Raw genomic sequence first — 72,089 nt, forward strand, 5'->3', positions numbered from 1 at the left:
ATATATATATATATATATATATATATATATATATTTGTTTTAACAATCTATGGTCCCATAGGGTCATTTTATATTTTTGTGGATCAAAATAATTGTTTGTAGTAATCGACAGCATGCCACAGATGCCGTCCAAAAGAAAATGCTGATCATATAATTGGTAATGATAATATTTGTATGAAATAATATTGGACTCAGACATTTATGCCCCATTGTACAGTCAACCACTCGCCACTGTAAGCAAAACATCCTCCAGAATTTCCCTCATTGTATAATCACTGTTTACTAGTGGCTTGTGCTTTCCTGTCAGGTGCTACACAATATGATTGACCATCACAATAAGCTGCCGTTGAATCCACATGATGATGTCACAGTGGAACCGCTGAATTTCTCTTTCTCCCTCGCTCTCCTCTTGAGAGTTATTAAAGTCACCGCACCCATCAAGTGACCGTTAAAAAGCAATGTTCCACTTGCTCTAGAGAAACATTGATTTGACAAAGACATGAACGATGTGTAAGCAAACTAGCTAAATATAGCTGTTCTGATTAGATTACACAGAGATACTTAAGAGAAGAGGGAACTCCCAAAGGAGAACCACTGGGGAGTGTGCTGCTGATTACAGCTCTATGTCAGATTTTCCATCGTAAAACAAAAAAGAAAACATGGCTGCAATCTCAGAGTGTCTGGCGAGACTGAAGGATGGGGTCAGTGCACTATTATCTTAGGCTAAGAGTCAAGCCAAATACCACGGGATGACTTTTACATTCCTCAGCATCCATATTGGTTCAAATTTGGAATATGGCAAGAGGCTTTTGCATCAATACCATGTGTGTAACAGTATCGTCTTTAAGAAATTCTCACATGCTCTAAGGACTTCTCAAGCCCTGTCGAAGATGTGTGACTGTCTGATAGTAGAGTTTGGTTAAGTCGTTTAGGGACTGGCATGAGATAATGTAGATTCTGTTCATTGTCTGCCTTATCGGTTTCCCAGTCTGCTGCCATTAACTGTAGTCACTCTTGAAGAGGTCTGATAGAGAACTCTCTCTTGCTCTCAACAATATCCAGAACAACTATTTAATACAATAATAGACAATTAATAGGCAAGTTCTGTGTCAACAGAGTTGGGAGGGTTACTTTTGAAATGTATTCCACTACAGAATACATGCAGTAAAATGTAATTTGCAACATATTCCATTAGATTACTCAAGGTCAGTAATGTATTTTAAATACTTTGGATTACTTCTTCAGCACTAGTAGATTTTTTCAGTTAAAAATACATTCTCTGAAAAACCAAAATATCTGATGTAGTGTTGTTTCTAAAACAAGAACAATCTAATTGACCTTGTTTTAAGGATTTTTAGATATTTTACAGGAAAACAATACAAAAAATTATTATCAAGAATATAATTTTTGCCCTAATATCAAACATCTTACAAAAAAAAGAAATTATGATCCATCGTGAATTTTCTTGATATAAAAATGTGATCGTGCCTGTTAGCATGAATGTAAAATGGCTAGAAATAGCATTTTAGCTTAGCGTTTATTTCTATTTCTTCTGCTCCAAACTTTCTTCAAACTTATTCTCTGTCTGCTCGTATGAATGTAACACATCATAAGAAAGTGTTTCACCGCTGTTCAAATGCACTTTGGATCGCATCATTTATACATATAAATGTTTTCCATCTGAAATGACTAAATATTAAATGAAACAAATGCCAATAAAATACAAAGTAATCTCTTCAGTAATCAAAATACATTTTGAATGTAACTGTATTCTAAATACCAATTATTTAAATTGTAACTGTAGTGGAATACAGTTACTTATATTTTGTATTTTAAATACGTAATCCAGTAACATGTATTCTGTTACTCCTCAACACTGTGTGTCAATACTTCTGAATCCCCAGTGGAATTTGCATATAGTGCTTATTCGGGGAGATCAGGGCTAGTTGTCACACTTTTTACTCCAGTCAATGTTTCTAAGTTAAGTCTAAGTTAATTTTTGAAAGTCAACTTCTGTATAAGCACTTACTTTAAAGTCTTAGCTACAAAATAAACATTGGACATTTCCACTATTGTTGGCTAGGAAAAAATAGTAGATTAACCTTTTGTGACCCCAATTGCAAGGCAAGTTGTCACACTATATGGGAGTAAGTTGTCACAATGGAACCTATCAACTCAAGACACCTCAGCCAACATGGTCTCTTGACAAGAGTGATGGAGAACCTGTGAATTGGTCTTTTATCATGGGATTTTAATGTGTCTAATGGGTAAAGAACTTATTTCTTGTTTTACTCATTATTTTTCAATATATATATATATTGGGATTAAGCTATTTTAGATTTCCAGTTTTAGCGACTGGACTGGCCATTTGGAAGTTCACACCGGTGGGAACCACTCATTTTAGATATTTAAGGAGATCTTTATGGTTTTATTGTGTCCTATTTATTGTAGTATTTCGTGTTTTTTTTTTTAAACTCTCATTTTACTCTCGTTCGTACAGTATTTATTTATTCAGTGATATTGTATTTAAGAATTGGTGAGGGTTAATTTTATTTAAAATAAAATTATCATCCAATTAGGAAAGGTGGGAAAATTGTATTTAAACAAGCAGTCACTAAGGTAAAAAGAAAATTGATGAAGAGTGTTTGAGCACAAGGTTGTTTGTACAGCATGAGTGCAAGGAAACTCTGGCCTCCACAGTTTAGGGAGAAGAGTAAGAATACCACAAAATTGTCTAGCTTTTTTTATGTAACCTTGGATTTACGATCAATTTTAAACACTATTATTTCCCCATTTTGCACCTCTGACAAAATCAACATATTTTCATACTTTCCTTCTCTCCGGTGTGATTCTCCTCATGACTGTCTTGGTCCTTATCAATTTGCAATAATAGTACAAAATGGCGAAATTATGAGTTGGCTTGTACAAAAATGCAGCTAGCTAAAATTAGATGCCTGAATAGAGCACAACAGTTCTTTTTCAGCCATCTGTGTTCTGGAAGTATTTTACCAGAAGGCTTTTCATCTTATGTTTTTGCCAATGTATATGAATTATTAAGGGTTGTCATAAGGCCGTATTGTAACAAACACATTGGACCCGGCCCTGGCAACCACCCACAACACCATAACATCATCACAGTAGAGTTTGCATGGACTGGATCTCTTTAGAATATTTGAAAATCTAGTTTCATTAGATTATTTCTTATAGGAAAAAATACTAATCTCTTAATTAAGAGCACAAATTCATCACCACACCTCGATGAGTCCTTGAGAATCCACTGTTATTTGTGGCATCAATGGAAAGGCAGATATTCCCACATGAATCATAATACAGGCACGTGCTTGATGAGTTAGGCTGGGTGTGGGTGTGTTTGATGGGTGGTGTGGCTGTTCGGGTGAAGCATGCTCTGAGGTCTGAACACTTGCTTTTGGGATGCCATGTGGTGCTGACGCGTATTTATGTGACACTGAGGGACTTAGGCACCTGTTCACCACTTGACTTAATGGATTAGCACAGGCTTGAAGTAAGAAGAATTTGAAAAGTTAAATATACATAATGTGTATAAATCACCGCATTAGACATTTTAAGTTAGATAAATGTCTCTTGAGGTAAACAAATCTTGATTGTTTTGGGTTAAATGGATCACATGACTGCGTAACATCAAAACAAATACATGATAGTTTTCAGATATCTCCCTTTTCCCTGTCCACACTACAACGTGAAGATGGCATTTTCAAATGTATTATCTTGGGAAAGCTTTTTCTAAAATCTCAGTTTTTGCTGTCAACCACGCAGTCTCAGTGTGGACGGAAGGCCAAAGAGTAGAGAAAAAGATGCGTTTTCAAACTAAAACATATTATTGTGGACGTGGCCTAAGCAATTTAGAGATTTGTGAAAGATTATGATTTTAATGTGGCCAACAGTCTGTAAAGGAGCTCATTTCCTCTGCTGAATGATGAATTCAACCTAAAAACAAGTCAAGCAACTAGGAAAAAGTACACAGATGTGGCTGATGCAAAATCTTGTAAGAGCTGACAAAGGGTTGGATCCTAAAATAAGACATGGCGACAACTATTTCACATATGGTGTCTGGAAAAGTGATGTAAGGGACAAATTTGTCAAAAACGTAATACTTCCATGGTGACCTCAACCCCAAACAAAAAGAGAAGTGTAATCATGATTGGGACCTGCCAAAATCTTTCTTTCCCTGATTTAAACTAGTAGCGGTCTGGCATGTGTTGAACAGTCCCTATTCATGAGAAGTAAAAGGAGCTATTGTTGGACGCCTTCACACGCCAGTTGAAGGATGAGAAAAGGAAGAGACAGTGGCAGTAAGTAGACAGGAGCCCCAGCCAGAAGCGTTGACCAGAAGGCCCCGCCTATTTGACGACTGACCGGTAGCCTGGCCAATTAAAATAGCGGAACCTGTGAAAGGGGTGTGGTTATGTAAATACAGCGCAGTGGTTTGAGTGGGATGCTCGCGGTGCTCTCAACCATTGGTAGCCTAGCGCGCGTTAAGGAAAAACCGGACGCTTACTGAGGGAATCCAGTCTGAAGTTACTTCTCCGTCAAAACCGTTAAAGAAGAGACGATGGCTTCCAAGTGCCCTAAATGCGAAAAGACGGTGTATTTTGGTAAGTGTGTTTGTTCCCCGTGATATTCTTAAACATTATTAAAAATGCCTTAAACGACATGTTTTGACGTGATAAATAACATCCACGCTGTGTAATGAGGGAACGTGACGTTTGTTTGCACAGGTGTCCAGATTTACGAATTTAAACGCAGCCGATGCAAGATTTACAGTTTTTTATGAATCGTAAAATCAATTTGTTTAGAAATAAACCATTGTTTCACCTCTTTCAAATGCCCAAAAGTTAGCAGAATACGTTTGCAGACGAAGAGATAAAGAGAAATAAACCTTTTATTTTGAGACTGCTGAGTGCAGTGACAGCAAGCAAGTTGAGATTGAGAAACATTTTATTGCCCACTTCTGCAACAGCAATTCAAAATAGTGTCTATGTCTGTAGTTATGGTACACTTGCACTTTTATATCTTTTTATTCTAGGTTTCCACTCTATTTTATAAACACTAAAATTGATGTTTTCTTTAATACGAGCACATAGCTCTGTTTGGATATTTGAGGAGCTGGGAAATCACCATGCACAGTGAAAACAGCAGAGTTCTTCTTCTCCTCTTCATCCACTTTCTGCCCAGCACTGACCCATTGCTTCTCAATCCATTAAACACTCGAATAGCCTTGACCTTATCATCCCTGCTCTCATATTTCTAAGGTTATTCATCAGTGCATCAGTGATGGTGTGGTGAACACTGAATTTATTATTCAGCTCTTATTTATGTTGTATTAATCTGCGTGTTAACTGAAAAGCCATAACACAGCCAATAAAGCTGTCGGGAGGGTTAAATCAATGGTGTGAGGGATGTGGTGTTATATAAAAGTAAGTGCAGCACTTTTCAGTGCTTTGTGTCTGATGTGTGGGCATTAACAACAACTGGTTTTGCTTCAGGACCTGTTTTTTACATTGAAAGAAATTTGGTGCCCCAAAGTGGTACAAAAATTGTTTAGATTTTATTTGAATAATTTTAATTACATAAAAACAATATTTACCTTGAATAGTTCTGTTTAGGGTTTCTGAGGATAAGGGCATGCCACACAATCTCTCCATAGAGAGTGCTACAGTCTGGCTCCGGAAGTAAAAATCCCATTCATTTCTTCCATAGATTAATTGGTTTTCAACGCTAAACCTTTAAAGATAGACCTAGCGTGAGACCTGAGGTTGTTCATCGATGGTATATTCTTCTATTGAAGGCATCCGTCTGTGTTATTTCAACATCATTGTTTAAAAATAATCTTTAATAGCTGAATTACTGTTGAACAACTACACCCATAGTCCAGCTGAGAAAGATCCACCAATCAGAGCTAACTAAGCCCAGAAGGGACCTCCTACGACACACTGTGAATGACGCAAACAAGTAGATTTCTCTGCACTCTAAAACTACTTAAATATTTGTGTTTATCTGGATATTTCACAATAAACGTAAACTATAGAGTTTCTATACTTAGAATTAACAAATTAAAATCAATCGTTTTATATTTTTCAATAGTTTCTTGTTTGATTACGTCATTCATTGTGCTTACTAGGATTGTAGTTTGTGCCCTCATGAAAGGCGGTAAATATACAGGCTTGTACTTTGGTCTTTTTGTCGGATTATCAGATACTTTTTTTTTAAGTCTTTAATGTTGTGATTCATCGCAGAGCCTGGTTTGTTTGGTTCATCATTTACAGCTCTTTTATGGAGGATTTTTTGAATGTAAGTCTATGGAAGATATGAATGGGGAAAATATTTCCAGAACCCAGATGGCTGAAAAAGTGGCCGTGCACTGTTGTGCTCTTTTGGCATCTGCCTTGTTTGGCTAGCTTCTAGCAAATTACAGATTAATTTGCCCTAAAATGTTGTAGAGTTTTATTGGACTCACTGCCTTTGATACCAACAATAAAAGATATGGCTTTTCTCCTATTCTTTTTTAAATGTAATTATTTATTTTTTTTCTCCCCAATTTGGAATGCCCAAATCCCAATGCACTCTAAGTCCTCATGGTGGTGTAGTGACTTGCCTCAATCTGGGTGGTGGAGGGCGAATCTCAGATGCCTCCACGTCTGAGAACGTCGATCCGCGCATTTTATCACTGGGCTTGTTGAGCGCGTTAATCCAGACACATAGCACGTGTGGAGACTCGCGCTATACTCCGCGGCATCCACGCACAACTCACCACGTGCCCACCGAGAGCAAACCACATTATGGCGACCACAGGGAGGTTACCCGAAGTGACTCTACCCTCCCTAGCAACTGGGCCAATTTGATTGCTTAGGAGACCTGGCCGGAGTCACTCAGCTCAACATGAATTCAAACTCATGACTCCAGGGGTTGTAGTCGGCATCTTTACTCGCTGAGCTACCCGGGCCCCCTCTCCTACTTTTCAAAAGTTGAAAAGCCTGTTTATTTTGCTACCCAATAAATAGGCTTCATGTATGCACAATGATATGGCTGTCTGAAGTCTCAGAACAAAATCCCCCCCACTTTTGGGTTATGACCCACCCATTGAGTCTTAGCTGGGCTAAAGAAATGGTAGTTGGAAAATGTGAGATAACCGAATACTTTATGATAACTCTTCTTCAACCATAAGTAAATTACCAAAGGGTTCAAGATACACAGGTACTGTATGATGACTGATTTTGATGTTAGTTACACTTAGAGTTTGAGTGTAAGGGAGGTTGTTGGCGTCACAGACAGTGTTAAGTTGTCCATGATGCCATAATGCAGAAGAAAGGACAATGTAGGGTTTCACCTCAGACCTCAGTTTAAGTCATAAGGGAGTTTGTCAGGATGGATGCGGGTGACTGTTCTTTTATTAGGCTCAAGTTAAAGCCAAGACACATTCCGTACAGTTGTGGAAGCGCAGGGGTGCGTCTCCAACTCCTTTTTTGGTCCTCGGCAGTGCTTTCCAATGAATATGAAAATGTCACTAAGTGGAACGTTTGAGATGAATGGTGACTGCTACATCCAAGCCCTCAGTCTAGACATAAAGTGAATGGAAATTAGGAATAAAGCTTGCATTTGACACTGTACCTGTTGACATCATAGATGATTTGAGGTATAAATAATGGATTAAGTTTAGTGCTTTGTTAATGTTAGTTTATATTGAGTGTAAATGTCAAATATATTAAATGAAAATGTTGAGAAATGCTACCAAATTTTGGTTGCAAAGACTGCTGCTCCAGATGTTTTTTTTTTCCCCCCAAATTGAGTTTGTAGGAGTAAGTGGTTGTGTTCCTGCAAATTCTATCTGACAATATCCTGTTTCAAACCTAAGTGGTAAGCCACTGCATTGAGTGGAAAAACTTTTTAGCATATGCTGTGAGTTTTCTTGCACAAAGGCAACCATAAATGCTTTACTTTTCATATAAAAGGGTGTTAAATGAAATCAACAGTTTCTGATCTTTTTCTTTCTTCAATTCATAAGTTTGACTCTACAAAACGAATTCGGAAGCATTGCATGTACGCTTAAAAAAAAAAGGCACCATTGTAAGGAAACCCTGCAACAAATTAATATAAACAAAAGTTTACATGAATGAAAACATGTAATTTCATTAAAAAAAAAATCCAGGTTCAATGCAAGCTTAGCTCAATCGACCGCATTCGTGGCATAATGCTGATAAACACAACAAAAATAATAATTTTATATTTAAATAAAAGCAAAACTCACTGTTATAGTACAGTACTTGGAATGGAAGTGAATGGGGCTGGTCTATGAAAACTCAAATACATGCCATTTTTAAATTGATACCCCCGAGACGTAAAAACTATATGTCACAAATGCTGTCAATTGAGCTTACTTGTATACTGAACCTGGAACATTCCTTATTAATGGCAGACAGCGCTCACTTGCAGTGTATCAAATATCACCGACAAAACAGTAAGACATAAAAATCTGGTGGCACACGGATTCTGCTGCCTTCCCTTAATCTTCCCTTTTTTTAACTGCTTTCACTTCAGGGCCTGTGCTCCTTTCTGAACAGAACTAAAGAAAGCTTTCCATTTCAAATTTCTGGGTGCGTCGAAATATTAGAGGATATCTCCATCCTGTTTTCCTTCGGTTTCAGCAATATAGACAAAATGTGTTGTCTTTCTCTTTGATTCTTTTTTCATATACTGTACACAAACATTATTCTCTCTGTGTAGGTGCATAGTGTTACCACACTATGTTCTCACCCTCATCACCTTTGTTTTGTTCTCTCTGTCCCATCTCTCTCTCTCTCTCTCTCTCTCTCTCTCTCTCTCTCTCTCTCTCTCTCTCTGTATCCAAGGGTTGTGCGGTATACCGATACTAATGTTATGTCTTGATACCAAAAAATGTAAACTGTTCAATATCATCTTGTTGCCAATTCAGGTACCTTACCTCGAAATGGCCAAATGTGATCATTAAACATCAAAACACACACACACAAACACACACACAACGAGAGAGAGAGAGACATAATGTGTGTTTAGTGTATGAACGGCTGTGAACACACAAACTCCTCAGGTGCAGCTCTGAGATTTCAGCTCGCAAGTATTTTGGCATATCATTTGGAATGGACCATTTTCACTGACGTATGACATGTTTTAGCCTTCTTTAACAATGTACATGTAGCAAACTCTTTTTATATTTCCAATTTTAAAAAGATTTTGTTTCAATTCAGAACATTGTACTTTGTATTATAAACTGCCTGACCAAAAAAAAAAAATCACATACTCTAATATTTTGTTGAACCGCCTTTAGCTTTGAATATGGCACACATTCGTTGTGGCATTGTATCGACAACCTTATGAAACATCACAACATTTATTTCCATCCAGATTTGCATTCATTGTTGGCCGAGATCTTGTATTGATGACAGGAGAGTCGAACCACTCTGTAAAGTCTTTTCCAGCACATCTCAAAGACTTTAAAGGGGTTAAGGTCAGAATTCTATGGGGCCAGTTCATGTGTGAAAATGATTTCTTGTGCTCCCTGAACCACTCTTTCACAATTTGAGCCAGATTAATCTTGGGATTATTGTCCTGGAATATGTCGAGATGTCAAGGAAGAAAAAAAATCCATTGATGGGATAACCTGGTCATTCAGCACATTCAGGTCTTCAGCTGATTATTGCCACATAACATTACTGAGCTTAGAAATTCATTCAGTATCAATTTTAAAAACTATTGGCTAATTAATCAGTTATCGGCTTGTCATCCCATTTAGTTATCGTTATCGGCAAAATCCTATATCGGTTCGACCTATAATATTCTATATATATATATATATATATATATATATATATATATATATATTACACATACACTCACCTAAAGGATTATTAGGAACACCATACTAATACTGTGTTTGACCCCCTTTTGCCTTCAGAACTGCCTTAATTCTATGTGGCATTGATTCAACAAGGTGCTGAAAGCATTCTTTAGAAATGTTGGCCCATATTGATAGGATAGCATCTAGCAGTTGATGGAGATTTGTGGGATGCACATCCAGGGGACGAAGCTCCCGTTCCACCACATCCCAAAGATGCTCTATTGACTGTGGGGCCATTTTAGTACAGTGAACTCATTGTCATGTTCAAGAAACCAATTTGAAATGATTCGAGCTTTGTGACATGGTGCATTATCCTGCTGGAAGTAGCCATCAGAGGATGGGTACATGGTGGCCATAAAGGGATGGACATGGTCAGAAACAATGCTCAGGTAGGCCGTGGCATTTAAACGATGCCCAATTGGCACTAAGGGGCCTAAAGTGTGCCAAGAAAACATCCCCCACACCATTACACCACCACCACCAGCCTGCACAGTGGTAACAAGGCATGATGGATCCATGTTCTCATTCTGTTTACGCCAAATTCTGACTCTACCATCTGAACGTCTCAACAGAAATCCAGACTCATCAGACCAGGCAACATTTTTCCAGTCTTCAACTGTCCAATTTTGGTGAGCTCTTGCAAATTGTAGCCTCTTTTTCCTATTTGTAGTGGAGATGAGTGGTACCGGTGGGGTCTTCTGCTGTTGTAGCCCATCTGCCTCAAGGTTGTGCGTGTTGTGGCTTCACAAATGCTTTGCTGCATACCTCGGTTGTAACGAGTGGTTATTTCAGGCAAAGTTGCTCTTCTATCAGCTTGAATCAGTCGGCCCATTCTCCTCTGACCTCTAGCATCAACAAGGCATTTTCGCCCACAGGACTGCCGCATACTGGATGTTTTTCCCTTTTCACACCATTCTTTGTAAACCCTAGAAATGGTTGTGCGTGAAAATCCCAGTAACTGAGCAGATTGTGAAATGCTCAGACCGGCCCGTCTGGCACCAACAACCATGCCAAGTTCAAAATTGCTTAAATCACCTTTCTTTCCCATTCTGACATTCAGTTTGGAGTTCAGGAGATTGTCTTGACCAGGACCACACCCCTAAATGCATTGAAGCAACTGCCATGTGATTGGTTGATTAGATAATTGCATTAATGAGAAATTGAACAGGTGTTCCTAATAATCCTTTAGGTGAGTGTATATATATATATTCAAAGTAGTAGCAATAATACTACTAATACCAAAAATGTTAATCGAACACTTCATTGTATATGTTGTATAATAATAACAATAATGCTAAAATAATAATAAAATATTTATGTAAGCAATATTACAAAAACAAATGTTGCCCAAGTAATGATTTAGTATTGATACCGAGGTTCCAGGGCTGGTATCGTACCGAAGCCAAAATGTTGGTATCGGAGCAACCCTACTGTACCTTGTATGAAACATTGTGTTTTCTGCATGGCTTCCTCAGGAGATGTTAAAATGTGCAGAACCTGTTGTATAATACCACTTCTTGAGTTGTTTGTCTCATGTTTGGGCGCATTGCATAACCCTGGGAGTCAGAATGGGGTGCTGCTCTCTTTGTCAGTCAGGATTCCAGGCAGGCATGAACCTCCACCATAGTTACAAGATGTTTTTTTGTCTTTGTGGTCATTAATTACTCGTGTTTTATGGGACTAGTCTTTAAACTGACATTATTCTAATTCAACCTACCCAAAGGCCTGCAAACATGCATAATTGGTCAATATAAATTTCCTCTACCTGGAGACACATCAAGGAACATTTATATAAATATAAATGTACCCTGAAATCTAAACAGAAAATATGTCTGGGTCACATTTCAGCTAAAAATTAAAAGAATTGTATTTGCCACCCAAATTCCTGTTATTCTAATGTGTTTGGGCATTTTACTTTTGAGTTTTTGTTTTGTTTTTTGTAATTCCCATTATGCTAATAATGGGGATTCTCATTAGATTCTGCTTACAAAAGGAAAACATTAAAGATTTTTTTTCCCATATTCCCATTTCCGTAATGTTTTTTTTGGGGTATTTTTTTCACCTCTCATTAGTTTAAATCAGTAGACATTAAAGGCAGTACAACAAATACTACCATGATGTAAAAATGCTTAATCTAAATGGTTCAAATATGACAATAATAGCTTACATCGTTATTTATTAGCGTTATGGTAATGAGTGTGATTTGTTTTTTTATTGCATGACGTTAATGAAAATTGGAGGTAGAAAATGTGCTTAATTGTCTTTTAAATAATGTCACAATTCAAAAAAATCCTTAAAATAAGCTTCATTAAGCAACATTAATTACTTTTGATTTTGAGGTGAAATATGACCACTAAATTGATGTGCAGATCAGTAAAGAAAAGCACTAGCTGTAGGGAATCTGAGCGAAGCAGAGCACTGTGAGGCAGCGTTGATTTGTACTGACAACCGTAGGCATTACAGTAGCAACCAAGAGCACACATGCACAAGCAGTTCGCATTCAGGCCAGAGAACTAAAAATCTATAGTAGGAAGAAACCGCTCTAGACAGATGTCTTCTGGAGTAAAGGTTGCTGTGCCTTGTGTCAGCCAGAGACACATCTGCACAGCAAGGGCCTAAAACCACACCCAAGCTTTCAACACTGCTGTACGGAAAATCACAAGCCATTCCAAATTGGAAAACCAACATCTCAATCACACTACTATTTGAGATTTGTTTAGAAAAGGAAGTGATACATTGGAGTTGATGGTTATGTGCATGGTCCCATAGAGCAAGACACTGCTTGCCATAATGGAGCAGCAGGGTCATTAACCGTGTTACAGAACATGACCTAAGCCTAGAGCATGTGTGCTATTTATAGTATGAAATAGCTGAGGATCATGGGAACTAACTCCACAACCATTTCCCTGCTTTCTGGTGCCAGGAAGTGTATGTAATGGTTTTGTGTAAATCTGAGCTGTCTTTACTCCTGTTTTATCTCACTGTGTGAGCGTATATGTTTGGCTATGGCCCGAAGGCCCTCAGGTGCAAGGCTAGTGGGTCGAGCTGTAATCAGTGACTCCAAGTGAAACACCATGATGGACCCAGATGGCGTGCATGTTGGTTTTGCAATGCAGAAGGATACAGTTGGGTTACTGTACTAGTGCCCTGAACAGATGGGTCCACATTAATGGCTGCTGAAGTGGAAGAAAATCTGTCCATGCCTTTCAAATTTATTTACATGTTTGTGACCACAGTAAGTGCACTTATACAGTAAATTATGCATGCATGTTATTTTGGCCACCATTTTGCCTATATCTGTTTAAGATGTTAAGGTGCCCATGTTCTTGTGTTAGTGGCCGCTCCAACCATTGGACACTTGGAAATGGCCGTCAAAAAAGTGCCATTCAGAAAGTTTTTTAGATGTTTGTTTTTGCTTGCTTTTTAAATTTCAACTCTTTTATTCCTATTTAAATCTGTTATTAAAAGAAAGATGTCCTTTTCTGATGATTTCCAGGGCACTTTCCAGTTGTAGAACCGTAGGGTGTTCAGCTGTGTAAATATTGTTCAGGCCTAGTGCTGTTTATCTGTGATTACGATATCAGTCTTTGCTTAAGGCAGGGTCAGCATGTAAGACAGACTGATCTCACGATGAAATCGGAAACAGTGGGTTGACTTTTCTTTAGCTAAAATCGGTCTGTACTTTCCTAAATTCAAAACACTGCCCTCAGTGTCCAAAGCGACTGTTGTTAGGCGTAGGGCACATGTGAGCTCCATTCTTCTGTTGTTTTCAACTGAACAGGCTGTAATAAAGTGAAGAGAAATGCATATTTTATAAACCGTATCCTCCAACCCAAAACCTAAACCTAACTTTCAGTGGAGGAAAAACGCAATGTTAGTGGGAAAAATGCAACCTCTGAATCTCACTCATCAGTGGTTATGCAAATGCTATTACTTCCTGGTTTCAATGTAGGATCCGAACCCGGGTCTCCCACACTGCTGACGCAACATGCTTCCAGTCACACCACAGGGGAAGGTTCCAATGCTGAAGCTGATGCAAAAATGCCTGATAGGTGGTGGTGCTTGTCAGTGAGTAATTGTAATTAGGACTCCAATTAGCTCACCAGCAGATTTAAAAAAATGTCATTCACAAATGAAAATTCTGTCATAATTTACTATCCCTAATGCCGTTCCAAACCTGTATGATTTTCTTCAGTGGGACACAAAAATTGTTATTTTGCAGAATGAACAACACAAAGTGACCAGTGGCTATCAAGCTTCCTAAAGGATAAAAAAGCATCATAAAAGAGGTACCTATGACTCGTACGCTATATTTCAAGTCTTCTGAAGCCATAAAGTAGCTTTGTTGGAGGAACAGTCATTATTCACAAAAATGTGCACCCTCTGCCTTAGTTATAAAATCGAATTTGTGCTTGTGCACTGTAAAGTGATTCAATGGAAGGAGGAGGCGAGAACCGGCTTTACGATATAAATAATATTTTAATGAGAAAATTAAAACAAACACACACATGACGGACATGTCCGTAAACTATCTCTCTCTGTCTCTCTCTCGTCGCACCACCGTCTGTCATCAACCTTTATCCCTCTCGGAGGCTTAATTTGCCTGATAAGGGACCGGGTGTGTATGATCACAACCCGGCCACGCCCTCCGCCCTGCCACATTCCTCCCTCGTTCTCTCAGGCTGGGAAGCCCAGCCGTACATCCCACACATGACAGACATGTCCGTAAACTATCTCTCTCTCGTCGCACCACCATCTGTCATCGGCCTTTATCCCTCTCGGAGGCTTAATTTGCCTGATAAGGGACCGGGTGTGAATGATCACAACCCGGCCCCGCCCTCCGCCCTGCCACATTCCTCCCTCGTTCTCTCAGACTGGGGAGCCCCCGGCCTGACATACACCCCCCCCTTTCCCTGGGGGCGTGCTTTAAGCCTAGTCTGCCGGCAGGTCATCCCCATCTACCTGGACGAGGGAGGGGTCAAGGGGAGGGAAACAGAAATAATTAAAATGGGGGGGGTACTTCCTGTAACAGTGTCGTACCCCCCCAAAAAAAACACTAAAATTTAAACGAGAGGGAAAAGGCCAACACAGAGCGGCAGTGAGAGAGAGATGAAAGAGAAAAAAAAACCTACTCGCCGGTTCTCTGATACACCATCGCATGGTCCTCGATCACTCCTCCACCCTCTCAGGCGGACGACAGCCGCTTCTCCCCGGGTGGACCGGAGTCAGACTCACGACCCCCGGCGGCCAGAACGCCCTTCTGCGTTCTCGGCGACTCATGGGGACACTCCTCCGCCCCTGGCAGCGGCCCTACCGCTCCAGACGGTCGGGGAACACTTCCCTCCTCCCCTTGTGGACGGCGGTCTTCCTCTGACCCCTCTGTTTCTGGGGGATGGCAGGGCTCTCCTCCGCCCCTGGCAGCGGCTCCATCGTTCCATGCTGTTGGTAATTCCAGTCCCCACTCGCCTCGTGGACGGCGGCCGTTCACCGCGTCCGGGTGGTCGGTCTACTCACTCCCCCTGTGGATGGCAGCGGCGCTCCCCTGGGTGGACGGCAGTGTCGAGGACTCCGCGACGGGCATCCCTCCTCCTTCCCAGGCTTCGGCACCAGTGTGATTCAATGGGAAGGAGGAGGCGAGAACCTGCTTTACGATATAAATAATATTTTAATGAGAAACTTAAAACAAACACACACATGACAGACATGTCCGTAAACTATCTCTCTCTCGTCACACCACCGTCTGTCATTGGCCTTTATCCCTCTCGGAGGCTTAATTTGCCTGATAAGGGACCGAGTGTGTATGATCACAACCCGGACCCGCCCTTCGCCCTGCCACATACACATTTAAACCCGCTGCATTGGAATCGGTCACGAGACACACAAGAACCAATGCCATTTGGCCATTGATAACAATCATGGTGAGATCCATTATGAGCAGCTAAGTTTGAATATTGAAGCGTGAATGAAATTTGAAAGCTACATTTTATAAGAAGATTTCAGTTTATAATCAAGAATTAGTTGGCCCAAATATTTGGGGATAGTTGACCCAAAAATTTAAATTCCTTCATTTTATACTCCAAACCTGTTTAATTGTTTCTTCCGTGGACCACAAAAGCAGATGTTGGGCAGAGAGTATAGGACTGACAGCCTCAGTCACCATTCACTTTCAATGCAAATTGAAAGGCAGTGAGGCTAACAATTTGTCTATCATCTCATTTTGTGTTACACGAAAGAAAGAAAGCGATATGGGTTTGGAACAAAATTAGGGTGAGAAAAATGTGACAGAATTACATTTTTTGGGTCAACTATCTCTTTAAATTTGAGCTGTGAACTATTCCTTAATACATCACTTAAAACCATCCAATTACAGTGGTTCCAAAATCAATTAGTTATGCTGCAGCTGAATAAATGGAAACATTCAATTAGAAATACAGCTTCCCTATGTTCCAGAGAAATAGAAGCATCTGTTTTGTCATCTCATCTAATGGGAATGATTAATTGTGTCATATCATTTAATGGGAATGATTAAATGGAGACTGATGTTGATGCATCTCACTGCTTATTTTTTGGCAGAGTAAGGACTGGTCGAGAGCCTCTTCTATTCTGGAATGTCCTCAGGATATTGGGCATGACATGTTTACAGAAAGACTTGTTTATTTGTTATCAAGTTGATGAACCGTGCTTGTTAATGTTGATTTCTTTAAGTCTCACATTACTCAAACAAGAGAGAGTTTTGATGTTAGTGAGCTGCCTTCGATATGAGAGCTGACCGCACAGTGCAGGACCATTAGCCCACTTTCAATTTTGCATCTATTCTGCTGAGATGGCACAAGCTCACTCATGTGAAGGTGTTGTTACTCTCACATGAGTGCAGAGTGTTTCACTTACTCTCCCTTAACGGCCCACACACGACTCATTAAACAAACCTACATGCCACTCACGGATCAGTTGACTCAGTGTTTGAGGTATTATAGTGGGATTTAATTGTGGGGTAAACTAAGGGAAAACATACAAGTGAGATTTCCTTGCTGATGGGAAACGTTACCTCTACCAACAGTAAAGACATTTACTGACAAAGTAGAGGACTGAAGAGATTACCTCATAAGCTGCTTATCTGCGATCAGGTGTACATATTGCACTCTAACCTCTGTCTGTTCTCATTAGAGCTGGACATTGTGAGGCATTGCAACACCACATATAATCTTACACCACCGTCCATTATAGCTCTCGGTGCATCTACACCTCTTATCCATGGTAACATGACTCCCTAATGAAACCTGGTCTATTAGAGTGTCTTCCTTTCTCTCCGGTTGGATGGAGCCCTTCAGGGATGCACAATATGTCAATGCTGTTAGGTTATCTCTATGGTGATTGTGTACTGTTTACACCTATTTAAAACACCATGCAGTCATGTGTGCCATTTGAAAGCAGCCCTTTGAGTCCAGCAGGGCTGAAACGATCAAGAGTAGAAACCTTCTTTGAATCTGTTTATGCATACTTCCCTACTACACAGTATGCAAAAAGGAGTATGTTAAATGAGAGGGATGTCCGTATACTCTGTATTCAAACTACCAGTTTTCATCTGTCTGTCCAAGTATACATGACACAATGTGTAATCGGAAATTTAGGATGTCAGCGGAGAAAGTGTTAAATATAAAGCGCTGAGGCCAATTGTGGTCCAATTAACGTGTATACATTAGGGGTGTAACAGATCTCGATGGGAAAAAAATAACCGTACAGTTTGCCAACAGCATTTGCTCCACGGTTCATCTCTAGTTTAATTACTCATCTATATCATACAGTTTGGTGAAGAAAATAAAGCTCCAAATAGACATGCGCAGTTGTAACCTCCGCTAATGCACCTGAATAGCTCTGTAGATGGACACACTCCACTCGTTTCATGTCGTTTAACTTTCTACAGAGAGAAGCTGTCCTATTAACTGTTAGTATGTTAAATCAGTTGATGACATCATAGTTCTGCACATGTTAGTTAGCAAAATGGCAAGTGGCGAAAACAAGCCGCAAGAGAGAAGCCCCTGCATCATTTAAGTCTCTTGTCTGGTAACTTTTTCTTTATACAGTCAATTACAACACCGATGGTCAAAAAACAATTACAAAACAGGCACTGTTTGCAGACATTGCTCGACGCGAGTGCTGTATACTGGTAATTAGGGCTGCACGATTTGGGGAAAATGTCATATTGCGATTATTGAGGTTAATTTTGCGATATGCGATTTGCGATATAATAAACAAATGGTATCATGAGTCAACTTTCTTGGTTATCAAGGAAAATGCACAAATAGATCACTGATAATGCTGAAATGTTGTTGCTAGTTTGTATGTTTGAGTTGAAAAATACGCAACAACTATAAATGCACATTGTTTTCAAATTAAAATATGTTTACAAAATTAAATAATATTTTTTGCATTACTGCAAACTTGTTATTTTCTCAATATTACACCTAAATAAAATGGAACAATAAATAACATACAAATTTTCACAAAAATAAGATTGTCCAAACAAACAGGGAAATTTAAGCAGGATGTAACATGTACTTTCTATAAACTCTTTTGAAAACGAAACTGGATATAAAATTGTGGTTCACTCAATCAAACCACTAAAACTGTTGTTGTTGTTGTGTGTATATATACACACACATTTTATTGTTGTTGTGATTTTAATGTTATTTTTCACATAAGATTGATCTTATGATGATCTCATCAATGATGCTACTACACATTGTGAGCTGCAGACTGCGGGGGTGAGAGACGAGCGTCTCCGTGTTAGAGTGCGCATCAGCCTCTTCCTGTCTCGACTCCCGCTCAGATTGGGTCTCTTTCACGACTGGTTGAAGTATGACCACACAGAGAATGACAGTTTTTGAGTTTGTGTTTATTTACATGGCACTCTCCCGTATTATATGAACTTTAATTAAGGCTAAAATAAAGATATATCGCAAAGCTGTGATATGTGTTTCTATCAGACACACGAGCTGCAGACAGCGGGGGTGAGAGACGAGTTTGAGTGTGCATCACCCGGCGGAACTTTAAATCTCCTGGTCTTGACTCCTGCTCAGGTTGGGTCTCTTACGCGACTGGTTGAAGCAGCTCTGACCGCACAGAGAATGACAGTTTTGGAGTTTGTGCTTGTATACAAGCTCCCGTATTATATTAACTTTAATTATTGATGAAATAAAGACATATCACCAAGCCGAGATCTGTATTTCTGTGTTATTTTTCCTGGCCACCAATTCAGTGTCAGTCTGCTCAGCGTCCATCGTCACCTGATTTCCACGCTGAACACCGGAAACTCACATGACATGACCACACGTGCCACTCCCTAAACTGAGACTGACTGGTCATTTTTATTAGCTATGTAGAAAATGGGCAAACAGCTCTCAGAGAGAATGGGCTGTCACGTCAACACATGCACTTATTTATTTAATGAAATCGCAGCATTTGCCGTCATATAATCGCACAGGCTGACATCGCGATTGCGATATGATTAATCGTTATTGTTTCATGTCTGTCCGAATCAGCACTGAGTGCTTGCTTAAAAACGAAAGGGAGTGTGTGTGTAGTTTCGGCTCATCTACGCCTCTGTACGCTAACGCTATCTTTCCCCTGTGATTTCGGCGTGAATTTTCACATGCTGATGTATTCCCAGTAAACAGCACTCATGTCAAACGATGTCTACAAACAGTGCCTGTGAAGTTTTTTGACCTTCGCTGTTGTAATTGACTGCAAAAAGAAAATGTTTCCAGAGTGGAGTCCTGAATAACGCAAGGGGGCTTCTCTATCAGCGGCTAGTTTTCTCATTTTTTCTCATTTCTCAATTGGCATTTTCAACACACAGCACTTGCAGAACAGTGATGTCATCAAGTTGACCCACGTGAAACACGGGTGGTGCGTATCCATTCAGGTGCATTTGTGGAGGTTGTAACTGTGCGTGTCTATTTGATGCTTTATTTTCTTCAAAAAACCTTGTGCTCCAGATGCGTCAATAAACTTGAGGTGAACTGTGGTGCCAATGTTTACTGAATCGTGGGTGGCGAACCGTACGTTTTTTTACCGAGAACCATCACACCCCTAATACATACTTTGCAGGCTAACACTACAGAACCACAGTCTCTCTGTGTATACCCTATGGGGCCATAGACTGTGAAATCTCACTTATCTTGGATTAGCATCCTGCTGTAATACCAGTGATTTATACTGTCTGGATCCCTTAAACCCTGATTCCTCATTTCTACTTCTATGTAATGTGCAGAATTTATTTGGATATAATGTATTTCTAATAGGGTTAATTTTTAGTGGTGACTAAATATTGCTCATATGTAAGGGATGGTTGGTTTTCAAAACACCTGTCCTGAAGTATTAAACATTATGTTATGGATATTACTGATGCCTCAGATAATGCAACTTGTTGAGGAGATGTGTGCAATTACTTTTCTAAGCGATCAAATTTTGGATTCTCACCTGGCAGACTACAAAACAGGTGAAAGTATTTCCATAGACACTGAAGCAGGGACCCAAACCGTATGTAATTTAATAGAAACTATGGCCACCACCAAGAGAACCTTACCAACCAAGTAGCAACATGTTACTCACAACATCCTTACATTCTGGTGGCGAGTTTTTCACAGGCAAGCACCACCCAAATTTTATTCAGAAAATGTTAAAATCTAGTTATAAGTACTGTTAGAAATTTCCACATTCATCCCTTTTTTCAAAGATTCATGCCTTTTATGTGTCCCTCCCCCCAAAGAACACAAATCTTTCCTATTCCCCTGTGTGGGAGAATAGTTATCCATCTCTGGAAGAATACTTTTTGCTCCACTGTGCATTTGGCTGTATGAAATCTCCTCTTCTGGTAGTGAAACTGATCTCTGCCGCCCTGAGCTAGACCCCCCAAGAGATGTACTAAGAGGGCTGCAAGACTGACAGACCAAAAACAATACTTCTCCAGGCAGGAAAGCAATGGAGGAGGGGCAGAGCTGGAGGAAATGAACTTTTCTCTGTCCAATTGTGCCTGGTTCTGATAAGGGAAGGTGTTTCCTCCTATATGAGAGATTGTCCCAGCAGGGCTACGTTATGTATTGTCTCTAGACTAAGATATATAATTGGAAGGAATATTATTAGGTCTGGGGAAGTCTCTAAAGACAACCCTAAAGAAACAGTTCAGGAAGGCAAATGAAGAAGTGGGTTCCAGAGGTGTCTTTACTGAATGTCAACACTTTGTGACCCAGCTGCAATTAGCCCCTACCCCTGCATTTCCTTGTGACTTGTCAACACATTGGAACTATGGAAGGAACCACCATGACCCCTGCAATAAGGCTGTTCCTTTTCATTTCATCAATGCAAAATAATCTCACATGATTGCAAGTATGAATATGCCCAGATCATCCTCAGAACTTGAAATTAATTTGGATATGTTGGGTTCATCCCATAGTGTTCATTTTTAGTTATTGCTCAATGTTGGGTTAGATGTTAGTGCTACGAACATCAATGATACTTTAAGTTGTGTGGCTTGTTGAGGAGATCTGTACTTTTCTTTTGGCTATCAAACTTAGAATTATCACATGGCTGATGATAAAACAGACAAAAAAATTCCATAGACACTGAAGGTGGGATGAAAACCATACTATCTAGGAACAAAAATATCTTAGAGACTTGGGGTAGGCTCTTTGGACTTGGACCAGTAAGCAACTACCAAAATGACCCCCACAATGACGCTGTTCCTTTTATATTTTCCAATGTAAAATGATCTCGCATTGATTGTCAGAATGAAAATGTCCAGACCAGCACACATGTAAAAAACTCAAAGGTAGCTTTAGCCCTCATGGTTCTGAAAAATATGTAAAATGTACCATTTAATAATGCTATGTTGAGACTCTCGCTCACGGTTGGTATTGAGGTAGGAATAGGCTCGTTGCTTTAACCTCCTGAGGAAATGCTCTGCATACTTTGCTTTTTCAGGAGCTTGGGATCTCAGACTGGACATTTTCAAATGCTATTCCATTGTACAGTCATTACTAATCACAAGCTACCAAGATTTTAAAGGAAGGGAAAGTGCTGCAAAGAAACTGGCATTAAAATCCTTATCTACCAGACTAAGATCACCACAGTACAGTACCTTCTCATTCCCATAGAGGTTCTTTCAAAGGAAGCTTTTTAGTGTTGCTTGCCAAGGCAAAATGTAATGTAAAAACTGTTTTATGATTGTTCTCCTTCTCTTTCTCTCACACTCTCTCTGTGTATCCCTCTGCTTATTTTTTAGCTGAGAAAGTATCGTCACTAGGGAAGGACTGGCACAAGTTCTGTTTGAAGTGTGAGCGCTGCAGTAAGACCCTGACGGCGGGCGGCCATGCTGAGGTGAGTGCGAGACAAATATAATTCACACCTCTCTGTGTTTAGTAGTGGAAAGCTGAGTATTGACTTTGTGTCACTGCGTGTTTCCATCAGAGGGCCAGTAGATCTATTTGAAAAGTCCAGCAATATTGCTGAAGCCCATGTTGCGTCACATAGCATTAAGTGTTGGGGCTGTGCTAGGTGCTTACATGATGTAACCATATTCAGAGGGGTCACAAAATCTTTTTTGTAGCATGCAACATCAAAATGTGTTCCCTCATTTTCTGTTTCAGACGGATGCATGTACTGCAGCGTAATGAGATGTTTAAAGTGTCTCATGAGGCTCGTCCTCAGTGATTTGCTGAAAGCTTTGTATGTCCTGAGTCTTCCTGTTTGCGTGACTCTGAGCCAAATACAATTCTGAACGACCTTTCCAGCATCCTATTACATCACACTGTGACAACTGGATTTAGATTGGAATGTCATAAGAGGGTAAAGGACAGGCCAGTGATGTTTAGAGTCAAAGGACTCGTCATCTTAGTTAGCAGAGGCTTTGAATTGCATCATATTTTGTTGAGATTCATAAAGTTATTTATCTTTTTTATTAATATGCTCCAAGTGTCAGAATAGGAAACATCTGAACTTACTTTTACTACAAGAATAGAGTCACGACTAAATGCAGTCTCAATTTCAATCTCTATTACATCCTCACCACTTGCACCAGCCTAAATCTGGATGTAGTTCAGGTTGCTATGAGGAGGGTTTGATTTCTGTTGGGTGTTTGATAATATGGGTAAGAGGATGGGCATATTGGCCTGATGGGTAAGACACACGTGTATTAGTGATACTGATTACAAATGTATTAAAGCAATATCACAAGATCAAGAGTGCTGTATGTCCAGCTATCTGTACGGCTGTGATTTGTAGGCCGCATTTAACATGCCACAGCCATGCTAATAGATGGACAATACAGCACGAATGCAAGTGTGATATTGCTTTTAGACAACACTTTTAAGGAACAAGTAAATAAATAAGTAGGGAAAAACTAAGGACTGTCCCAATGTTGAACTACATTCTTACGCCACAGTATCTGCCATTGCTAGTTAGAAAGATGTGCCTGAGCCTCCATTTCTAACAAATTATTTGAGAAACAAGGATGTGTGTGTATAAGAGAGAGTAAGAGAGAATGTGTGACTGAGCATGTGATTACCTTTGTCTGCTGCAGTGATAAACAGTAATGCTGCAGCTGTTAGTTTAACTCTGTTCTTCAGCTGTAGTGTGATTCCTTCTGATCGTGGAGTGATGCTCCCATACGTGCTATCAGAGATATCCTATATTTCACTCACGTTCAAGTGTTTTGTTGTTGTCAGAGAGAAAACATGGTGCACGCCAGTTTCATTCTTGTATATTTCTTAAGAAACTCTTATTTTGACACTGACACAGAAAGCTTTGTCTCCTCTGACATGTTGAAAGTTTACAGCTTCTGCCAACTTGTATCAGATCATTATTATTATTTGGGCTGTTGCGACGCTCAGCTGTGATCAGCAGTAATGCTAAAGTTGATAGTTTAACTATTTCTAGTGTAGTAATAATCCGAGCGGTCATGGGGTGAGAGACATTTCCAGATGACTTCCAAAATAAATTCACATACTTGCACACAATTTGTCAACATCAGCTCAACTCGCTCGTAGTATACACAAAACGGTCTTTTGTCGCCACCTGTTGCCTCAAATCTTTAATGTCACAGGGATGAATGAAAATTCACACACATTGCTGCTCTTACACATCTGCACTGCTCTTACACTTTAGTTTGGAATGCCATGGACACAAGTGGAGTGATACAAACAGTAAATTGTCCCAGTGCTGATGGTATGTGCTATCAGCACTCTTGGAGTGCCTCTTGTTCAATCAGATTTGAGGACCGGAACAATTAATAAGATATCAGTTTGGCAATTTTTTTGTTTTATCAGCATCGGAAAAAGGTAGTTCCACCTTGTGGCAGCTCCCAAATCTACAGACCTTGTTTATGGATAGTAGACATTTTCTATTTTTAAATACTGTTGTGTGAATTGTACAAATTTGTTGTCTTAAATAAGTGTTCTCCAAATTTGTCTGTCTTATTTACCTTCATTAAATTGGCTACCCTGACCTCTACATATCATTATTGAAAATCCCTTATTGCTTGACCACTAATGTATATGTTTCTCTTCAAGATCATTGCTGTGCACTTTTGATGGTGCATCAGAGCAGTCTGAGGACTGAGAGACCTTTTCCATGTGGAACCCCAGTGTGATTCACTATGGACAAAATAATTCACTTTCCCTGTGGATAATGACAGATGTCTTTACTATCAGACAAACAATCATAACTCTGTCTATAGATGATAATCTCTTAGTGCCTCCATTGGTTCTGGCTTATTGTGTAAAGGTTTCTTGTAAATGGGTATGTAAGGAAAGGTAGAAAGGTGAGGGTTTGGATTCTGTTACCAGGATATGCGAGCTGAAGGTTCTGGAAAAAGTGTGGGCTGGTAGAACTACTTGATAAGACTGGTGAGAGCGGAACTGAAATGAGAACTGATGAAGTAGTTCAGCCTCAGACATCACGCCCACAGATCATTCATGGGACCATCTTATGAATATTGCACACAAAAATGGCAAGAGTTTTTTTTTTTTTTAAAACCACAAGCTCCAATCTGATTGGCTGGATTTATTTCATTTTCGGAGATGGGATGCACGGGTGTGTTTCAGTCTGCTGGGAATCAAAAGATGCTTTTCCATTATCGGGTAGAACCGTACTTGGCATGGTGAGCAACGCTTCCAGTAGCATTTCCACTTGAGCATGGTGCGACTACAAACTGTTCCTAGACTGGATTTTTCAGTATAGTTAGCTAACTATACTAAACCGTGCTGGTGGAACGCCTTTAGTGACGTGGTGACTCACCATTGGTCACTCGCTTAATCAATCCATTCTAATTCTGATTTTGTTCCAGAGGAAAGAGAAACTGTAGCCATGCCAACAAGCCCAAAATGGTACGGAACAGCATGCTTCAACGATGAGAACCGTTCGGCACGATGGTGGAAAAGTGATTTAAAAGGGGTTTACAAACTTTACTACAATGAGAACTTCCACGGTAAAACTAGTCAATGGATTTGTGACGTTTGACTTACTTTGTATCAAGTAAACAAGAAATCCTTGATCACACCTGTAAATTCTGCTTTGCTATCAGGGTTATATCTGATTTTGTTTACCCACTCATAAATATCAAATAAAAAAGTGAATTCATCTGTCAGACAGGTCCTTCCTGTCTAAATCAGTGGTTCCTGGCCAGAATAACCTGCATGGTTGACCAAACTTTATGCCAATAGTCAAAAATCAGCTTACGCAAGACTAAACTTGGGGTATTATGAAGTCTGTAGCACTGCAATGCCCTCCCTGATTTAGTCATCCTGTCACTTTAGGCTCTGGAACCAGTTCTGTTGTGAGCTAGTTTAATTTTGTATTCATTTTTTTTTTACCTTTTTTAGAAGTATTGACATCAAGTTTTCCAATAATGGTCATGGTAATTGAGTTGAGAAGGTGTCTGTAAGGCTTTGTTGGAATGTTGTTGCTCATTACACATTTTGTTCCTTTGCATACCTCTGTACTGGCATAAGGCCACTGTTCTTGGCCCCTTTTGTTCCTTTGTCCTGCCCTGTGCAGCTGTAACGGTCACACAGCTGCCCTCTGATAGTTTCCATGACAACGCTTGACTGAAATGCTCTGGGAGGACCTGCCATTGAAACATGTTCTTTCTTCCATATCTTCACATAGACATAATCAAGGCACACAAATGTGCATACAAACATTCAGTGTTTTATACAACAACATGGACTGTGTCCTAGTAACTGCTGTGAATTTTATCTGGCCCTGGGATAACTAGCCCGTCTGTGGCCACTCAGACTCTAGTGGAGTACATCTGAAGGATGGTGTCTAAGCAACAAGTTAAAATGAAAACTATGCCAAACTTTAGCAAACACACACATTCACTTTTAAATTATTGATTGTTGGAAGATGCTGTACAGAGGGCATGTATACCTGCACATATTCATTTTCAAATAATTGAAAGCTTTGAAAGTAATGACCATGCTTTTTCTCTTGTTCTACATCCTTACAGCATGATGGGAAGCCATATTGCCACAAGCCATGCTATGCTGCCCTCTTTGGGCCAAAAGGTGAGATGAGATAACACATGCTAATATAGTATAGTAGTGGAGGTCATTTGACAGACTATCAGGGAATTAACTGTTCTGACCTCTGCCCTTTATTAATATGTTACATTAATAAAACAAGCAATTGACTTTCTGAGTGATTATTTTTTTCTCCCTGTCTGTTCATATGCTGGGCATTAGGAACTTTCTTTGTTTAAAAAAATATATATATATATATATATATAACGTGTGATTTTTACAGGTATCAAAAGGATTTTTTTTTTTCATTATATCAGCCACAAACATCTGTAACCTCTATACTAATCATATCTGGACACTTTCTGTTTGTCAAACGTTAGTGGAAAATGTCCATAGTTAATGTGATGAACTACACCTGTGGTTACTTTGCTAAAACAGCTGTGTTAACTTGAGAGAAATGGACTTCATACATCCACTAAAAATCACCTCATTGCAAAAATGTCTTATAAAAGTGTTGTTAGTTCAGTGAAAATGTTTAGCGTCATTTGCTTGCAGATACCACTTAGTATCCAAATACATTTTGGGTCCACTCACTGTGAAACGTGTCTGCTACTCACCTATAACATTATTGTAAGAATAGAATAGAATATCTTTATTGTCATTGCACATCTGTACAACAAAATTTAGTGCTTCTAGTGACCGACAGACATACAAAACAAACATAAAAGACTGTTTCAGGGAGAGCAAAGCCGCTGCGTACGTGCTCGAAGCCATCTTTTTGAAGATGATTATCAATTTGGATGGTGGTCAAATGTCTCCATGACATTCTTGTTTAATATTCAGGAGTGAACATTGGAGGTGCAGGCTCATATGTGTATGAGACTCCCGACAACTCTAACTCAGCCACATCCAACTTGGACACTGCACCTAAACCTCAGGAGAAGTGGGTTCCAGCAGCTTCCAGGCCACCTTCTAAAGGTAAAAAATAAAGCAGCAGTGACCAGCAGCTATTGACTCTTTTCAGGTCTAAACAAGCTGAATGTGTAATAATGGCTTGCTATTTATACTGTTGATTATTCTTTAAAATAGTAATTGAAACAGTAGAGTTATTATACGATAAACGTTTCAAACAGTAGTTTGGTGTAGTGTTGTGAAAAGTAATATTGTTGCATGTGAGTGGCATCCAGTTATCATCTTGGAAATAAAATGGTTTTGCCCTTTTTAATTCAGTTTTGTTGTCTGATATTTTGTAGTCTGATCATATAGTGAGTAACAAAAATATATATTTTTAATTGTTGTTGTAATTCTAGTTTATTCATATTGAAAATGGAAAGTCAAGCAATGGACATTGTATTGTGGAATGCAGTATTTATTGCAGTGTGCTAAAAATTATTTTTGCACGTTGTTCCGTTTACTTAATTAAAATGAACTGCAAAACAATTGTAGAACATTTTGTCACAACTTGATTTCCTTGCATTCTATCCGTTTTGATTTGTAAAATTGAAGTGAACTTAATCCATTTGGGTTTGGACTACATGAATACTTTTTGTAGCACTGATGAAACTGGGCAGGGATTTCCCATTTTTTTCCATTTCCCAGCATGCTTTCCATGTGACTGGATGGGGTAAACAAATGGTGAAATTAAGTGTTATTTTGTGCTTTTTTTGGGCAAGATGAGAAAAGGATGAGATTTGTTTGTAATATTTAATATTCTGTTCTATTTGTATCTAAAAAGAGTGTCTATTACGCTGCCATTTTAAGGGTTACCATTGTGGTGAAGATTGGCGCTTGGGTTGAGGATGGACTCTGTTTGAGTGAAGTGTAATATTGATTTGCTGTTAAATTGATTACACTTACAAATTACTCGTACTAATGATTAATAAAATTAATTAATTTGGACCAACATAAGAATTGATTAAACATTATTCAATTTAGTTTGACTAACCTAATAAAGTTGAGTTAAGACTACTATAGTGTCTTGATTAGACCTAATCCAACTAAATTATGTTGGATGAATGAAACTAACTTAATAAAATAAATTATATTGCTTGTTAAACAATCTCAAATTCAATTAAGGGTAATTACTTTATTTTTGGAGTTGAGACCAAAGAGTATAATTTGTGTTTGTCTCAGAGTTCATACACCTCTTATTTCAGCTGGAAGCATCACCACCTTCTCAGGAGAAGCCAATTTGTGTCCCAGATGCAACAAGAAGGTCTATTTTGGTATGCCGCTCTTCCTCCTGATAACATCTTGGACTGTAGACTTCAGTATATAATGACAGGAAATGCAGCAGAGCTTACATAATGACATATGCTTTTACTTACTTTTGGCAGCTGAAAAGGTGACGTCACTGGGGAAGGACTGGCATCGGCCGTGCCTGCGCTGTGAAAGGTGCAGTAAGACCCTGGCAGCAGGCAGCCATGCAGAGGTGAGACTGAGATATGTAGTAGTAAAGACCACATAAATATCTGATATAAGGTTGCATTTACCCAGTCCAGTACACACAGCTTTTTAGATTAGAATGATTGAATTAATAAGTGAATGTATATTTATTCATGCCAAAAATATGTGTTCTTTCTTGTAGCATGATGGAAAGCCCTACTGCCATAAACCATGTTACGCTGTCCTCTTTGGCCCAAAAGGTATTGTGCAGAAGACAAGTTTTGAACTCTAGAGGGAGCTATGACTTCATTTTATTGTTTTCATCTGAAATGGTGAAGTTAGGGACACGATAGTTCTTTATTAACATTGAAGATAAAGAGAATTAAATCTTTATATTAATTGTTGAAAAACATTTGTGCTGCATGTGCCTAATTTATCAGCATTTTACATGGTACATTAGATCTATTCTAGCTTTAGTTTCTTGTTATTTGAATTATTATTTTGTTTGTAGGATAAATGCTGAAAATTGAATTGGTTATGTGCATGTTAGAGTAGGATTAGTCCCATGTCATTAAAAGTCTGGTTTGGTTCTGTTTTGGATTCATAGGTGTAAACACTGGTGGTGTTGGCAGTTACATCTATGACAAGGAGCCCAACACGGAGGCTCAGCCTTGATTTTCAGTCCATTGGGAATCCTCAACCACAACTTCACTATAATCACAGCCATTACCAGTACCTCACGCACTTTTACATATTCCCCACCTCTTGCCTTATTACGGATAACTTGTGCCTGCTTGGATGTTTCTGCAGAAATGTGATGCCCAAACATGCCTTGATCTTGAAGTCCAAATGTACCCCTTAAAGTCCCTTTGCCTTTTTTATTGGCCTACTTGATGGTCCTCTACTCACACAAATGTTCCCAACAGGAGGACAGTTTGACTGTTATGATATACAGTGGCTCCAAAACGTATTTGGACACTTAAGTCACACTTAAATGTATGGATGTCTTTGCATTAGATAACCAAAATATCAAAACAATTATTTTAACTGACTTCATTAATTCACTAAAATGACTGTGACACCAGTTGGTTAAAAGTAATTGCAAAAAATGTCTTAGAAAAGTCAAGTTCGTTTTGAGAAAAGGTTTAACATGATTTGTTTGTAGATGTCATTTGGTTTTATACTTTGCCTGTATTGCAATGACATTCTGACCTTTTTCAGTGTCCTAAAGTGTCCAAATACTTTTGGGGCCACTGAACACACTTGTCAATTTGATCATGTCTGACTTGTCCTGTATTTCATTTAATTGTAATTTATATAAATGTTTGTCTTTTAATGTTTCTAGAGTCATATTTACCCAACATTAAAACAAAGTTGTGTTATAACTCCTCTTGAAGGTAAAACAAGATCCCACTTTCATCCACAATACTGCATGTACAGTAGAAAGTGTGTACTGAGTCTCTAGTAGCAGATAAAACAATAAGTTCACTGTTTTATGCAGAGTCATCGGGCTGTTTGAATCGTTTGCTGACAAGCAAATGAATCTCGCAGGTGCAGTTGAGGAGCACATCATCATAAATCTGAACAAAATTCTTCAAACCAGATTTACTTTTTGGCTATATGGCAACATTCCTAAGTTAAAGCATTTTAAGAGAAGGTCTGCAAGCTGTATGCAGACATTAACGTAAATGGCCAAGCTCTTATTTCTTTAAAAGGGAGGACAGACTTGTTTTTATGGGGTAGCTGGTTGAAGTCCACAGGGATTGATAGGGACAGGGGTGTGTGTGATTTGGTGCTCGATGACTAGCTGCAGTTAATATTTATTATTCCAATCTAGAACCGTTACTGAAAGCTTAGAACCAGATTAAGACATGAATACGCTTTTGAAGATTTTAGGAGAACCCCAGTTTCTCAAAGTGATGAAACTGAAGTATTATATTTCCAAGTAGGACTTAATCCTATATTATGTCCAATATTTTGCTGAAACAACATTCTACTGAATGTGCTTTTGTACTCCATGACTGTTATTGCTGTTATAATGATTTCTTTGCTGTTGCAGGCCTTTTGTTCTTTTGAAAAGGGAGCCTGCACTTGAGTCCTGCTGCTTCTTTCTGTTTAATCCCATATTAAAGTTTACACAACACTTCAGCTTGGCCTTGGATTTCTTATCAAATCAGTCTCATTAAGCTTCACTTGAGATATGAGATATGCTTTTAAAGAAAGGGAACAGCATGAGTGTTAAATTTAATGCTACTGTCACTGTTTTCTAGTTAATGACTGTTGGATTTGTGGAATCATCTTATTATATATTCACTTCCAAAGAAACAGATTAGAACTAAATGGTCATTGTACTAGTTTGCTCTGATTTTACAGTTTTCCTCCATTTAAAAGTACAGTCTGGTCTTGGAAGTACTTAATGTATGAAGTGAGTTCTCGTAAAGCATTGGAGAAGTAAATGTTAATCATCTACAAAAACATCTTACCACCTCCTATTTTTAAAAGGTAAATAGGCCTACTCAATTTTGTCTGAAATCTTGGCTAAATCAATGGAATCTGATTTTAAGTTAAGATCTGACAAATTCATTGGAAAATGTAGATCTCGACTAAAACTGTCATGATTATTAACAGATAAGACAAGACCCTCATTTTTGTTTTCTGTAATGTTGGGTAAGACTATAACACAGAGCAATTTTGTTTTGTCAAATAATAATCAGTAAACCAGACACAGTCAAAACACACATAAATAAAGGGAAGAGACTATAAGACATCCACAATGCAGAACACACACACAAAGAAATTAATGGGTGAGACTTTGACAGCACACATTTTTTTTTTTTTACATTTTGTCAAATAAAAATCAATCAGCCATAATGCAAAACATAAAAATGAAGGAGAGGGACTGTAACACATCCTCAATACAGAACACACACGTGCCCAGAGGTGTAGTCAAGACCAGACCCACCAATACCAGACCAAAACCTGTTTGTCCAAGAACCAGGCAGTAAATTATAATGAACCAAGATGCTGAATTTATATTTTAAGAATCTTCTTCCTCTACTGTAGTTATACACCACAGTAGAGGTCTGCATGGTATTGGTCAGATACCTATTATTCCCCCACCACCTCACCCCAAGATGTCACAAAGCTGTTTATTCTTCTACCGTAATTAAAGTAAGAAAAAAAGTGTCATAATTATATGGCTCTATATTGCAAGCAAAAACATTTTTGTGATTAACATTTTTGATTTATTCATACAATAAACTAATAAAACCAAAACATATATACACAAAATCAAAATTTAAACCCCACCTCAACCCCTCCCTATCCCAGACCCCACCCTGACCCCCAACAAACATTCTTGTGGTCACACATGAGTATATATATATATATACATACACACACACACACAAAAAAAAAATATATATATAAATAATCACACATATTTATAACTATACCACTGCCCCTCTCCAAGAGCCCTCCAAGAATGCTAAATAGTTGCCCCAATTCCCATCAAACAAATCCAAGTTCCCGGTGTTCTAGATGATGCTTCCTCGAAAGCCGCCACAATCTCCTTCTCCGTGTACCACTCCTGAAATGGGGGCACTCATGCCAACTTCCATCCCCTTAAAACGACTTGTCTGGGGATCATAACACTGGTTAGAACCCAATTATTTATGCGTTTATTCCCAATATTGATGACCGCCCAATCCCCTAAAATATAGAGTCTGGGGCTAAATGAAATTTGAGTGCCCAATACATCACACACAAAACTCTAAACCTTCAACCAAAATTCTTGGATCTTAACACACCACCAAAAGACATGGGTTGTGTTTCCATCTATTGATTTGCATCGCCAGCAGGTGGGTGTGTCTTTAAGACCAAGCCTATACAATCTAGAGGGGGGTCCCACAGAATCAATGAAAAATCTTGAATTGTATAAGGTGCACCCTTGCATTTTTAGATGCAGACGTTTTTAGAATCCTAGTCCACACTCATTCCTCCAATACCAAGTTTAAATCTTCCTCACATAATCTCTTGAAAGAAGTTGAATCTCCATCCCCCAGACTCTGAATTTGCAGGGAGTAATACACCGATGCCCCTTGACCTTTTCCCAAAGCAGTAATCACCACTCCCAGAGTATCTGCTGTTTTAGGTGTGTGTATGCTACTCCCAAAAATAGGAAAGAGCTGGTAGTGCAGCTGTAAATACCTAAAAACTAAGATCTGGGAATCCCAAAATGTTGAACTTGTGGTTCAGATCTGGGAAGCATCAATGTTGCTCTAGGGGGCTTACACACTTTTGCTTCACTATGATCATGGACTGTGTCCATCAAAAGATTAAAGTTTCCTCCCAATATTATACCATGTGGGGTGCCAGCGGCATGCAACATCCCTTCAAGATCTATAAAAAAGCCCTGATCATCAACATTAGTTGCGTAAATATTAGCCAAAATAAGACTTTGCCCCTGAATTTCTGTTAAAACAATAATTGTATCTTTAATTTATCTTTAATCTGTTTGAGACATTTGAATTGTAGATAATTACTTATCAGTGTAATGACTCCCCTGTTCCCTGCAAGTCATGGTTGAACTAACTTACTTAGATTAATAAAAAAAAATGATTAAACTAAGTAAGTATAAAGGGTCAGTGTTTAAACAAAGATTTTGTATGAACTGTAAGATTAATAATAATGTCTTTAAAGTCCATCCTGGATTAACTGCAGAAGTTCACATGCAATTGTCCTTGTTAATTGGCTGAAAAAGGGTTTTGTTGGCAATTAATTGATCGTCTGTGTATTCCATTTCAAGAGTGTAGTCCATCTTTAGATCAAGGTGATGCAGGCAGAAATCGATGAGGTGCATCGCAGTTCAATCGGCTGGTAATTTTGGTGAGGTCCATCCTAAATCCAAGGTTCAGGCAATGGCATAGGACATATCCCATATCTTATGGTTGGTGTTGGCATCAGTTCATCCTCTGAAGTCCACCATAATAGACTGAAGTGATGTTTGGCTGGCACCCGCTGCTATTAGTCATCATCACTCAGAGACACATAGCAGTGGAGTCCGATACCAAGCAGGAATGGAGCTGGATCAAGCCGGTTCTGGTGACCTCAGGATAGGAGTCCCGAGGTAGAGACAGGAAACAAATAAAATAATATTAGCGTAGATGCCATAAGCGTAGATGCCATTCTTCAATCATTTATTGCAGAGTTATAGATCATGATCACTGTTTCAGTTCCAGTAGACCTAACTAAAGCAGCCTAATTGTGAAGTATAAATTAGGTGTATCCCTGGCTAAATAGAGTCTTTAGTCTAGACTTAAACTGAGTGAGTATGTCTTCATCCCGAGCGGTGTTATGGAGACTGTTCCATAGTTTAGGAGACAAATATGAAAAGGATCTACCTCCTTTTGTGGATTTTGATATTCCAGGAACTTTTAACAGGCCAGAATTTTGCGATCACAAAATTCTGGCCTGTTAATTCTAGTGTGGTAGAAAGTTGCTTAAGTACTGCGGAGCTTGACCATTCAAAGCTTTGTAATGTAGTTAACAGAATTAAAAAATGTATACGAAATTTAACAGATAAAATGTGGCTAATATGATCATATCTCTTGGTTCTTGTCAGCACTCTGGCTGCTGCATTTTTAACCAATTGAAGTTTATTTATTGAACTTGCTGGACATCCTCCCAGTAATGCATTACAATAATCTAATCTTGAGGTCATGAACACATGATTTCATTTTTCGGCATCAGCAACAGAGAGCATGTGTCGTAATTTAGCAATATTTCTTAGGTGGAAGAATGCTGTTCTACAAACATTGGAAATTAGATTTTTAAAGGACAGATTGGTATAAAATATAACACCAAGTTCTTCGCTGTTGAAGATGATGTAACAGAGGATGATGTCCATCGAGAGTCAAATTATATTTTAGCGGGAGTTTTTTGGTCCAATCATTAGTACCTCTGTTTTGTCTGAACTGAGTAGAATGAAATTAATTTTTTCATTGATACACACTGCAAATTTTGAGAATTGTGAAATCTCATCAGGTTTTGAAGAAATATAAAGTTGTGTATCGTCAGCATAACAGTGGAAACTTATTCCACGATACTTGATAGTATCTCCCAGGGGAAGCATAGACAAGGAGAAAAGCAGGGGGCCTAAAACTGATCCCTGTGGCACTCCATACTTTTGCTTGATTTGACAATTTCTCATTTACATAGACAAAGTGGTAGCGGTCTGCTAAATTAGGACCAAGATTGCCAACATAATTCTCTAGCCTATTCAAGAGAATGTTGTGATCTATCGTGTCGAATGCTAAGATCTAAAAGCATCAACATTGAAATGCAGCCGCGATCAGATGATAAGAGCAAGTCATTTGTAACTCTGATAAGTGCAGTCTCTGTACTGTGATGAGGCCTAAATTGTTCATATATACTATTTCTCTGAAGAAATGAACATATTTAGGAGCATACTACCTTTTCTAGTATTTTTGACAAAAATGGGTGATTTGAAATCGGTCAATAATTAGCAAGTTCTCCAGGATCAAGTTGAGGCTTTTTAATAAGCGGTTTGATAACTGCCATTTTAAAGTTTATTGGGACATGTTCTAACAAATGCGTCGAGTTAATAATATTAAGAAGAGGTTCTGAGATTACATGGAATACCTCTTTTAAGAGCTTTTAAGAGTTGGTATTGGATCTAACAAAAATGTTGTTGCTTTTGATGTTACGATAAGTTTTGTTAGCTCTTCATGACCTATGACAGCGAAGGATTGAAGTTGCACATGAGGAAAATTACGAGACACTGTTTTCTTAGGTGCTATTACAGATGATTGCATAATTCCAATTTAATTTCTGATTATTTCAATTTTATCAGTAAAGAAATTCATGAAGTCATTACTCTTGTGCTGCGTCGGAATATCTGGCTCAGTTGAGGCTTTATTCCTAACCAATTTAGCCACAGTACTGAATAAACACCTAGGATTGTTGTGGTTATTTTCTATGAGTTTGCCCAAATATGCTGACCTGGCAGCTTTTAGTGTCTGTCTGTAGATACAGACACTATCCTTCCATGCACCACGAAATACATCTAATTTTGTATTCTTCCACTTGCGCTCCATTTTCCAAGCTGCTCTCTTGACAGCATGAATGTGAACATTGTACCATGATGAAGGGCTTTTTTCTTTAATTAATTTTTGAGGACAACTAATGATCTAATCACTCCAATGACACGCAAGAAATACTCCTCAAAACAAACTCCAGCCAATAGGAGGCATAAGCAAAATGAACGTGCAGATTCATAAACCAACACTGTCCTGAAGGAATGTTACTCCACATAATAAACTCCAGCCACCAGGCGGAACCAGCACAAAATAAGAAAAAATGCGCTCAGTTTCCTCGAACAGTCAAGTCAATGTTCAGTGAGTCGGTCCACTCGACTGCAAAGTGAGTACCACAAAATAACTTTCTCACTCCATTGACTTTATGAAGGACATCGCTTGCTGGGGACACAAGAATGTTTTACGGCCATTCTTAGCATCTATTCTCAATTTGGGCGGGAACATCAGTGCAAAAGCGACCTTCCGTTGATGTAGAGTTATCTATCACGTTTCTCTCTTGTCGAATTCGCAATGTCTCATCCAAGAAAGCCTTCCTTTATTCCTCTCCTCACGTAACACAAGATCTTTATCGGACGATTGCAGAAATTTGGCCAGAATTGATTGGGGTCTGTCTCCCTCAGCGGATCTCCAAGCCAGAACCCTGTGAGCTCACTCGATTTCCAGTTTATGGCCTGTTATGTCAAGCAGACTCGGAAAGAGCCCGCCCAGGAATTTCACCATATCCTGACCCTCTTCGGTCTCAGGAATTTCAACAATATGGATTTTATTTTGCCGGCTACAGTTCTCCAAGTCCTCCAACTTCTTCCAGACCCACTCCAAATCCACCTTAGTGGCTAGCAGATTAGCAGATAATTCCCTCTCCTATGACTCCAGATAATTTAGGATTCTCAAGGGTTTCTCAACTCTTGCAACCACCCCCACTCTTGTAACCACCTCAGTGAATTTTGTCTCCATGGCAGTGATCGATTGACATATTACAGCAATATCCCACAAATCAGCAACGACCACATATTCAAAATTTCTCACCGAATCTCACCGGTTTATGATTTCAATAGTGTTAAAACTAGCAAAGGGCGCAAAGCTCGCCGTTCACACATCAGAACCTTGCATGGTGTCACGTGACTCGCAAGCATAATTTTTAAAAAGAAGAAAAAAAATCCTAAAATAATGCTAATAGGTTGTTCATGAAAAAATAAAGATCCAGTTTATCCAATAGAATATTAATGTATTCTTAGTGAGTACTTTAGGGTTGGTTTTTGCATTATAAATGAACACTCAAAACACAGATGGCTGCTTCACATGTTAACATTAAATGCCAAATTCGTCTTTGCTAATCAAAGTTAAACTGAGTGATGGAAACTTAATTGGAAACTATTTTTGGAAAATTAAACTATTAAATGACTATGCATAAACAATGTTCTTCACTGACAATAACACTGACCAACACTGATCACAATAAAGACAAATGCTGATGTAAAGCAATTGCAATAATTCAAAATAATAGTTTGAATAAATTGATTCGCTGGACTTCCTAAAACAATGGGTAACTGAAAATTGTGTTTCACATGCATTATTAATATAACAAATTATCAATGTTTATTTAAAAAAACAGACTTGTCTGCTGAGTGCATGAATGTTACAGCCAATCAGGGGGTTTAAGTTTAAAGGGATTGTTCACCCAATTCTCTCATCATTTACTCTTGTCATCCTAGATGTGTATGACTTTCTTTCTTCTGCTGAACACAAATTAAGATTTTTAGAATAATATTTCAGCTGTCAAGTCAATAAAATGCAAGAAAATGGGTCACATTTTTGAAGCTCCAAAAAGCTCATATAGCCATCATAAAAGTAAACCATATGACTCTAGACTTATAAAGTTAAACAGTCAGAAATATATCAATATATAAAACGTTTTTTATTAAAACTTCATGAGGGTCGAGGTCACACAGACTCTTGCAAGACATAAGCACATTGGTAAGTTCATGCAAGAGCTGCTGCTTGAAAAACAGGAAGAAAAAATGGAAGCGCAGTGTTGTTTACAAGAGAGGAGCAGTTATTCATACATGCTGTAGATGCCTCAATCGGTTTGGATACATCAACTGTGGCGCCATCTTGGCACGGTCAACATGGAGAGATGTTTGAATCGAATATATGCGTCAGACCAGGTTACTTGCTCAGATCTCAGCATAAACTGTGACGTCCATAGGAACAACTGCTAATAAATTATCTACATACAGTATGAATATCTATGCAGTGGGAGGCTTATGTGCTGTCACATGAGAGGCAGGTTTGAATGCCACCCATGTCAATGTCAGTTTTTGTAAAAAAGTTTTAAATATTGATCTATTTCTTACACACACCTAGCATTATGCCTCAGAAGACATGAATTAATCCACTGGAGTCGTATGGCTTACTTTTATTATGGCTATATGAGCTTTTTCTAGCTTTTTTCACACCTATTCACTTGCATTGTATGGACCTACAGAGCTGAAATGTTCTTCCAAAGATCTTTGTGGTCTTCAGAAGAAAGAAAGTCATACACATCTGGGATGGCACGAGGGTGAGTAACTGATGAGAGAATTTCCAATTTTGGGTGAACTATCCCTTTATGTCACTGGCGCAGAAGAAATCCGCTCAGCGCACACTCACAGACTGAGTTCTGCTGCTGCGTTCTCGCAAATTATTTATTTATAAACAACAAGGTGTAGAAACAATGTAAATAAGAAATGTATTGTGCAGTATAGACATACTTGTTTATAACTGGAGTTTTGGCGAGAGTGCAGAACTGAGTAGGTGAGTTCATGCTCAACTGAAGTGATTGACAGCTTCAGTCATTATAAAAGGGGTGTTATTTGCTTGCTTTCTTTATATAATTTAATAACAATTTGAATAACAGTTGTTTTAAGTTGTTTAAGCTGCTAAGAGTAACAATGTGAAGTTGAATGTTTAGTCACTGACTTTATTTGCTTATGCATAAAACAGCTATGAACCAATTTCAACTTGTATGGGATGTGTATAAGTATATATTAATCAATATAATTAATAGTGATTACAAAATCAAGGGAAATAATCTTCAATTATGATTGTAGTCAATCGTGCAGCCAGGGCCGTAGCAAGGTATTCTAGGCCCCCTGACTGTATATTCAGGGCCCCTTTCCTATTAAAACATTGGACCTGGACACTGGACCTGTGGACCCCAAGAATCATTACCAACTTTCACCCCACTAGCTACGGCCCTGCATGCAGGCCCTACTCCTGCCAAAAACTCATAAGCATACCAGCCCACAACTCCCGCAACATAGCAAGCTTATTGGCCTCTATATGACAGTTATAAACATAAATCTCTAATGATTGCTTTGTGTTTTTAGACCATAGTTCTTGCACTTACAATTACTTCTCAGTAATGGTGAAGATGCCATGCTGACTAGTGATTGAAATAATTACCACATTTAGTGCACTGATACTGAGGTCTTGACTAAAACCATAAGCCGAGACCCAGATCCTGACCAAAGTCTCTATATGGTCTCAAGACGTCTTGAGACCAAGACAACAAGATCAAGACCCCAACTCTACATGCGCCCACATACACACAAAGAAATTAATGGGCAAGACAAACTAATTTGTACTTTTTTGTCAAATAAAAGTCCATTAACCACAATGCAGAATGCATGCATGCGGCATACTCACACATACATTTCAAGGTCAGATCAAAGTCTTAACCTGACCCCATTATGACAAAGTTTGGAGGCTGCACTCCATGATCAGGTTTGAATGTAAGCATATCGTGGCATCCAAGGCTATTATCGTAAACTAAAACGATAAAACGGTTTTGTTGCCCACCATTACCTTAACATGAGATGCCACTAGGTGGCGATAGCAATAGCATATGGCCTATTTCCCTCATTACATTAACAAAGAGAGAGTGGGAGGGAATCACTACATCATGGAGAGAAGCAAAGCAGGTAGCAAACTAGGGTGACCAGAAGTTAGTCCCTGTTTTACGAGTGTAACCATTTATTCTCTAAAATATGTAATAATGTCCTGGTTTCAGCTGTTAGGGTCACTGATTTTTTCTTTGAAATTAAATATCCTCAACATCCTTCTTGGTATCATGTCTGGTATGACCGGGAAGTCAAGATATGATTTGACGATACTTTCATTCTATCAATCCGCAGCAATCCGCTCAGCGATCGTTTCCGCACCGAGTCTATTTTTGCTGTACTGCACGTGCTGAATTAAAGTGCATAGCGCATTTTTCGTGGTCAAAATGAACATGGATTGACACGAAAATGTAGCAATTTCACCATAAATGCATATAATCACAGTCTACTGTGTTTTACATTCACTATATGACTTTCAGCCCTGGGTAAAGCAAAGAAAATCCAAACACACTATTACCAGTAGTTGCGAAAATAACAAATGCGATCAGAGGTATATCTAAAGATTGTTTCATGTGAAATACACTACACAGCATGTTATATTGTGTGTGGGGGAGGGGAGAGACTCTCTCATCTCAGCAGAAAGCAGCAATCATGTGACAGGCTGGTGGTGAGAACTACACCTTACTTCACATTTGGAAAAACAAGACATAATGGATGACACTCATCGTGGAGGTGGAAAAAACAAAGTTCTCTATGACTCGCAGGATTTCTTGTATCAAAATTTTTATGCGAAAGAAACGGCATGGGAGGCAGTTTCCTTGGCTGATTGTGTGGATGATAAGTTTTCATTTAAAATGTTACTGATATTACCTTTTCACGTAAGAGATACCACGTTTAAATGTTTAAAATCAAAATACTGGTGAGCTACTTACCCATTGTTGTATTTGTGTCATACAGAAGCCACGGATCAGTTGCACACTGCAAACGCATCTTATGTGAAAGCACAATCAAGCGTGTGCTGCTTCCACACCATCTACTAGGGTTGTCATCCATCCCGTAAAATACGGGATCAAGTACAGGTGAAGAAAGAAAGAAAATACATATAAACCAACCAAAATATATACATAAATAAGACAGAGACAAATAATCGAAAATATAAAAATAAATACAGCACTGTGCAAAGGTTTTAGGCACTTAAGATGTTTCACAAAAACATTTGTGTTAAGATGGTTATTTATATTTTCACCTTTAGTGTGTCAATAGGAAAAAAACATTTTAAGACTCCCAAACACTCCTTTTGCATTTACAAAATATAAGAATAGAAGAAAAGGGAGCCCTGCAACAGATGTCATGACACCCACAGAGTCTCTCACTGAATATCGCGTCTTTCTGAAATTACATGAAGAGACAGAAGCAATTGAGACAGCCTAAATATATAGAAGAACTGTTGCAAATTCTCCAAGAAGCTTGGAACATCCTATCTGCCAACAACGAAGAAAAACTGTGTCCAGGTGTATCTAGGAGAATTGGTGTTGTTTTAAAGCAAAGGTGGTCACACCAAATATTGATTTAGCTTTTTTTTATATTTACTGGACTTTGTATGATCTTAATTGATAAATGAAAGCTATTTATGGTATTATTTTTGAAGACATCCTCACTATGCAACATTTTTCACAAGTGCCTAAAAGTTTTGCACAGGACTGAATATTTTTAACATATAAATTATGTATTTTTTTGTAAGTCATGGGTCAGAAAAGTTCTAATTTCAGCATATAAGAAAGGGTATACAATTTTTATTAATAACACATAGTAACTCAATGCATTTATTGCTAAAACTGTGGAGGATATTTAAGTGTCCCTTATTTTAAAACTTCAAAAGTGGCAACATTACTGCCTATGCACCACCTATGCACCACATACATACATTCATGTGTGAATTATCCAATGCAAATTAGAAATGCACAAATGAAAAGGCATGTTCAACAAGCTGAGAGAAACCAATCTATTTCTCTGCACAACACATGAAAATGGAATTGAAATGTTTTGCTGTCACTGTAAAAGTGTGGCAGCAGTGTAATGCATAAAATCATGCAGATATGTGTCAGGAGCTTCAGTTAATGTTCACATCAACCATCAGAATGGGGGAAAATTTTGATATCAGTGATTTTGACTGTGGCATGAGTATTTTTGTAACTGCTGATCTCCTGGGAGTTTCACGCACAACAGTCTCTGTAGTTTACTCAGAAAGGTGCCAAAAACAAAAAACATCCAGTGAGCGGCAGTTCTGCAGATGGAAACACCTTGTTGTTGATGAGAGGTCAACAGAGAATGGCCAGACTGGCTCGAACTGATAAAGTCTACCGTAACTCAGATAACCGCTCTGTACAATTGAGGTGAGAAGAATATCATCTATGAATGCTATTCTGAGATGCGGTTTGTGCTGTTTTAGCAGACGAGGGGTACCTACACAATATTAGGCATGTGGTTTTAATGATATGGCTGATCAAAATCTGGTCACCCTGTAGAAAATGTGCTAGCCTTATCTGGGACTTTAATTATAACACATTTGTTGTGTTGCCAATGCATGATGTTAAACCAGTAATTTATTCTGACTTTATCTCTCTCTCGCTCACTCTCGCTCTCTCTCTCTTTCTCTCTCTCTCTCTCCCACACACACACACACACACACATTCTTTTCACTCATTCTGTCTTACACCGTCAATCAGTGATTTCATTTGGAAATGGTATAGAGTTTTGTTCTGTTTTCAGAGTTGCGAAAAATATGTACTTTCTCGTGTCAAATGCACTAAAGAGGACTTTGTGGTTAAAGTTCAATAAAAAGAAGCATTCTTAAATCAGAATTATGTGTTTTTCTTCTACTGTAAGATGTTTAATATTTTAAGTATTATTTACAAACTGTACATTTGGTTGTCCAGCTATATGCCCTAAGTTGCACTAATGACTTTTCTCCCCATTCTATATGTATCACTTGATATAAAAACTAAAACAAAAACTAAACTATAAAATATTTAAAAACTAAAACTAATAAAGAATCAACAAAGCAAAAATGAAACTAAATTGGAGCAAAGAAATTAAAACAAATTAGAAATAAAACTAAATTTAAAACGTAAAACTATTATAACCTTGGTGGCATCATTGCAAAATCTCACAAGTGGTTTGAAAAAAAATTCTAACATTTTCAAATAATTGACTTTTATATGTCTAAATATATATCCAATGCATAACGTTGATAATATCTAGAAAATAATTTTGTTACAACATCGGCTTAAAAAGAGCACTGAAGCCATCTACTGGACATAGTTGTCATTTAATGTAATTGTTATTTTTTTATTCCAGCAGATGTCACCAGTGACCCCCAATGAATGACATATTTTTATGTTTGACAGTCTTTCAATTTACTGAAATGGAGTAACTTAGAGGTAAATAAGGTAAAAAATACCATAAAATTCCAAAATAAATGAATAAATTTAGTGTTTTTACTTTAGAAAATAAAGTTAAGTTGACCTGAACATATGGAACGTAGTTCTCCATTAATTAGTGGACAAGGGTCAAAAGATTTAAAATAGTCAAGAAACCCAATTTAATATGCGTAATTCCATAACATAACCTTTTATTAAATAATATAAAAAAAGGTTTGCCTTTATATTTCTTTACACATTTTTTTTTTTTTTTTTTTTTAAATGTATTTGAATTTGTCAATTGACTGAAAAACACTTCTTCTTGTAACCACTTCTATGACATTTACAGTTATTTATGTTTATTTTTTACTCATTTTGTTTTTTCAGTTCAAGTATTTGTGCAAAGCCTAACAAGTGTGCAAAAAGCAATGCAAAATGTCCCTTAATTTCATGCCATTGGTGTTATCAATATTAAAATCTTTTATTTTGAAAATGCTAAAATTTATGGAAAATGGTCAAAGTTCAATGGAAGAAGAGGATCCTCAAACCCTCAAAATTTTGATCCTCAAACCATGTTGAAAAAGTTATTCATTTTAATTTTAACTGTAATTTGTTTCACATAATGCATTTAAATATCTCATTGGTGAAGATATATGTGAAAGATTTTTATTGGTGAAAAAAATTTTTATGGAATGATTTATTGATTTTAGTCTGATCAGTGGTGTGTTTTGTGATGCTATAGACACCATCATCTTTTAAGAGAATTTGTCTCTGGTTTTATCGCCACTGGTGTTACAACCCTTGTTTCATTCGTAAAAAAAAATATTAAAAAGGTTTGAGGAACATGCAAAGGTTTGAGTGGCCATCCAGCCTGACACAGCAACATTGACTCAACCAACTCTGAGATTGGGGTGGGGACTATCTCTTTGTACAACCACTGGAAGATGGAGAGTTTTCTGGAATCCTCTATATCTACTAACTACTAATTTGCCCCATTCCAGACTCATTTAAATCACATACTCCAACCTTTATCACTAAATTTAGGGGGTAGGCCATTATATAAAGTTGGTACTGATGGCATGCCAGCTTAAATATACTGAAGCATTTCACCCATGAAAACTTTAGAATTCTTAATAATATGAAAAATTTGAATCAAGTCTTTGCAAGTTAAGCTGGTTTGAAACCTATTTTTCAAAATTTCTCTACCACGCATTTTCTGAGACAAAAGAGGCAGAACAGTCAAAGCCCAACTCAAAGAGACGAGTAAATAACCCACACAAACAAACCAAAGATGAGGGAAAAAGATTTATGATGGCGTGATAACTCTACGTTCTTGTTCTACACATTATTATGGGAAGGGCTGTTATACTTACATCACTCTGAGCTTGTGGCATGTTTGTCTTCAGATTACGGCACCTTTCACAAACCTTCATCATTCAATGTAATAAAACACTCACCTTTATGCACTCAATGAATGCTGTCATCTACCAAATGTGAAAAATTGCTGGTGTGTTTATGTTTTTGTTGTAAAGAAATGTTAAATATGTATGTAAATTCCAGGAAATAAAAACATGGATAAAAAGGAATTAAAGTCAGGCAATAATGAAGCTGGTTTAAAGCTTATTGAACTATATACAGTGACCGCAAATAAGTATTAGGGCACTTAAGCCACACTTAAAAATGTAAATATGTCTTTGACATCATACAGTATAAGATAAACTATCAAACCAAATGGTATTTAGTTGAAAACAAAATAGCACACATTCAAGCAAAACATTTCACAAAAAGTTTGTTTGATAAAAAAAAAAAAAAAATGAACATACCCATATTTAACCCTAAAATGCTTGGATGTTTCACCAAACATTAAGTCATTTTTGGGTCTTTAGAGACCAAGAACAAGTGGCGGATTTAGGCATGGGGTGACAACTTTAGGGGCGTTCTCATTTAGAATCACCACCACACACACCATTCCCCCCGGTCAACAACCTTGGGGGCGTGTTGAAACAAGTTTCGCCCAGGGCGCCAAACAAGCTAGAACCGCCATTGACCAGAATGTATCTCTATCACAAACGGATCTACAAAATGCCCAGATAGTATAAAAAAAACAAATATAATTTCCAAGAGAATTAGAAAATAATAGAAAATATTCTGATTTATTTTGATGTTTTATTTTTCATATATCAAAGCGATGATGCAACACATAACTATGCACAAGCTACACATGTGCATTTACTTAGTCTAAATAGACACACACTTTACATAATTTCAGTAGTACACCCAAATGACAATAGTCATATAATACATTATATGTTACACTTACTATAGTTTACTTCCACATTGCTTCTTCATCAAATAGCAATTCCAAATGTAAGTCAATCACTGACACATCAGCACCACATTGAATAAGAAATAAAATGTATAGTATGTATCTGTACATGCATATGGAAACTTATATAGATATTAAATAATCATAAAAATATGATTAAAACAACCCCGACATTATTACATATCTAGGGTCTTTAATGACCTTATATACTTTAGGTAATTAAGCAGTTATTATTATATATATACATTGCAAAATTAATCGCACTGAATTAACACGTTAAATCGACAGACATAATATATATAAATTAATAAGGAATACCATAATAAGGAAGATTCCTGAGAAATGCAACCTTGTAGTACCACCTGTTTACTCCAGAGGGCAGTAATTGAAACTTCAGCTGTATGAGCAACGCACAGTTTATACAGTGAAGAAAAAAACATTCAGCAGGCAGCACAACACAAACATCCATTACGTTCTTGCGTTCAAAACACTTGATGGAGTGCAAACTCTAACTAAGGGATCTCAAGATCTGTTCTAAGTATTAAACTATATTTAACTTGACACAGTGACCAAAAAAATTAATGTTTAATACACAACACACCCGAGGCGCTACACAAGCATGTCTGACACAGGTGCACACTGACGGGTCCTTAAACAAGCCCTCATAATAAATCTCGAACTGATTGAGAAATTCACTTGTGAAATGGATTGCTGGGAACTGTAGCTGTGGATTAGACATCCACAATGTTCAGAAGGAATATGCAAAGCAACAATTCTTGACGTAGATCTTCTGAGAAGATTTTTGTGTGGCATGGCCCACATCTTGTGAATAGCAAACAGAAAGTGTGTGTGCTTTTTAAAAGTCAAAGTAGCTCTAACCCAAACCTCCAATCTTGTTTCAGTAATTGGATGACTAGATAACTTTTGTTGATGTCATTAGCCTTGGTTTTTCCAACCTACACTGTGAATGCTTGAATGATGTATTCACTATGTACAAGAAAAATACTATAATTTGTTTGTTATTAGTTAAAAAAATTGTTGGTTAATTGGTTGCTTCCTTTATGTTTGTTAATGACTTAGTTTGTTGGTTGATTAGTTACCATACGTTTCCACTAGTGCATTGTGAGCGAAGCTGAGAGAGTGTTTTGAATTAATTCTTATGGAAGCCGAGTGCCACGCTCACAAGTTGGATTGTGGGATTGTCAACACCATGGAGCAAGCTGTTCCCTAGCGTTGTTAGTTTTAGCTGGTTGGTTGGTTGGTCGGTTGATCGGTTGGCCGGTTGGTCTGTCAGTCAGTCAGAGTTTGTTAGTTGGTTGCATTGTTAGTTTGTTTGTTTATTTTAGTTAGTTAATTAATTTATTCATTTTAGTTGGGTGGTTGTTTGGTTGGTTGATTAATTGATTGATTTGTTTGTTTGTTAGTTTGTTTGTTCATTTGGTTGGTTGGTTGGTTGATTAATTTGTTTGTTAGTTTCTTCATTAATTTTGGTTTGTTAGTTTGTTTTTTAGCAATTTAAGTTAGTTAGTTAGTATGCCAGTTGAGCAAGTGTAAGGACAGTGAAACTGTTGCACCTTTAATTTTAACGCAATTATTTAAAGAGATAAATAGCACTCAAATCAGACATCACTTGAAAGTAAATGTCCATCCTCAACCTAAGCACAGGTGTCAATCTTCACCGTAATGGCAACCCCCAAAACGCCAGCCTAACTGATGCTTTTTTTAAATACCAGTATAACAGAGCATTAAACATTAACAAATCTCCCCCTATTCTCATCTTGCTCAGAAATGCATAAAAAACACTTAATTTCAACATTTGTTCACCCAATCCAGACTCATGAAAAGCATGCTGGGAAATGGAAATCACCTGCCCAGTTTAATCAATGTAATTTAATTGGATAGAACGCAATGAAATCAACTTGTGACTAAATTTTCTGGAATTGTGTTGCTTGAGTTTATTTTAATTAAGTAAATTGAACATCCTGCAAAAATGCTTTTTTTTTTTGAGTGTTGGTTGATATGTTTGTCTGTTCATTCATTTTAGATACTGTAGTTCATTATAGTTAGTTCATTGGTTGGTTCATGATAGTTAGTTAGTTAGTTTAGTTAGTTAGTTAGTTTAGTTAGTTAGTTAGTTAGTTAGTTAAACCAGGTACATTAAAATGGGCTTTCTATAAAATGACATGTAATTGTAAGTTGGACTGCAAAATCTATGCAGTATCAGTATCTCTATCCATCACTGTCATCCACAGCAGCGCCTTCAGCATTGACCTGGCTAAATTATCTTTTATTGGCTCCCGTTAAATAGTCCAAAGTCTTTTCACTGCTCAATGTTTTCTTTTTCCTTTCTTTCGTTTTGGAATGGTACACAGATGTGTATCCACCACCACACTGGCCTGAAAACACTTCATGTTTATTAGTCTGATCTCTTTCTTGATCTGCTAGTGCAGCCTTGATGCCACATGTGTTATTTGAATTTGAAGGTTTAATGCATCATGGGAAATCCCCTTCCTTCTTGTCTCATTCCAGCCTTTAGGTAAAAAGGCACTGGTGTTTTGCAAAGTAAGCTCTGATTTTCTTAATGTCAGCATGATGAAAGAGTTCAAAAGCTTTATCTAAACACTAAAACCCCATCTCACGTTTCCACCTTTCACTGCCTTTGAGCATGTAATCATGCTGCAAAGGTGAGCTGGATGACGCAACCGCATTTCAGACAGATGAATATAAATGTGAGATTCGAGAAGATGACATTCTGCCACATTCACGACTGAAGGCCAGATGTTTCGCATGTTTTTGAGAGACAGTTTATCTCATTGTCCTTTTACTCGGGGCTGTCTGGGTTGAGGCAAATTCTCTCATCACCATACAGTAGAATAACACATTCAAATGTCTGTGCAGTTAAGGTGTGGTGCACAGTGACTCCTGTTGTCTTTAAGAAGGAAAGGCTGTTTCATCACTAGTATCTAACATCTTTTGTTTGTCTATGACTTAACCAAGCAAGAAAGCTTTAGAGCAGATGTTTTCTTGTTCTTGTCAGTTCTTGAAAGTCTTCTTGTACCTCTCATTCTCCTTAATCTTACACACCTGAATCAGCCCATCAGTTCAATATAGAGTACTCCATGGCCTTATGGGGGGTCATGAGGAATCAAATTTACCTTTATCTTTTCACAAAAAAGAGCTTGATGTATTATGAAAACATTGTCACTTTCATAACTAAGAAATTCCCCAGTTCAAAAAGATCATTTATTGAAACTAAGCTACAAAAAACAAAGTGATCACAGGTTTGGCATGTTGTTTCCAACAGTTCCTGTGATTGACCAAATTATTCCAACCTTCCCCTGGGGTGCAAATGGTTGCGTGTTGCATCAGCAGTGTGAGAGACCCAGGTTCAAATCCCGCATTGAAGCCAGGAAATAATCATGTTTGTATAATCAGTGACAAGCGCGAATCAGAGGTTGCATTGTACCCTCTAACATTACATTTTTACTCCACTGATGGTTTGGCCACTGGGGACAGTGTTTCACATTCGGTAAGCACAGGCCGATTTTAGCTAAAGAAAAGTCAACATACTGTTTCCGATTTCACTGTGAGGCTTAAAGAGGAGCGAATACGAGAGATGTTTTACGAAAGCCATTTTTACAATCATACTAACATGGGAGTTGAAAATTAGTGCAGAATCAAAAATCATGGCATGGCCATGAAGTTTGAAATTTTTGTGCAAGCATGCACTAAGTCTAGGCACAAGTGGGTTGGTGAAAGCATGCATGCAAAGTGCAAGTTAAGTGTAATTTAATTATTAGTTTTTTCTCCGGTTATTGCACCTTCTGCATACTATGGTATATTCTGTCCCCTGTCAAACAACTTCGATATAAAGAAGGAAAGTCTATTCATAAGAATTTGGTTGTGTAAATGGGCTGTATTCAATGCATTCAAATAACATATAGAACATTTGTGTCTTACTCTCTTTTGTGCAATCTACATCCTTTCTGTGAACTCTCTCCCATTTTGTCTGCCATCGTTCAGGTGCTATGGTTTTAAGTGGTGAAATACTACCGGGAATGTCTGTGTTTCCTCCTGCCTCAAGGAATCCACTGCTCTGTGACTGTATTTTGGCTGCACTGAACTGTTTGCTCTCATCTTGCTCACCCATGTCTCATCTGTGGTCTTGACAGTGTTGTGGGACGCTTGAAACATCCTTTGCTGCTCTCCCATTGTTCATTGTTTTGCAATGTATGTCTGTTATATGTTTCTCTGTTTAATGTTTGATGATGCATTTCTGTACAACTTCCTTGAGCTTTGGAAAGGCACTATACAAAATAAACATATTATCATTATTATTATTTTTATTAATCATATTGATCTATATCACAAATCATGACTTGTATCTTTGATAGCATCTGCTTGAATCCCCAAACTGCAAATGCAGGAACTTAGACTTTGCACTGAATATAGACATGGTTCTCAGGTGTCTTAGCACAACTTAGCTATAGTATTTCTCAAGAAATTTATAAATTGCGCTTTGTGCCATTTTATTAATATAAAATACACCCACAGTTTACGCATAAACACCCACAGATAGCGCAAGCATCTGAGTCCCATGTCTCTTAAAGTTGATTATATTTTTGTTGGTCTGGGGTCCTCCATTTTCAGTGATGAGACTTTCTTGCTTTGAGCCTAACATATGTAGAATCAACTATTTGCCATGCATTAGGGTGCACAATTTTTTTTTTTTGAAGTTATACTTTTTTTTTTTTTGTGCTGACGGTTCTTCAAGCTCCATTTAAACTTGGTTACTTAACAAAGCCTACATCAACTAAACACAACAATAAGGATGATTTACCTGGCTTTGCAAGACTAAATGATTACATGGCCCTGATTGGTGTAGCTAAAGGCAGTGTATACAGGCAGTTTTGCAACATTGTAATTGAAAAAGTAGGTCAAAAACCTAAAAGGCACTCATCAAACATTCGCTAAGCTTAACAAGTTAATTATTTTAAGGTAGGACAACTACATACTGCCCATCTGAAGAATCAAGGAGAAAAATCAATTGATTTACTAATGCATTTTACATTAATGAATTCCAGCTGAATACAAACTGTATACAAAAAGTAAGAATCGAGAAAAAGCTGTTAAACTAATTACAGTACATGACAGTTCGGCCCTTCCTCAGCCTTGTGTTTCCCTAAATCTTTCCTTTCTTTTGTCAATTAACTTCCTGTTATGTATTTGTTTACCGAGACAGCCCAGCATTTAAACTGGGCTGCATTTCCATCATTAATGCAAGCCATATTATTTTCCATTCCTGAAGTCTTTTAGTTTGATGTTCTTCAAATGTTCCTCTCCTATGGGGCTTCAGATCAGAAACACAACACAGTTGTGCACAGAAATTTACATTTGGCAGATGCTTTTATCCAAAATGACTTACAGTGCACTTATTACAATGACGATCCTCCCGGAGCAACCTGGAATTAAGTGCCTTGCTCAAGGACACAATGGTGGTGGCTGTGGGGATCGAACCGGCAACAATCTGCTTACCAGTTCTGTGCTTTAGCCCATTAGAGCACCACTATGCCTGTGGTAGATGCACTGAAAACATCTAAATTGTTTTGTATGGCAGCCTCAAAATCCTTAGAAGACAACATCTAGGCGAACAATAGCACTCTGCAAGGCAAAAAAATAAAAAAATATTTACTGCGTATCTTTCTATAAGCGAGAACAGTGGAAGAAAGACAGAACAACACAAATTTTACATTGGACATTAAGTGGCAACCCAACTTTAGACTAAACCCATAATCCATATTTAATGGAGCCTGGGTTGTATATCATATACCTAGTGTGGTTTTGTACATGGCTGTCGAGGATGAGGCCATCTCACGTAACCTGCCCATGTTGAAATATACCTAATTTGACTAGCTTTTACCAAGTCACACCTTGCAGCAAAATACAATGCACAAAAAATAAAAACAAAATACAGTGTTTGATTGGATGCACAGCTTTTGACGCCATCAACAAAATTACATTACACATTTCTATTGGTCATGCATATGGCAAGCCGATTTAGCTTTTAATGCATCCAGAGTTTCTCCATGTAATTGTATTTGTAATAGTAATATTTAAATTAAAGTGTTTTAACATATATTTTTTATTAGTAAGAATTCCAATTACAGAGCTCTTTCTTTGCATTTCTACTAGTAAGAATGCAATTGCAGAGCTCTACAATGGCATTTCAATAGTACAAACACCAATTAAAGAGATCTACAATTGATTTTTTACTAGTAAGAATTATAATTACAGATATCTGTAATGACAATGTTACTAGTAAGACTGCAATTACAGAGCTCTGCAATTGCATTTTTACTAATAATAATTCCAGTTAAAGAGCTCAGCAATTCAATTCTTACTAGTAAAATTGGATTACAGAACACTCTCATTCAATTTTCACTAGTATGTATTTGTGACATTCTCTGTTTTAATTTTAGTTTGTGTACTTTTATTTTGAAATTCCTGTTCAGTTCCTAGTCTTGTCACATCCTGTTTTCCCTCCATGTTTTGTATCTGGTTTTTATTGGTTCATTGTTTGATTACTTTGATTCAGTTCTTGTTTGTCATTGGTTTTAGTTAATTATCTTGTTATCGTGTTTCAGAGTTCTGTTTGTTGATTGGCCGTGTTACCCTTGTCCTTGTGTATTTAAACCCTGCTGTTTCTCCATTCCCCTGTCGATCGTTGTTTGTGCATGTCATTATAGTCTGTGTGTTTAAATCCTGCCCGTACGCTCCGTTTATGGTTTTTCATGTTTAAGTGGTGTTTTCCCCTCGTGGTTGTTTTGTTTGTTCCTGGTTTTTGTTTTATTTTCACTCTGTCTAATAAACCGCTTCTAGATCCCACTCCTTGTTTGCCCTCGTCTGCGTCGTAACAGTATTTCAATTACAGAGCTCTACAATTGTATTCTTCATTAGATGCAAAACCGAACCGATTACTTCCTTTCCAAATCCTGCCTGAGGCAGGCTACATTTTAAAATAAAGGCCATGTGTGACATGGTAAGATATTAGCATGAAATATTTTTACAAGTTTATTTAGCAAACATATTATTGCATTCACATATTGTCATAATTATCGAGAATATTGAAATAGAAACACAAATATGCTTTGTTATTGAAGGATAATATTTAATCACTATATTAATTCACCTCTGTATACTTCTGAAAAATGTTCAAAGACATTTTACACATGTCAGAAACTCATACAGTCCACTGCAGTCTGCAGCATATATGTACGGTATAGTTTTACTAGTAAGAAATGCAATTAAAGAGCTCTGCAATTAAGGATATCTTTAATGTGATTTTTTTTACTAGTTAAAATGAAATTACAGAGCTCTCTAATTGGAATTCTTACTAGTAAAAATTCAGTTTTGATGAGTAACGCTGGGAACATTAAAAAAATATTTGTCCTTCTATACATGCATCTTTTCGTTATATGAATTTGCATGTGCAGCAGAATGTGAAATTTCTTAACATGAGCTTGTGTTTCCATTATCCAGCGTTCTAATGCGTATGAATGGAAGTGAATGGAGAAGTGAATGGTGTAGTGTGCAACATGATCACACAAGAAGTCAGTATGTTGCTTCCCAAAGTTCTAGTACTCTTTCATCGGCCAATATGATCACACTGAAAGCTGGCATTTTTGCACCGGTTCCAGTAATTTTACCTTCTCCTGTTGCGCGACTGACAGCGCATCACGTCAGCAATGTGGGAGACTTGGGTTCTCGTACCGTTTTGAAACCTGGAATTAATCATATCTGCATAAAAGTTAGAATTTGGAATACCGCCATGCAAAGGTATATGTGTCCACACATTTACTTTATTGTCTTTCACAGCTAAAAACATTTTGTTTCACGATTCACTTTGTGCCCCTCTGTGGACATTTCATGTTCAACAACACTTCCCACTTTGGCCACTGTGGGCAGTGCTTCATTTTCCGTAAGCACAGGCCAAGTTTCATTCAAGAAAAGTCTGCCTACTGTTTCCAAATTCAATGAGATGTCTGGTAGTGTGAACGCAGCTTTAGGGTGTAAAAATGCATTGCAGGAATATAGGTTCACATCCAAAACTAAATATTCCAACATCCTACTATTGTCTTGTCATTTTTGCTTGTTCTGTTTCAGTATAATGTTCCAGTGCAACTGTATTTTCTTCATTACTCTTCAGAGAAATACAGAGCTAATTCTCATTTTAAACATTGGAACCAATAGTAAACAATGTCACTGAATATTGAGACTCTAATATTAGTCTTTTTCACACTCTAGCTCAATAGGCGCACTAAAGATACGTTCAGATAAAAGGGGAAAAGGTTGAATGCCAGACCGGAATATACCCAATGTCCTGCAATAGATAAAGCAGCTGCTCTGGGATTCTTTTACTTGGCTGAATTCTTCAGTGATCTGAAAAAGTTCCCACATAAACCTACCAGAAGAGCCCTTTGGTCCAACTCTTTCCTTTGGGAAAACATTTTTCTCTGAGCTTTTCTTTTCACGTCTGGACAGCGAATCACCATTTGTTTTAGTGTTGAGCAATGGTTTCCATGGAGACCAAAGGCTCTCAGACATCCAGCATTCCAGAATATTTATTTTAATATATATTTTTTCAATGTTAGACCAGGCATGTTAAATAACATTTCTAATTTCCTCTTTTGGACAAAGAATCACATTCAAAACTATAGAGTCAGTCAGGATTCAAAGGGAAGTGAGACATTTCTTTAGCTTTTTTTAAGACTCTAATAAGATTCTAATTTTAAAAGACAAAACGTTATCCTAATCCGTTAGTATTCAAACATATGATTAGCACTTAATTAGCAACTTAAATGGCAGCCGACCGAGAACCAGATCAGAAGATGCCACAACCCATGGACTCTGAATCGATGCAAACCTCATTTTATTGATTCAAGCTTTGTACTGGAAACTCTGGCCAGTCAGGACTCAGCCTCAGCCCATTCAGCTTTATTGGAAGTTGAACATTTTGGTTGCAAAAAAATAATCATCATCCACCCCTTAACACTAATCTCTTTGGCACTACGTTTGATGAGAATAGACTGGATTATGGTATAAAACCTTATTCTTATTGCTTATTACCACAGCTATCAAACTAGAATCTGTAAACAAATACAATGAGTTTCAAACTGTCCCATTGATGCCTTGACATTCACTTCTAACAATGAAAAAAACAGTTTTCAAAATGTAACGTATACTATCAACGGTATCCATGAAAAAACTGAACCTGTGGAATGTGCAGCTTTTGCTAGCACTGTCAAAACCTATGGCTGCCAAGCTCACAGGATTTTACAGTAGTTTTCATAATCAAAATCAGAATGAGCTTTATTACCAAGTGTTCTCATGTACACAAATTTGAGACAGTATATAAAACAAGGTTGGAGTATAAATCGACATACAAATAATAGGACATATAACAGAAAGGCGTATGCACATGTGCAAGTGGTAATGTATGTGCAAGGTAGGGTTATGTACAGTTATTGAATTAAATATGTGAATTGACATATGTACATGAGATATGTATTTACATTATAGCACTATGGGGGAGTCCTGGGGCAGTTTCATTGTTTATGGGGAAAATGGCCTGAGGGTAAAAACTGTTCTTGTGTCTGGATGTCCTGGCGCTCAGTGCTCTGTAGCACCGGCCAGAGGTCAACAGTTCAAAGAGGGAGTGGGAAGGGTGTGTGGGGTCCAGAGTGATTCTACCTACACATTTCCTCACTCTGGAGATGTACAGGTCTTGGAGGGTGGGCAGGGGGGCACCAATAATCCTCTCAGTAGTCCTGACTCTCTGTTGTAGTTTCCTTCTGTCTGATTTGGTGGCTGAACCAAACCAGACAGTTATAGATACACAGGACAGACTCAATGACAGCTGAGTAGAACTGTGTCAGCAGCTCCTGTGGCAAATTGAACTTCCTCAGCTGGCAAAGGAAGTACAACCTCTGCTGAGCCTTCTTCACAATGGAGTCTATGTGGGTGTCCCACTTCATGTCCAGAGAGATGATAGAGCCTAGTAACCTGAATGACTCCACTGCTACCACGGTGCTGTTCAAAATGGTGATTGGGGAGAGTGCGGTGGGATTTCTCCTGAAGTTCACTATCATCTCCACTGTTTTGAAAGTTCAGCTCAAGGTCAACCTCCTCACCTCATTACAATAACTTGCTTCACAGCCTGCTTTTGGTGCCTTTCTGTAAATATTTAACCCTGAAACTAAAGCTCACACCTGCCCAGTTGTTCAACAACACTTCCCGCTTCGGCCACTGGGGGCACTGCTTTGAATTTCAGTAAGCACAGACCGTGTTTAGCTCAAGGAATATCATCCTTTCCAAATTCACCTTGAAATCAGTCTTTCTCAGCACCTCACACAGAAGTGGCATGTTTTTTAGACTTTTTTTAGTTCTTGAACTGTTATTGAACTGTATATTTTATATAAACAGGGGATTCCCGTTAAAACAAGCCCATACACAATGTAATTGGATGCATAAATCATTAGATCATAATCCACATGAAACACGTAAAGTGCTATCTGGCTAAAAACATGTTAGCTTTCCTACATCAGATGACTTCAACCAAAATTGTTGTATATTGTCCAGTGCCATGGAACACTAAACCAATCGTATTTGGATTCAGAATGCTGCAAATAGATTTGGAAGCCATCCAAATGTGGGCTCTATCTACATATATCACTCCAATTACATATAGCCACCAGGAGATGGTGCCAAGTACATGACACAGACTCAATGATGGCTCAAATGGCACAGAACAGAACTGAATGAGATTTTGTTACTCATGCCTGCATGCTTTATAGAGAGCATACCTTTAGTCATTGTTGTGTTTGCATGTGTAATTAGTTCTTATACACAATTATAATGTTTTAATTTGTATGGTGAGGCTTTTGAACACTTGGAGACTTTTTTGGTTAAACTCTTTTTATTGTTGCTTTTAAAAAACATTATGACAAAAACATGTACATGACATTTCAACAGAAATATTGCTTTGTGGTGTTTGCAACAAGACAAACAGACAGGAAAAAATTACAAGAAAATAAAATTAATATCAAATATAACATACTATAAATGTAATGATAATGTCCCATCCATCCATCCATCTTCAACCGCTTATCCGAAGTCGGGTCGCGGGGTAATGATAATGTAAATTATCAAAATAAATAAATTAAATAAACTAATATCACATTTTAGAAACAATACCTGTTCAAAGATACCTTCTTAACTGACAATAATAGTTAAAAAAAAAAAAGAAACTAAAAAACATGCAGTTTCTCTTGCGATCACCATTATCAGTAAGCCAGGGGTGAGGAAAAGGGGCACCAAGGTTCATGTGATTAAGGTAAAATTCATAAAATATTAATATTCAATTTAGCTGTTCCTTAAAGTATGATAAAAATGGTTGCCAAGTGCTAAAGAAATTCACTGTTGCTAAGCATAGTGAATAATCTTTTGCATCAAGACATGCACCCAGTGAGAGTATTGGGGAGGGCTTTTTCCAATTCAGCAGGATAAGCCTTAATTTAGGCAATTATCACGCAGAAGGTCTGAGCGTTTGATTCAGCAAAGACAAAGGAATGTTTAGGGGAGAAAAGCCAAATAAAGCCACTAAAGGACAAGGTTCAATAGTTAAATTAAATATATCAGAAAAAGACTTGAAAATAGCACCCCAAAAAGAGTTCAGTGCTTTGCAATGCCAAAAAGTATTAATTAAAGTGGCTGGTGCTTGATAACATCTGTCACATGCAGGATCTAGATCATGGTTAATTTGATATTTTTTGTCTTTGACCAATAGAGTTTGTGTAATAACTTAAACTGTATAAATGAATGATGGGCACAAATAGAGGAGGAATGTATACAACAAAGAGCCTTTGATCATTCCTTATCAGAAAAAAATATAATTAAGATCTGACTCATAATTCTTCAGTTTGGAAAGGTGCGGATGTTGACATAATGCCAGTTCTGAACCACCAGGCAAACGCATAGAGGGTATCAGTCATAGAGGGTAAAAAGGAAGGATTTTTTATAAATAGGAGGCAGGCCTGATGTTGCCTAAAAGCCAAAATGACACATTTTTCAAAGAATGTAATACCAAAGGGTTAGAAGAATGGTGAGAAAAACATACAAATGCATGCAGGGAGACATGCCTACAAAAGTCAAATTCCATGTCAACCCATGCAGCAAGAGTACCTAATGTGACTGGCTTCTATATAAAATACTGCCTAGTTTCTTAAGTTGCTGAAAAATAACTTTCTGAATTCTAACAAGGCCCTTATTCCAAATATAATCAAATACCAATTGAATTTAAGTCTTAAAGAGTGCTTTGTGGATAAATACTGGAATACTTTGAAATAAAAATAGAAACTTGGGAAGGACATTCATTTTATGGCATTAATTCTACCAGCAAGTGAAAGTGGGAGTGAGGTCCACCTGGCAAGTTCTTGCTTTGTATTTCTAAAAGAGGAATACAATTATGCTTGACATGTTTTCATGTCAAAATAACTCAAAGATATCAAACCCTGTTTGAGGCTAGTCTTCATATGGGAAAATTGTTGCCGGAAGAGATCTAGCCGTGGAACTCGTTCTTGTGCAAATTTTATTTGTAACCTGAAAAAAACGCTGAATTGGCATAAAATATTTAAAACCTGGGGAAGACATGCTACCGGATCCGTGATGAATAACACAATATTATCAGCATAAAGAGATGTTTTCTGTCCCCTTCCTTCTCTAAAAATACGCTTCACCCTATGATCTGTACGAAAAGAGATTGTAAGAGGCTCAATGGCAATGGCAAAGAAAAGGGCGGACAGGGGACATCCCTGCCTGGTGCCACGATAAAGAGGGAAATAATCAGAGTTTATGCCATTTGTTTTAACAGACGCCAAGGGAGATTAATATATAAGACAAAATTTTTTCACCAAACCCAATTTTTTTTAAAGTGTAGAATAAATATTCCCACTCGTTGCGGTCGAATGCCTTTTCCACATCAAGTGAGACCAGGACTTCTGGGGTATTCAAATCAGACGATGTGTAAATTATGTTCGTCAGCCTCCCTGATGTTAAAAAAACCCATTCTATTTTTCACAAAGCCTATTTGGTCTGAATTAATAATGTCTTGTATTACAGTTTCTAACCTTAAATAAAGGACTTTATCCAGAATCTTCACATCTACGATTAGGAGGGAAATTGGATGATAAGACCCACAGTCTGTAGGATCTTTATCACTTTTTAAAAGAAGAGAGATTGAGGCTTGACGCAGTGTAGGTGGAAGAGTACCATTATACAGTGATTCTTCAAAAACTTAAACAAGCAGTGGGGAGACCTGAGAAATAAACATTTTAGAGAACTCTACAGGGAATCCATCTGGACCTGGGGATTTTCCAGTCTGCATATGGGAAATAGCTTGCATAATTTCAGTTAAACTAATAGGTTCATTCCAGTTTGGCTTTTAATTCCTTATTGGTTTGAAGGATGTCTAAAATTATTTAAAAAATATATTTTTGATTAAACAAATATATATTTGAGGGAGTCTGATTGACACAAAGAAGAATAAAAAAGTTTAAATTGATTGTTAATTGCCTGAGGGTCTGATGTAATAATTCCTGCTGAGGTTTTGACTTTTGCAGTATGAAGTCTGTTGCAGAGCAAATGCTTTACATGGCTTGTCCCCGAACTCATATAAATGGTATCTTGATTTAAGCAAGAGCTACTCTGCATGGTTGGTGAAGATTATATTCTGCCTGTAAGAAAACTTTTCATTGTATAGCAATAGAGTCAGACAATTTGAATAGTTCTGGTCTTATTTAGCAATCTGCTCAGAGTTTACAGAGCTTTTCATTTTGCAACTTACTAATATAAGATGAACAAGAAATTATTATTTTAGAAGACTAAACATTTTCACATCTACAACATAATGACTTAAACATTTCCTATTGTTGAAGTTGATGCAACACAATGATGGCGCAATGCCAGATTCAGTAGAAGATCATGCGAGCATGATTGCTTCTCCAGCTTTCTCTAAGGGATACTCATCCACAGGAACTTTTCCTGCTGTCTCACAGTCTGTCATTCTTAAACTGATCGCTTTCCATGTAAATACACTTTCATTCATTCTAGTTTGTTTTATGCCAGAGTATTGGCTACTGAAATAATAGTTTTGCAACTCTAAACTTACCTTGTAAGCTAAACTAAAAATGTGTTTTTCTTTAGCGTGCTGACAGGTTTCTCACTCCATTACAGGGTCATTGTACTGGTAGGTGTTAAATCCTTAAAGATTACAGAGTAGAGAATTGATATATTATAACAGTGACAGGTTACCATGGCTACCATCTGTCTGTACAGTCTTTTCCTGTTCATTTTGCTTTATTTTAAGCCTGTAACTCCATTATGACATAACCCACCAGTCCAACGCCAAACTCTCTCCAACCACAGTCATTTCCGTGCTGATAAACTGATTTAATGAAGACTCCAGAGTACACAAATGGAAACTGGCTCTGAAATGCACGAGTCTTGGAGTTCTATTGCTAGTACATGGTGAAGAAAATCCCCTCATTCAAATCTTCACCAAGACACCAATAAAGCTGTAATCCTGGTCAGTTCTGTTACTGATCTATGCCATGTGGCTGGTGAGCCTCGTAATGGAAACCATGTGGATGTTTGGTCTGGCCAGGTATTATGTCTGATTTGTATCAATGCATTTGGAGTTGTATATTCTGCCATAGGAATAAACTAAATGCTTTGTTGCAGTGGAATGGATTATTGCAGTATTTTTGTGGCTGAAATCCAACTATGAATGCACCTTTATTATCAAATCGTCTTTTAAATGCTGCAAAATGTTGCATTTCTGTCTCCTGTATTTTCTTTCCGTTGTCAGGGCTTATGAGCCAATTTCTTGATACTTTAGTCCAATGTGGCATATGAGAATAATTTTCTCTGCTGGAATAGTAAACTAGAGCCAAAATTAGGCCAGTCAGTTCATGTCTGGCCAACCTATTTCTAAACTACCCATAAAGTGAGTGAAAACAGAAATGGGAAAATTGTTCATGGAAACTTGGCACTGTAAGGGACTTGCCCATCAAGGGCGTGTTTGATGGGAAAGATTTCACATATAATGAATTCTTCACTTTCATCAGCTATCTGATGTAACAATTTCCCGCCCTTTGGTTGCAGTAGCTCCAGATGAAAACTTGCATAAAATTATGAAAAATATATAAATATATACTTAAAACTTTCCCTAAGTTTAACCGTGAGTGGAAGTGATGCCCCCTTTTGTAGTTGGCACAACGTCCTTTTGGAGGAACCCCACCGTCTTTTGGAGATTCCAGCCCATTTTAAAGTTCTCCGGCCTACAGCTATACCTACTTGCCAGCGCATGCAGTGCAAAATGGAAAGGGACACCTGTTTACTGTCTGCTCAACACGAAATGCCATAACAGACACTTCCAGTGTAGACAGCATCACTGATTATAATGGGTTCTATTGCTTTTAATGAGACGCACCACTTGTGTCTGGTGTAGACAGGGTGTTAATCAGTGCACTGTCAGCTGTGCACCAGAATCAATACAGCCACATTTTTACACAATTATTAAGTAAGACATTCTTCCTTCCAAAAGGGGGTGTTAGGCAGAATGATTGGGACTGACAGCTTTTTTTTTTTTTACTATTAAAAGGCAAAATTTACTTTAATAATATCTTCCTTTTTTAAGTTATTGGTGAACTATCCCTTTAAATCTCACAATAATTTCATAATTAGGGGCAAGGAAAAGAAACTTTTCCAAAGTTCTTTCCATTATGTTTTTTTTTTCCTGAGGGTGTAAGTTTTCTCTTGATTCAGCATCAAAATATGTGTTGGATATGAGGCTGTTATAATAAATGTAATCTAAAGGCAATAAAATTGCCATTTTGGTAACAAATGCATTACATTGCCCAACTTGCCATGTTTACATAATTGTATGACAATTTATATTTCTCTATTTAGCTTGTTTTGTTGTGAGCTGACATGGGTTGTTACAATTGCCATGCCAGGACAGCTGCTTGCAACACTGTTTAAAATCATCCTAACACATGCAAGCTCAGCGCATCCTGTTTTTCTTTTTTTTTTTTGTTACCATGGTACAGGAAGTAAACTATGACAAATACCAACTGGTTGCTAAGGAAATAAAAATGTTGAACTCCCACTCCTTTTTGGAGGAAATAGTTGTATTCTTTCCAGCACTGCGCCACACAAACAATTACGCGTAATGATAATTATGTTTACTTGCTGTGGTATAAGAGTATCACACTTAAATCAGTCCCATGAAAATATAAAATTTCTGTATTTTTTCAAATCTTTGTTTTTATTCTCCTTTTTACTTTTGCAACTGTCAATGTTGCAATGCATGTTCAAGTTTTCTTTCAACATTGTCTTTAACATACTTTAGGGCTAAAACACAAACCCGTTCCAAAGAACGCTTGTAATTTACTCTAATTTAGATGGCTTTTTACTGACAAATGGGAGGCATGATACTCTCAAAATGAGTTTAAACAAACCTGTCTGAACCATCTCTCACCTTTTGATACATTTCCAAGACAAACACTTTTAGCTGTTGACGTGACGGTTGAAAGCATCTTACATAAGTAGGTGTATTAACTAGAACATCAAGACTGTGATGAATAAACCGATGATTACTTTGTTAACTGTCTGTAAAAAAAAATTAACTATAAACATTTGATGCTATAATTTATGTTCTATACTGTATATGTAAAAGGGAAAGTGAAGCTGTGTCTGCGCTACCATGCCTTTTAACCTTTCCACTTTTTTTAATCAATGACAGTGAATTGTTACATTCTACCTAACATCTCCATTTGTTTTCCATAGAAACTTAAATAAACTTAACTTAAAAATGTGTGCTGATGCCACGTCTACACTAATAAGTTTTAATTTAAAAACACATCTTTTTCACCAGTGTTTTGTCTGCCATCCATACTAAGACACTTTTCGCCAACTGAATAAATTTGAAATCGCATTCTTCGCATTGTAGTGGGGACTGAGTTATCTGAAAACGATGAATGATTTATTGTCATGTGAATCAGTCATGTGATTCATTGAACCCAAAACAATCAAGATGGCTGCCTATGTTGTAGCGGCGTTGTTGTGCCTGATTTTCACTTTGATATCATTGTTAAAGATACGTTACTTTGTACAACCTTCACATTGCATTGCAAGAGTTTCCATATGTTTCAGTGTGGATGAGCAACAATTGCAAAAATGTCTGATGGAAAACGGTGCTTGTCAGTAACTCGTCATAAACGGGCCGATATCAGGGTACTGGAACTTTCGGAACCAACATTCCGACTTCCTGTGTGATCATATTGAATGACATGAGGGTGAGTAAGAATGACAGAATTTTAATTTTTGTGTGAACTATCTCTTTAACATCAGTGGTTTATAAATGCAAATAGTAGTCCTAAGGTAAAGTTACAAAGAAAATGTCAGGCTGTCAATAAAACTGAAGTGTAAATTTGTGAAGTGCTTAACATTTACTGCATAAACTTGTGTTGATAGTGTCGATAGTTAAAGGCTGCACGCTGAGCGACACCCCAGTGGTTTTTAGTAATCTGTCAGTTCAAACTCAACCCACAACAGAGTAACCATGGCAACATCTTGTCCCACCTATTTGTCTGTATCCTCCTTGACTGATATAATCACATTGTATGTGCATGATGTAACAGTAAGGGGCCATAAATGGATCAAGCTGGCAAGGTCTATATACAATGAGTGTGTTTGCCTCCTCAGCTTTTATTCACTGACATTTTGTCTGTTTTCAGCCCACTAAAATACCAGATCACTACAATGAGCCACTTCTGGTCCCAGCCCTGCCTCTTTGAGCAATGATGACTGCTTACTGTTATTCCCCGAGCCATGATTACCAAATCAGAGACGTCTGTGTTTGTTTTCATTGCCAATCCTCTCAGCTCTCACTTCTGTACGCCCAGATACATCAAAATGACAATGAATTCAAAGACAACACTCACATAACTAAATTGTGATTATAACAAAAATAAGCTTGAACCATGCCAGTTTGCAAAGGCCAAATTACACTAAGCAGATAAATGTTTTGACTATGGATAATAAGCCAATCAATTCTGTTCAACAATAGAATCGTTATACACACTCTTGACTGAATTTATGCTATTTGTGATCTTAAAAACCTTTTGATCTGAAGGGATATGCTTAAATGGTTAATTGTAAATTAATTTTTCAATGCGGATGACCCGTTTTTCCCATCCACCAATTTTTTCAAAAAAGATTTCCAATCTCCACTCCTAATATTTCCTTTAATACTACTTATAATAATAATAAATACAATTAATGTAAAGTTTAATTTCCTCACAGTGATTTGGTCAAATCTGGGTAAAATTGACCATGATTTAACCATGTAATATTGTAGTAACAATGTTTTTTTGTTTGTTTGTAAGCTGTATTTTTAACCCTTAAACGCACGCATACCTTGGGCCTTCAGTGACCCATGACCTCATTTCATCCTGTACCTCATCCATTTTTAATTTATGTTTAGTTTATGTGTATCTTATGTTTTATGTGTAGCTCATTATGTATTTGAAAGCCAGTTGCATCTCATGAAATTTCAATATGAAAGTATTTTATTTTTAGTAAAGATTTTTCCTGATTGTTTTCTCTTTGATGTATGCAAAATAAAAAAATGCATTCTATTATTTTCTAATTGTCTTGAAACTATTTTGAAATTTGACACCATCTAGGCATTTTTAAATCTATTTGTGATAGCTATACGTGCTGGTCTCTAAAGACCCGAATATGTAATACTGTTTGGTGAAATTTCCAAGCATTTAAGGGTTAATGCAATTAACCATGGCTTTTCTACAGTAATGTGATGTTCATTTAGTAACCATGTTTATTTTAGTGGTTACTATGATTTTACTACAAAACACCATGGTGATACTATGGTTACAGTAGTAAAACTATGGTTAATAAGGGTAAGGGAAGGGGTAGGTTTAGGGGTAGGCGTTGGTGTAGGGTGTCTGGGACACTAAATAAACTGTACTGTATGTTAGATTTTAATTAGGGGTGTGAATAGTATCTGCCACTGTTTGCACTGTTATGGTGCATTCACATACAATGTGAATTGTATTGAATACAATTTTGCCTTCGCGAGTATTCCCCTTCTCTTCCGGAAAAGGACAGGAGGAGGGGCTTCTGCGACTTGGTTCATAGTAACGTACAACCAATAGCTGGAATCAAGTAGACGCTCATATTTTCAGAACTTACCAGGTAGTCCAACTTCCTCGCTCACTTTCCTCCAAGCGATGTCTTTTTTCGTCCGGTCTCTGTACATGTATGATGTTGTGTCATACAATTTCCGGGTGCCCACACATAGCTACAACAATTTTTCATTATTTTTCCAGATTTCTTCTGCTACAACGTCAGTACGTCAGTGACATCCGGAAAATCTCAATGCTAATAGGCTTTCGTGACAATGCGTCATTCAGATTTTTCACGTGTATGAAGCGAATGATGCGATTTTGCATGTTTGAGTCGTGCCATTCGCTTCATTCGCGCGAATTTGCGTCTATTCTCATCTTTGCATTGACTTTGTATGTAATCGCGCCGCGCTTCACGTTTTATGTGAACGCACCATTAGCCTCTGCCTTTTTTAAATATGTATGTAACCTAAGTAATGTATTAAAAAGTACTTTACTTAATTTAAAGTCAGTAACTGTTATCTGATTTCAAGAATTTAAAATGCAATGTGTTAAACTACTTTTGAAGTTATTTGACTACAGTTCCTTATTACAGTACTTTACAATTAGATTACACTCAACACTGTCTGTGAGAATGCCTAGAATGTGCAGAGCTGTAATCTAGGCAAATAAGGGCTACTTTGAAGAAACTGAAATATTTTATATATATATATATATATATATATATATATATATATATATATATATATATATATATATAATACTAATTTCAGAGTTCTAATGTCTTTTATTCTAAAATGTGGAAATTAGTTATGTGAAATAGGTGTGTCCAAACATTTGGCTTGTATTTTATTAGACAGAAAAGGGTTTCTCTTTCTTTCTCAGAACATAAACCTTCAAATTTAACTTGCCTTACAAATGTTAAAGCTTCATCCATTCACACTGTTTATAAATAAACAATTTCGGTCAGGTGGCCGGGTTCAGGTGCCTGTGCGTGCCCTGTGAAAGACAGCACTGTGGGCTCAGATAACATTGGTGATGGTAAGCTAAAAAGAATGGCAGCATGCTTTGCTGGATCTTCTGTCAACAGAGGGAGGAAATTAAGATAAGTGGAAAATTCTTTATGGTGAACCTCACAGCGTCTACAACATGGGGAAGAGTGCAGTTTACAGAACTGTGATTGTAGAGCACGACAGCCAGAATGCTGGCCGGCTAAAGATGAAAAAGTGGGTCGGTTGTTCATGGCAGTTAGCCTGCTGAGATGAAACAGTGGCCAGGCATGACTGGGTAAACATGGGTGGCATGACAGAGCCGGGAGCTTGCTGATGGATCCACTGGTAGAGCTGTCAAGATAGATCAAACACAAAACACATGACAGGACAGGGTCAAGGTTGCAACCACATACACACACTGTGGTACAAGACTCATTAATTTTAATTACAGGCTACATTGGGTATACATTCATATACAGTATACTGTACACTGAATATAAACAATATAAAATTACCACATTGGAACGGTTTACTATGAAGTTCTTAACATGGTGGCTCAGCAGTTGAGGCTCTGGGTTACTGACCAGAAGGTTGGTGGTTCAAGCCCCAGAACCACTAAGATGCCACTGTTGGGCCCTTGACCCTATCTGCTCCAGGGGTGCTGTATCATGGCTGACCCTGCACTCTGATATGTGAAAACAAATACATTTCACTGTATATATGCAAAAATGTATGTATAATGTGTGACCAAAATAAAGGCATCTATCTAGTTACTAAACAAATGTAGGGTATGCAAATTTGTGCAAAATGTCAGATTTCTTAGCTTCCATTGAAGGGCACAAGATTCTCATTAAACATTCTCAAAGCATGCTGGAATAACATGGATAATCAGGTTTAGCACAAACTTGGAGTTTGGAGTCCATGCCAGCTCAAATGCATGCTGTTATAAAAGCAAAAGGGGGGACACCATATAGGTTACTATGAAATTCATGTACATTTATTAATGAATCTTTTCACTCCAATTGTTATGCTGTTAATATAATTTGTTTGGGGAAATTATTTATTTATTTCTTATTTAAAATAATGAGAATTATCTGACATCTGGGTAAACTGGCATACAATTACATCATTATGCGCATGTGTGTGTGTCGTTCTGCATACAGTAATGATGTATTTTTCCGTAGATAAAAACATGGGCAGTTGCCATGGTTCATTTGATCGATCAAAGGGTTGGGCCTCTCAGGGGTTGGGCCTCTCAAAAAACATTTGATCTATCAAACACTGATGTCCTTTACCTTATGTAAACATGTATACAAATACGTCTAACATACAGTGCACACGCACATGATTGCCCCCCACACAGACAATCAAACACAATTCTATGACATGAACAGGGCTTTATATTGTTCATAATGAAAGGGTAAGTAGTAAACCAGCTTTTGCTCATGCAAACAATTGCCTTCCTAATCTAACCTAGTTACATTATCTTAGCATGATTACACAAACTGTCTGAAAGAAAACCAAGATATTTCTGTGACCGAAAGCTATACTGAAAAGCTATTAGACATGCAGTTACATTTTTACGTACAAAAAATTACTAAATACATTTACATAAAAAGAGAGAGAGAAAAAAGAAAAACAAGCAAAGTAGTGATGACGAGTGTGTCTTATGCTTTGACCACCAGGTTCCAGGTCATGTGACTGTTTGTATGCGTCACTGGTCATTTGTGAAAGGCAATCCCACAGAAATGTTTTTTGTACCAAAGGATGGGCCAGATCATATTTCTGTCCATCTCAAATAAGCACAGAATGAATCTTATGCACAGTGCAATCCTGATTAAAGCTATTTACACACAATGATGAGTCTCCACTGGCGCCTGTGTTTGCAGAACATTGTGCATGCTGATTAGAAGCCAAATCATTGTTGATATCTCTTCTGAAACCATAAAGAAGGCACGTGCGTGATTGCTATTGGTCTTATCTCAAGAAAAGAATTCTGCAAAGCAGCTCTCTATTTTTAAGCATTGCATGGCGATATTGAGATATTAAAGAGATCTTATTTGTGATTTTTCTTTCCTATGGGTAGTCCCCAACCAAGATGAATGTTGAGGGAATAATAAATTACACAAAAAATCTCTTAAAGTCACTTCTAATTAACGTGAAACGTGAAGTACAGTTGGGACAAAATCAAATTTAAGGAATAAGCCAATCTAAGTTACAGTGAGGCGTTTATAATGGAAGTGAATGGGGTCAATCTATAAACGTTAAAATACTGTTTCAAAAGTTTAGGCACAAGATGTAAACAATGTGTATTAACATGATATTAGTGTGATAAAGTCACTTAATAACATTTCCTGTGTAAAGTTAGTCCTATAGCCTGTTCAACAATTCGTTACTATGACAATGTAATGTCAGCAAGCCCAAAAATTACTGTAATAAAGGGTATATGTGTTAACATGATTTTAGTGTAATAAAATCACTTACTAACCTTTTCTGTGTGAAGTTAAAGCCAATTTTACAACTTAGTTACCATGACGATGTAACGTCAACAAACCCTATAACACTAAAACGGCTGTAAAAAAAAAATATTTAAACAACGTTACAGCTCAAATTATACATGAGTTTTAACAGGATAATTACTGTAAGTACTTGTACATGTCAGTGTTTAAACCCTCCATAAATTGGCCCAATTCACTTCCATTATATGCTACACTGTAACTTAGATTTGTCTTTTTTTTTTAAGAAAAGGAGGGACGAGTCAAAATAACATTTTGTGGTTATCAACATTATGCCACAAATGCTGTCAATTTAGCTTAATTTGTATTAAACCGGTAATATTCCTTTAAAATAAATTATTCAGAGTACCATTTTTGACAGGAATGAGGCTGTGAGGGACATATTACACGCTCTTAAATGACGTTTTGTTGTATAAAGCTGTACCAAAAATTAAAAATGGCGCAACTCTGAATAGGGTCTATAATATAACCGTACGCAAAACAGAAACAGGCGAACATTGTGTAAAAACGCGGTATTAAAGTGCACGTCTCGTGCACGCGCAGCGCTCTCGCGCTGCCTCTCTCTCTCTTTCCCTCTGCAGCATCGTGTGCAAACTATTTTCAAAATGCTATAAAAAAGACTGTACATAAGATGTGCTGCTCAATCTAAAGGCGTGGTTGCTTGCAGGTGGACCTCTACTGTTCTCCATCGCAACTCTTTACAAGCAAGACTTTTCATCTCCGAGGAACTAAAACAACGCAAACATGCCTAAATGCCCCAAGTGCGAAAAGGAAGTGTACTTTGGTAAGGAAACTTATGTGATAATATTTACACACAGGCTACATTTTTAAATGCATTAAAAAAAGAAAAGAAAAAAGAAAAGAAATTCACATTCAAAATACTATATATTGTTATACAATTGCTTTGGCTATAGTTTGATTTATAAAAAAGAAAAAGGAAATAAGGATGTAAAGTAGTTTTGGTCAATGATTTAGGAGTAACTAGGAAGAGTGCTGTTGAAACTTATTTCCTGTTTAAAACTTTTGCAAAGTAGCTGTTGTATGACTTGTGCAGACTTATATAAGTGTATCAGAGCAATATTACTACAGCAATATCATTGAAATACAGTATATTACTCCAAGTTTGTATAAAGAATGTACTTTTTTTTTTAAGAGTGTGCAGTGTGTTGGACTGCATGTGGTTGCAGGGCAGTTAAACTAAAATCTAAAATAGTTTTCAAAAAGTGAATATAAATATGCAGAATATGAATAATGTTACATTGTTATTTATAATTATAATAATAAAGAGAAAATAAAACAGATACATTAAATGACAGATATTAGTCAACACAGCCTAGACTAACAATGCAAATAATGGCCTTCTGATTTACATTGTAAAGTAACATTTTTGCATTGTTCATTTAGTCAGTCTATTTGAATATTCTTTACTGTACCATGAAGACAACCAGATGAGTCTTTAAAGAGCTCTAACACATATCCATCCAGCAAATAAATATTACAAGAAGAGAATAAGCGGGAAACAATATGGAAACGTATATATAATTGATAAGTCCCAGTGAAAGTACGTAAGACATTTATTGTTGCCATGTTCAAATGATGAAAAATCAGATATGTTTTGCACATTTCTCTTTTGTAAGTATCTAAACTGAGTCTTGACCCATGCACATTCATTTCCTTTGAGACTCAAGGACAGTCGCCCAAGTCTGGGATTTGGTTTTGTCCTTTCACATAAAATGACCATCCATCCGCGGTCTCGTTTTCCTTCCTTGCCGATTTACTTTAAATCTTAAACCAGAAGAAACATATATTCAGGTTGTTTTTTAGCAGGTTTCGGTCATCCATCATTGTAGGTGCATGTTTTTTACTCACTCTGGCTAGCTATGGATGTTTTGATAACACTTTATAATAAGGTTATGAAAATGTTGTTAATTGTATTAATTAAGAAGTTAATGCATTAATTAAAGCATTTACTAATCTAGTTAATTGTTATTTTAGACATATGTTAATTGTTAGTTCAAGTTACTGCATAATGCAAAAACTAATGTTATATACAACTTTTAATGTTTAAAATGCATTAATATATGTTGAAATGAACATTAATTAAGAATTAAAAAATAATTAATGTAAATGTATACAACCTAATTGTAAACTGTTACTGATGCATTTTCAGTTGATCTGTGTGTAGTTTAAAAAGTTTAGAGTCAAATTTGTATTTAAAGTTAAAAACCTAATTTAGTTTAGACAGATAGAGGTAACAAAACTGATTCACTCAGGGCATGTCTCTGCACCATCACCCATCTTACATTCCAGCAACAAGTTCTTAGTCTACATTTACAGTTCACTTCCAGTGCTTCTTTGAACCAGTAACCTCTCTGTCATGCAACATTTCTGCACGTGCCTGGTGGTACAGTACTCCTTTCCTCTCATGTATTTAATGTTCTGATGAAATCAATCCAACTACCGCAGCCTCTCAGGGATGAAGGAATGAGAAAAAAGTCCACTTGTCCTGCTTAAATAAAGGCGTATAAAAAGGCCAACCACATAAAGAATGTGGGAGTTTCATCATACAAATGCACAAATATGCTGTAATTCAAAAGCAGTCAATTAATTAAGTGCGACACAGAAAATGTATCTTAGAGGTTTAGAAACTGAGAGGTTTCCTTCCAACTGATCTAAATAAGCGATTTCCACCATTTGCTAATTTCCACCATTTTCTAACTTCAGTGACGTAGCCTCTTTCCAAAACACCACCCACTTAAATCATGTCAGTTAACCCAATGCCAGCAGGTTCTAAACAAGAAGAAAGCTTTTCTGATTGGCTAAAAAGAAATGGTGTACACCCGGCCCCTTTTGTGTTGGATAGGATTGTCACTGTCTATTTCATTGATATCTAGTAGGTAGTAAGGACATTTCATTGTGTGGAATGAAAAACAAACAAACAAACAAACAAAAAAACAGTACGAGTGCACTTTTTGGCCACTGTTTTCAAGGTTTATCTTATTTTTTAAGTCATAAAACATTTTCATAATTTATTCTTATCCCTCATATTGTCTTAAGACATTGCACCCTCCTTTTGCCTTCGGGTCATTTTTGACCCGTATTGAAAACCATTTACAGTAAACCCAAATGTTGTCATTATTGGAAAAATCAAGTTGTCTTTATTAAACATTAAACATTGGGCTTATTACCTAAATAGCCATGTTCTTTGAACTTGTTTTTCTTAAACATCCATAGACTTAGATTTTAAGTGTTAATAACTCTATTGTGGAGTATAAAATTGAAGCTACCCATAATGCCTTGCGCTTTAATTATTTATGTTTCCTTGTTTATTTAATGATTGACCTATAATCATTTATAATCTATTTAAGCTGTGTTATAGTGTGATCTAAATTTGAGTCCATTCAATTAGAATTATTAAGTAGAAACAACAACATTTATATAGCATATTTAAGGAAGGTCTACTTGCATCTAGTTACTGAAATAGTTAAGTTAATTCTGTATGATCACCATATTAAGTGAACTTAATTACACAAGTTTTAGAGATGCCATTACTCAATTCAATTGAGGGAACGAGTTTACTCAATGAACTGAGTAAATTCAACTTATTAGGCTTTCATTGTTCAAAATGCATAAATTCTTGATTAGTGTAACGACCAGAACCAATGACCCCAATTAAGTTTTATTGTGATACCAAATTATGTTACCCTTATATATAATGATAAGGGGAAAAAAATATATTGAATATTAATGGAGTAAAACC

At 37.3% G+C, this 72,089-nt stretch overlaps 2 protein-coding genes across 2 annotated transcripts in view; both read left to right on the forward strand.

Annotated features, from left to right (window-relative positions):
* Positions 1-4,463: 4,463 nt before the first annotated feature.
* On the forward strand, positions 4,464-30,949 carry crip2 (cysteine-rich protein 2). The gene is made up of 8 exons (XM_052145776.1): positions 4,464-4,634; positions 22,191-22,285; positions 26,415-26,472; positions 27,271-27,405; positions 28,584-28,652; positions 28,764-28,858; positions 29,015-29,072; positions 29,420-30,949. The coding sequence occupies exons 1-8, from the start codon at positions 4,592-4,594 to the stop codon at positions 29,485-29,487; spliced, it is 621 nt and encodes a 206-aa protein (XP_052001736.1). The 5' UTR covers positions 4,464-4,591; the 3' UTR covers positions 29,488-30,949.
* A 37,951-nt stretch (positions 30,950-68,900) lies between these two features.
* Positions 68,901-72,089, forward strand: part of crip1 (cysteine-rich protein 1) — a 7,843-nt gene continuing 4,654 nt past the window's right edge. Inside the window, exon 1 of the mRNA XM_052145453.1 lies at positions 68,901-69,113. Coding sequence (XP_052001413.1) covers positions 69,074-69,113 — 40 coding nt within the window. The 5' untranslated portion in view covers positions 68,901-69,073. The remainder of the gene's footprint in view (positions 69,114-72,089) is intronic.

The sequence above is a fragment of the Xyrauchen texanus genome, chromosome 16 (assembly GCF_025860055.1).
Source record: "Xyrauchen texanus isolate HMW12.3.18 chromosome 16, RBS_HiC_50CHRs, whole genome shotgun sequence".
Classification (NCBI taxonomy): domain Eukaryota; kingdom Metazoa; phylum Chordata; class Actinopteri; order Cypriniformes; family Catostomidae; genus Xyrauchen; species Xyrauchen texanus.

What these genes read in the sequence shown, in the direction of transcription:
- crip2 (XM_052145776.1), top strand. Translation starts at nt 4,592, where the DNA reads ATGGCTTCCAAGTGCCCTAAATGCGAAAAGACGGTGTATTTTG. An exon ending in CGAAAAGACGGTGTATTTTG is followed by an intron (nt 4,635 to 22,190) that starts GTAAGTGTGTTT and finishes CTTATTTTTTAG; the next exon opens with CTGAGAAAGTATCGTCACTA. An exon ending in TTCCAGGCCACCTTCTAAAG is followed by an intron (nt 27,406 to 28,583) that starts GTAAAAAATAAA and finishes CTCTTATTTCAG; the next exon opens with CTGGAAGCATCACCACCTTC.